We start from the raw sequence: 70,007 nt of genomic DNA on the forward strand, positions 1-70,007 counted from the left end.
AACATCAGTGGATGCTTTTAGGGAAAAAAAATCATTACTGATGATTTTAAAATGCAAATGTACAATGCCAAGGATCTGCAGGCACTATCCCTAATGGGCTGGGGACTTCTTTTCTTTCTGGGTGAGGACTTTCCTTCCCTTGAAGCACAATCATGACCATGGCCTGTGGGGAAAGCTGACCTAGAGAGGGAAAATAAATCCTGACTCAGTCATGGGATGGTAGAAGAGTTGATTGCTGGCCCCTCGCCCCCAGTGGACTTTTCTGGAGCCTTGCAGGGACATCCACCCTCATTCCTCACATGCTGCATCTTCCCTCTTTTATTCATCCTAAAATCAGAGTCATGGAAACCCCTCCTCGTTTGTTTTTCCCTCTATGCACAGCCCTGAAAAACTGACTGAAAGGCACCTTGAAAGGTCTTCAGTCTGGGCCACACAGATTGGCTTGGGGGTAAGAGGGGAACACAAGAAAATAATAATAAGAGGATGATTTAGAAGAGTGCTCACGCTCTTTCTGCCCCCCAGTGCAGGAGAGCCTTGCCAGGGTAAATTTTGTCTTTCCAAACCAACTGGAGACACACAATTGTTCACTTCAATGCCAGGCTTTAGGTCCTGGGAAGGCTGAGGGCTGTATTATGTGCAAGCACAATTCCTGAATTTCCAGGGGGAATCTGTTGGTGTGACAGCAATGAGAAGGAAACAAAGGTTTGGAGAGGAAAAGCTGGGAATGCTGTTTGTGACAGATGTGCCTGAGCCTTTTGATTCTGGCCACAAAGCCTGACAGAGGAATTTGCCATCTGTTTGGGCTTTGGATGGTAAAAATCACACTTCTCCCTCCCCTGCAATGATCTGCTGCTGCCGAAGCAGGTTTAACATGGATTTCTGTGTGTAAGAATGATGGGATTGGCATTTGATGCATTCCAGTAGGTCACCTCATGGCTGCAGCATTCCAGGGGTGGGATGGAGCTGCAGGGGTCATTCCTGCTCCTCTGGGGAGCTCTTGGCCGAACAGGAGCTCTGACCCATGCTGGGATCTTGCAGACAGGTGAGAGAAACTGGGATGTCACTGTGTTTACTCTGGTTTTCCTCTGGGAATCACCTCCCAGGGAATCTCTTCAGACTTCTTGCTTTGGTGGGAATCTATGCTGCAAAGGGAGATTTGGGAATTGGGAAGGTTTTCCAAGAAGGCTGAAGATTAGGATTTGGTCCTGGCATGGCTCAAGTGGATTTGAGCTCAGAGAAGGCTGGTGGGCGTCAGGTGAAGGTTTTTTGATGGTAGCCAAGATGTTGAAAAACCCTGTGTTTTTGGGAAATCCTGGAGAACCAGAGCACCAGGACATGTGGATGAGCACAACACAGAACTGTGTCTCCTGTGAGCAGTTGGAAATACCATTCTATATCCTGGAAACCACTGGAAACCACTGAATGACAATCTCATCCCTGTGATAAGCTGACCTCAGCTCAGTCTTAGCTCTGTTCCTGCCTTGGATGTGGCAACCAGAACTCTCCAGCCTCGGACTCCCTGCAGCCTCTGTGCTTCCAGAGCTTTCCAACATCAACTTCCAAAACCTGGAATTGGAAAACCATTTGTGATTTCTTCAATACATAGAAGCTGAAAAACATCAGTGCTCTGTCTCCCAAAACTGTTGGTTTGTTGATTTGATTTGTCATGTGACCACTGCTCATCAAATTTATATACTTTAATTAATATAACATGTGTTTATTTATTTTATTTAGTTCTTCCTGTCTACCTCTCACAAACATGAAAACTCTTCCATGGCATGTTCCCAGTGTGAAAATTAATGAAGGATCCAGTACATCAGAATGCCTTGTGATGTTTGAGGAGCAGCGTGACACCATCTCTGAAGTCCTTTTGTGTGTAAAATAGGACTTTTCCAGGCAAGTCCTCCTTCACTGAAGTCAGTGAAGTCTGAGTGTCTCACAACAAGATTCTTTAGTTTCACTTGACTTTTAATCTCAGCCTCTGCTTTTTGTGGCTTCTAAGTGGTTAAATATTCACCCTCAGTGGTTTATCAGCAGGGTTTGGTAGCAAGCGATAATAATAATAATAATAATAATAATAATAATAATAATAATAATAATAAAACCATTGTAGACTGGATGGGGTTGAAATTGTGTAACAAATACAAGACTAGTGAATATGATTTGTGACTTCCAGAGATGAAGGGATAACTCCTGTGTCACTCAGAAGGATAACAAAAGTAGTATTTGTATACAAATGCAGGAGAGGAAATGACATAAAGTGATCAATGAATTCTTTTAGGTGGAAAACATCTATCCATCCAAACCCAGGAAAGAAAGGAAAGGAGGCTGTGTGGCAGCAACAGCATCCATTTCTGGACCAGGAGTTTCTGGAAAGGCCCTGTGTGGCTGTAGGAGCTCATGCCTGGGACTATCCCCCTGTGCTCCATTGAGGATAGTGGCACTGTTTAGATCACACCACTCCCATTGTAGCCATGAAGGTAAAGCTAAATAGACACAAGAGTTTGGGCAGTGCTTACATTCTTCCTTGGAAAGCACAGTTCCAGGAGACCCATTACTCAGGAATGTGTTTAATCGCAGTTAATTGCACAGGTGTTTACCTTGTAGTGGTGTCAGTGACACAAGGTCCTGCATCTGCAGCCTGGTCCTTGTTCTTTCTAGCCAGGCTTTAGGCTTTGCTCATTGATGTCTCTCTCTGGGTTGTCTCCCTCCTGCGACTTAATTTATTCCCAAATCTCCTGTTCCCTAACACCAACAGACCTTGGAACAGGCTGTGCAGCGAAGCTGTGGCTGTCTCATCCCTGGAAGTGTCCAGGCCAGGTTGGAGGGGCTTGGGATGGTGGAAGGTGCCCATGGACATCGCAGGAGGTGGAACTGGATGGGCTTCTTCTAACCCAAACTATTCTGTGATTCCATGATCCAGAGAAGACACATTGGCCAAAGCCCTCCTGACTTGGTCAGTACCTGTGTCCAGGTGCCAGTCCTGGATATTGCAGTCCCTGGAACCTCCTGTTGAATGCATCTGAGCTGGGCACCCTTCAGTAAAGGGCAGTCTTAAGTCTCTGGTAGAAACACAAAAAGCTGCAGAATTGAGCTGAGGCTGGATGGAAAAAGAGCTTTCCCTAAATCTTCCAGCAATACCTCTGGTGTGGCTGCTCCTTAAGGCAAACCAGGGAAGCAACCAGTGATTCATGACTCTGCTGAGCTCTTTGTGGTGGACAAAGGTTCCTCCTGCCCATACATTTCCCTCAGCTCCTTCCTCCTGGGGGTAAGCAGGGGAAAAGCAGTTGGGAGATTGTGTGAAATTCAGCCTTCCTGAGAAGCTGCTCATGCCTGGACTTATCCAAAGAGCTGTCATGGTGGAGCCCATGAGCTTGTGCAGGGAAAGTGCTGCTCGTAGCTCCTGGAAGACCCTGAGAGCAGGAAGCTGTGGGTGTTGCTGTAATGTGCTGGGACAAGCAGGGTGACACTGCTGCCTGCACGCTCCTGTCTGACCTTGCCTCTGTGAGTCACCCCCTCCACCCAGTCCTCCCTGCAGAATTGTAAAACATCCTCTCTCTCTAAATTTCCTGGTGTGCCCAGCATTTCTGGGACAAAGCTGGCTGTGCCATTCTGTGTTGGAGGTCGCATCATGTTGGAAGGAGCGACTTCTTGGTGTGGTCTGGCTCTTTTATGGCAGCTGCCTTTCTCACCTCATAACTGACACTATCAAGTCAAACTTGGTGACAGAAACTATGGCCAAGTAACACTATTAGAGCTCTTCAACTTCATGTAGGTAATGATTGAAAACAATAAATAATTTTTGGGGGCCATGTTGCTAAAAAAAGAAAATCACAGGAAAATACATTTTGGCTAGACCACCACATTTTTTCTGAATTTCCATCTCCATCTCCTCTCCATCTCCATCTCCATCTCCTCTCCTCTCCTCTCCTCTCCTCTCCTCTCCTCTCCTCTCCTCTCCTCTCCTCTCCTCTCCTCTCCTCTCCTCTCCTCTCCTCTCCTCTCCTCTCCTCTCCTCTCCTCTCCTCTCCTCTCCTCTCCTCTCCTCTCCTCTCCTCTCCTCTCCTCTCCTCTCCTCTCCTCTCCTCTCCTCTCCTCTCCTCTCCTCTCCTCTCCTCTCCTCTCCTCTCCTCTCCTCTCCTCTCCTCTCCTCTCCTCTCCTCTCCTCTCCTCTCCTCTCCTCTCCTCTCCTCTCCTCTCCTCTCCTCTCCTCTCCTCTCCTCTCCTCTCCTCTCCTCCTGTTCTTGTAAACACAGTTAGAAATGAAAGTGCCATTTTGAAATGAAAACTAGAGAAAGTTTTCACTGCATTTAATTTCATAAGAAGATCTTGGCTTTTCTCTGATGTTTAAAACCAGGTTTGGCAGAAACTTCTCCTGAGCTCATCTGCTGCCACACTCCTCCTACTTCTGTGTTTTCCAGTGGTTTTGCTCTTTCCAAAAGCCCCAGACAAAGTGAGAACCCTCCAGCCCCACAAATCTTTTATGAATAACTCCTACAGCCCTGCTTAGCCCCGAGAGTGGTTACGGCACCGTTCCAGGTGGGTTTACCTGATTTCAGAGGTATTTGAGCTTGTAGACTTTTCCAAGCTCCTTTTCCCTGACCTTTCGGAGGTGCTGTGCCTCGCAGTTTATCTCCTTGGCCACACAGGAGTTCAGGAAGGAGGAATGAAAACAAAGGTGTTATTACCATGTCACTTGTCTCTCAATGGCCAGAAGAGATGCAAGAGTCTTTTGGCACAGTGGTACTTTTCTCCTAAAGGAAAAAAAAAAGAAAAAAAGAAAAAAAAAAAAAAGAACTTTAATTGAAGCCTGCAATGTTGTATAAATGGAAGATCTAAGTTTTAATTGAAAAATAATTATAACCACTTAATCATTTTAAATGAGGGCTGTAATTGCAGTCAGTTCATAATAGCCAAATACAGACACTTAGATTCCTGCAATAAAGCAGGGATGGTACAGCTTGATTTGCTAATAGCTCTTCCACTTCTCTCCTCTTTTGTCTCAAAGATTAATTCAGGCAAGGGCTATTAGTGCCGTTAATTGGTTCTGCAATTTAGACCTTGTGCTGGTGAATGAGTGACTGATGCAGACCCATCAGCCAATAATGTGAACACTTTGTCAATGTGTTCCTCATTGTCCGGCTTCGCAGAACTCCCCCGGCAGCTCCTCGGCCACCCAACCCCGGCTCCCCGGAGGGATCAGGAGGAGCGGGGCTCCTCCGGGGTGAGGGATTCACTTAGCTTTAGATAGGTCACCCAGATGCCTTTGAAAGCACGGCCGGCTTATGAATAAAATAATTAGGCAGTCCAGGCGTCCTCCTTGGCAGGGACAAATCCCATATTCAAGAGAAATCTTCTCCGCTGTGCTGGGAGCAGGAGGTTCAGTGGGGTTGTGAAGCTGGTGAGGAGATGCGTCAGAGGGAGAGTGGAACCTGCAGCTGGGAAGGGGCTGATGGCTCCAGGCAGCACCCTTCCCACGGGCAGCAGCAAGGCTAAAGTAAGGCTAGATCACTTAAATCCCAGAGAACAGCACAAACTCTGCTTTTAACATGTGTAATTTCCCACTTTGGCATTCACAGCGTCGGGAATGGGCAACGGGCACAGCTGGAAAGGGACTTGGAGCAGCTTTTGGTGTCATTCCTTAGAAAAACACCCAGGGAATGCTTTGTCCTTGCTGTATCCCTCTGGTGTGAGATAACTGAGATGAGTTACACAGGTCACACCAAGTTTAGGTAGTGGAAGGAGTGTAGTCCTTGGCTATTTTCACCCTGAGATCCTCCCAGAGGAGAAAATTGTATTTTTAAGGTTGAAGGTAGGAAAAATTTTGGTTGGGAACGCTGCTGCTCACACACCAAGACCCTACTCTTCTGGCTGCTCTACATTGGCACATTTTGAAATAAATGGATGATCATTTGGATAAAATGTGTCTCTTTGCAGGTATCTTGCACTCCCCACCCAGGGATCGACATGTTCCAAGTGGAGATGCTTTTTCCAGACCTTCCAAGTGAATTTCTCCTTTGAGTTAATGTATTGAACACAATTGTTGGCTGCCATGAGTCTTTTCCGTCTCCAGGAGATCCCGGTGGTGGCAAACACAGGGAGTGTGTTTGTGCTCTAGACTCAGGCTCTATATTTAGCTATGTGATACTGGGAAAGCTTTCTGTGATTAATTTCTGTTGACCGATACTGAAAGTAATTAACACCCCCAACATGGAGCGAGCAAGGTGTGGCACCAGGACTGGGTGTCACTGGGCCCAAAAAACGACTGGGAGAGAGAAGTGGTTGTGAAAGCACATGAATCACCAATCCTGTTCTTTTGGAGGAAAAAAGGGAAAATGGGGTAGTGTTCCATTTTAACCTGAGGACTGCTTGGAGTTGTCTTTTCCCTGGCTGGTGTTTAATTTTGGGCATTAATTTCATGAATGATGTGTAACAAACATTGGTATTAGACACAACATTTTTGGAATTGATAACTGACGCTCTGGAATCTTAAGTGAGAATGACATTTCCCTCGGAGCTTCCTGAGTAGATCTGCTCTGCTTTGGACATGGGAACAGATGGCAAAACTTCCTGCAGTCTTCTTGCAGCAGGAGGTTTCTCTCAAAAAGGTGCAGAACCAAAATAATCTCTGGGAAATTTTGCTCCCACACCAGGTTGGATCTTCCACAGAAGCAGCTTTACAGGGAAATCCTCAAGGCATCTGGGAGATTCCAAGGTCCTTGAGAGAGGGTAAATTCAGCCAGAGGACAGAGGTCCACTCCTTCATGCTTCCTCCTGACCTTCCACTTCCACCACCTAAATGCCACCCCACTGAGCTCCGCTTCTCCTGAGGGTCTGTGTATCTGGCACGCCTGAAACAGGGCTCCTCATCTCCTTTTCTTCTGCACATTCCCTGTTCCTCTCCAACCATGAACGAGTTGGCACCAGTGGAAAACTGGGCTAGGAAGAAAGTGGTGAGGGAAGGAGCAGAACAGGCAAACAAGGCATTACTGCACAAAGGCATTTTCTGCAATAAGGCCAGGTCTTTTAGGATGCTCTGATCTTACAGCAAGTCTGCCCTGCCATCTTGCTTTGTCCATGGAAACAAGTCCAAATTCCTATTTGGATGAGGGGTATAAAACAATAATAAATGAGGATATGAGTTTTGTCTATGTTTTCCCCTTGGTCCTCCCACGACAAACTGCAGGTTCACACCTTTCACTTGTCAGCAAGTGCTGCCTTTCACCTGGGCTCCCAGCCCAGCATTTCTGAGGTTTGCCCAAACACCCGTTGCTACAAGATTCCCTTTTTTATACATTAACCTTGGCTTAAAAGTTTTGGTTGAGCCAGATAGAGTCATGCTAATAAATCATAGAATCATTTAGGTTGGAAAAGTGCTCTTAGATCATCAAATCCAACTGTTCCCTCAGCACTCCCAGGTCAGTCAAGTCCCCAAGCACCACATTCTCACTCACATCTGTGAAATCCTACCAGGGATGAGGACTCCGTGCTTCCCTGGGCAGCCTGATCCAATGCTGGACAACCCATTCCATGAAGGAATTTTTCCTAATATCCAATCTGAACCTCTCCACTTGGCTCAAAAGCATCATCCTTGCCAGAAAAGGATTTAGGCTTTCCATAATTTTTTATGTTTCATCTGATTTTTGTGCTTGTTCTCCTGCAGTGCCCCAGCATTTCTGTGGAAGCTCTCCTGAGGAACCCGCTGGTCCTGCCTGGCTGTGCCGGCTGCACCTCTGCCTGGAGGGAGAAGGTAAACAGAGAGTGAGGTGGAACAAATGGCTCTTGGTACCGAGCAGGGAGATTATCTCACCGAAACAGATAAAGGCAAGGGGAGGTTGGCGTGGTGCACCTGGAGCTCTCTTGGCTGCTGGCGTGACGTTGGCAGTACCTCCAGCTAAAAGTCCCTGGTGCCCTGGCTGCCTGCCCCAGACCTGGTTTGTGGGAGCTTGTGCACGGCTGGCACCATGTCGGTGACAATCTGCCAGTCCATGGGCTTCGTGGTGTCTGCCCTGGGCATCGGGGGCATCATTGCCTCCACCTGCATGGACCAGTGGAGCACACAGGACCTGTACAACAACCCAGTGACGGCTGTATTCAACTACCAGGGCCTGTGGCGGACCTGTGTGCGGGAGAGCTCCGGCTTCACCGAGTGCCGCGGCTACTTCACCATCCTGGGGTTGCCAGGTAGGGCCTGACGGTGCCAGGGAAGGGGTGGGAGGGTGTGGGACACAATCTCTGTGTCAGCAGTGGATGATTTTCAGTGGGCAACCCAAATTTCTCTCAGCAGTGGGCCATTTTCAGTGGACCACCCAAATTTCTCTTAGCAGCAGGTGATTTTCAGTGGGCAACCCAAATTTCAGCCAAAAAGGACCTTGGGTGCTCACCCTGCTTGGAAAACAGGTGTTTGGAGATACCTCAAGGCAAACTCCCTCCTACATGGCCAAGCTGAGGTTTAGCAAAACTCATTACAGCCAACTATGCATCCTGAAGTATTGTTCAGGCTGCTCCATGGGGATATCTGTCCCCTGTGCCACGGGTGGCTCTGGCTCAGATTCCTGCCCTGGCTGTGTGGCTTCCCACCAGAAGCCACTAATAGTCTTGTCACTGGAGAAGATCCTTTCCTAAGAGGATATGTCACAGTTCAGCTCACTGTATTTCTATTTGGGCTAACACCACCAGGCTGGATTTCTCTCTAATTCTCCTTTGGTTCCAGTTTTTTTCTGCCACGGGAATCATTCCTGTCCTGGTTGTGCCCAGAGTATCTCAGGGTGCAAACAATTAGGTTACAACAGGATTATCTGGGGTTTCTTCTTGCCTTAATACAGTGAGAAAAAAGGCACTTAGACTCTTATACCCATCTGGCCTCTCTCCTTTGATACAGCCAGAATGGAGGGAAGAAGCCAATTATATCAGGAAATCACTGCAGAACTTGTGCAAAATGGCATTTCCAAAATACACAGAAAGGAGCATTTTGCACAAAAATTGCTTCTCTCAAGAGAAGGCACAAATCAAACCAGTATAACCGAGGGTGGCTGTGGTCTCAGACACCAGCTGGGGAGGTGTTTCATCCCCTGAGCTATGTTTCTGTGTTGCTCTTCTCTGGATCCTCATTTCCAGCTGGTGCCTAGCATTGGCTGTGCTGCAGCTTTCCCAGGCAGGTGCCAGGAATGTCCCTGAGCATCATCCTTTTGTTGGAACTGTGTCTTGGAATGTCCCTGCTTGGACTCTCAGGTACAGAGATGCATTTTCCTAGAAGGACATGAGTCTGATCCAAAGAAGGGTGTTTGTGCAGGGCTGGTATTTATACACTGCTCTCCCAGCCAGCAAAGCTGAGCAGCTTCACAAAGGAAAATTCAGGGAGCAAAGGGCAAGACAAGTTGGTAAAACTCACTGGGTTAATGGTTGGACTTGGTCTTAGAGGTCTTTTCCGTGCTGAATGATTTTAGAAAGACATTAAAATTACCATATGAAGAGTAAATTGAGGTGTAAAAATCAAGCCCTCCCCACACAGATGCTCCCACAAGACGCTGCAGTTCTTCCAGTTCTTGCAGTTCTTCCACAGTTCTTCTGCTCAAGAAGCTTAAAATCACAAAAACTATAAGTCTGTGAAAGAAACAATTGAACTTTTCACATGTTCAGCTTTGGCAACTACTCTAACTTTTGAAGAAATCAGAATACTTGAGATTTGGGGGTGGGGTGGGGAGGTGGGTTTGTTCTTTCAAAACACCTTCTCTGCTGACCTCACCCCTACAGCAAAAAGCAGAAAACTAGGGATGATTTTTTTTGCAATTCCAAAACCTCCAGAGTGGTGTCTGTCGGGTGGGCAATAATCTCCTAAAATGGGAATGTTGAAGGTAAGGATTTCCTGCATTAGCAGGATTTTTCTGCGTTTAGAGGGGCTGACGGAGACAGGTATGTCCATGGCCCTGCCCACAGCAGAGGGTGGAACAAGATGGTTCCTGAAATCCCTTCCAACCCAAACCATCCTGGGATTCTGTGCTTCCATGATTCCTCAGCTCCATCCCGTCAGCTCTGTGGATCCCTCCCAGCCACAGACAAAAAAGAGCAGCCTATCCTAAATATTGGGGTTTCTGATGAAGCCCTCATCTTAGAGCAGATTTCCCACTTGTGTTTGTCAGGTTTACTGTAATCCCCTACAAAAAGGGACATAAAAGAGCCTAAGGAATAAAGGACAACCATAAAAAATAAAGATTGTGGATGCCTGAGCCCCCCAAAGTTGCTGCCCTCACCTTCAGTTGTGTTGGGGAGATGGTGTGGGCTCAGTGTGAGGGAATATGAATATTTATGTGCTTTGTCCCAAATGATCCTTTTCATGACCAGTGCTATCAGCACTGCCCTACAAAACAAGGTGGAATTTTTCCTTTTCTTTTTAATGAACTGGGCTTGCTCTTCTGAAGTCACCCCCCTCCCTGTTCCCATTTTTCGTCCTGTTATGGATTGTCTGACACTTTCAGTCTCTGGAGACGCTGGAGCAAAGCCTCACGTCCCACTGCTGTGCTTTATGGATTGGCTCTGTCTTCCGAATCCAGCTGCTCCTGTGGGCATTTCTTCCCACCCACCACCAGCAAAGGTGTACCCCAATAAGAGTGGGGGAGAAATGATGCTAAAAATCTTATTATTAATTTGTTCAGATATTATTCAAGTGCACCATCCCCATGTTTATTTTAAGTGTGCGGCACCTTGATCTCCATGAAACCCCCCTCACAAACTACCCCAGAGTTAATGGTTTGTCAGCATTTCCATTATCAACCCCTATTTATTATCCTGACAATGGCAATTTATATTGGGAACAATAGTGCCAGAGTGAATAAAAATACTAGGACTCTGGCAAAGCAGCGAGGTGACCCGAGCACATCGAGGAAGTTTTGGGTTCCAAGGTTTTTTTCACCTCAATCCCTCGCTCCCAGAGCAAAGATTAAACTTGTCTTGCCCATCATCTATCTTCAATTTAGTTGGGAATTTTAATTTCAAATAGACTGGGGAAAAATCAAGATAATAGAAATGAGAAATTGCCCAGGCAGTTTATGGCTCTGGCTGCTCAGCTATAAACAGTCCCTCTCTGGTGAAATGTGGCACTGGAGGACTGGACCTATTTGTTCTGATTTTGCTTTCTCCTGTTATTTTTTGCTCCTTGCTTTGGCTTGAGATGGTCTGGAGGAGATAGTTGGAAACTGGGAACACAAATAAGGGATAAATAGCAAAAGCTGAGCTGGGCGAGGTTTCCCCTTGCGCGGAGATCATAAGGTGATTTCTGGTCAAAGCAGAATTTTGCAGTTTCTCCCAACTTTGTTAAACCACGATAGCATGGGCAGTGATTTCCCAAGTTTCTATCTTGGTGTCTTTTTTCCACACTTGTTCAGGGAGCCTTCTCCAGCAATTTTTCCAAGGACATTTCTCCCTCAGGTCCAAAGCTCTTTTTACCCCTTCAGAAGGGCTGAGATATCTCTCTGCTGTGGACCAAAGGTTGTTGGCTCAAAATGGGAGAAAAATTTCTTGCTTTTGCAATGGCAAACTTTGGCAGTCTGAGAGCAACTTGTTCAACTTCTCCAACTGATAAAAATGCCCAAGTTCTCAGAGTGCTCAGAGGGAAAAGAGCCCATGGGAATGCAATCATGACTGCCCAAATTCTCCATAAATTTCAGTTTGGCTGGTGCAGGGTAGCTGCAGTGCATAGATGTTTCCCAAGGAGAATTCATGTGTGGGAAGCATCAACATTGGCTTTTCTGGATTTTTCCTGTCTATATTGATGCTCTGAAAAAGTTTTATTTCATTTTGTACAACACACAGCCATTTTGTGGCAGAACCATAGCAAATAACCTGATTTTGGAGACAGGGCAGCCACTGGCCAAGACCACAGCTTCTCTGCTTCCTGGAACTGTTTCATGCCCAAAGTTTGTATGGACAGGAACTGCCAATTGCCATGTCATGATCCTCCACCAGTGATGGCCATGGCAAAGTCTTTTTCAAAGTCTGTTCACTGCTTGAAACCCTTTCACCCAACCAAGTCAGCTCTGAATTTTGAAACATCTGCAGGCAACTTCTATAACCTCCTTAAAGTCTTTTGAGGTCAAATTTTGGGTGCAGAAGGATTTAGGCGGCCCAGGCAGGCTGGAGTCTTGATATATCCTGCCAGGACATGTGTGAGGCTCTTATGGGTTTGCACTCACATGTGTAGCTGAGGGAGGTGTGGAGATGGGAAACAGGACAATGAGGGACCTTAAGAGAGATCTCAGGAACCCCAGTGACACTCAGGGTGGGAGGAGGTGGCAGGGACCTGGGTGCATGTGTCACATTTCTTGTTTCGTGCCTTTACCCCATGAAAGGATGAGAGACAAGGAAAAAAAAATCCCAAGAGATCTGGGATGAGGGCCAGAAGAGGAAGGAGCAAGGCTGTGGAGATTTCGGTCCAGGCTACAACTCATAGATGTGTAGGCAAGTTCAGCCTCATGCACCCTAGCTCTGCTGAGAGAGCTCAGAGCACCCTCTGGACCATCTCCAGTGGTGTGAATCTGAGCTGGCATGGGGTTCTTCCATGACCCATTTCCTCACTGAATTCCAGACAGGCCATTCAGCCCTGCTTGTTGTGCACCACACACTCATGGACCCTGAGGCGCTCCCGCCAACAGAGGGGTGTGAGGAGAAGGGTGGGTTTGCTTAGTCTGGGCCTGAGCAGGCTGGGCTGGCGTGAGCCACCAGCAGGGTGTGAGCTGTGTTTGCAAACTGGAGAGCAAACATGAGCTGGAGGTGATTTCTGTGGGAGAGGCAGCGATAACATTCAGGAGCTGCCTGGGCACAGGGACTAGTTTTGAGATAACGCAGAGTCAACGCCTGGAGAGATAAAGCAACTATGAGCTGGAATAAAGGGGCACAGGGGAGAGGCCACAAAGCCCCCTTCTTTTCCTCATTTGGGTAAACCACTGGAGTTGTCCCAAAGCTCAGTGGGAGCCCTGTTCTCTGCTCCTTGCTGAGCTGCAGCCTCACCATTCACCTTCCTTGAACACAGCTCAGCATTTCCACATGGACTGGGAAACCAAGCATTCAGCCACTGGAGACAATCCACAGATTGCTTGGAGAGAGATTCCCATCCTTCAGCCAATCCTGGCTGTGGTCATTTCCATGGGGTGACTGGAGATGAGCATCAGGTTGTGGTGAAGATGCTCAAACTTTCACAGCTTTCCTCTCATCCCACCCCTTCTTGGGTCCTGCTCTGAGCCAACAGTTCAGATTAAACTCCCAGGGGATCATTTGTTACATGGGAAAACAGGATTAATGTATTTTCCCTATCATGGGTAGCTCAGAAACAACCATTAAAAGTAAGCTTTAAATCCAAATATTTGAAAAAGGCAAAGGAAATGTGCTGGGGAAGGTTTAGGAAGGAAACAAGTTTAGATTTTGTCTCCAGAACTCTGCTTCAACCACCTGCTGAGGAAGGTGTGGGAGCTTTGAATGCCCACTCTTTCCAAGTATAACTCTTTTCTTGTCAGAGCAGAAGAAATGGCAGTGGGATGGCTGGAGGACACTTCAGCCAGTACTTTAAGGGGTGAGCAAACAGGAGCCCCCCAAACCACAGTAATTCTTCAAAGATGACAACATGTGGAGTGCTGAGCATGGCTGGGTGTTTAACTCCTAACTGAGGACTGCAGCATGACCATCAGCAGCAAAATTCCTTCCTCAGCTCCATTTTTGGGGAAAGCTTCAGTGGGGAGTGTCCAACCCTGTGTCGGTTTCGCATCTTTAGAGGCATGATTCCCTCTGGCCCTGCAAATCAAAGCCAGACTGGCTCTCCCAGACTTTCCTGCACACCTGGAGATTTTGATGATGCTTTTTGACTGTGCCACCATTGCTCTGGGGTTTTGATGTCTCTTAGTAAGGGCCATTATGAGAAACAGTCTCTCCATCCACAGGAGAAAATTCCATTCCCAGGGAAAGGTTATTGAGGTGACGAACTGGACATGGCCACATCCAGGGATGGCCCTCTTTCCAATAGGTGTCCTGGGGGGATCAACAGAGTGTGGGATGTGAAATACTGGAGAAAGAGAAGGAAAGGTCCCTGCTGGTCTCAAGAGCAGCTCCTGCTGCACGTGGTTGGAGCAAGCAGCCAGGTTGGAGGAAGGAGTGGTGTGTCCCTGCCCACTAAAGCAAATGTGGATATAGGGATGGAAGGGCCACCATCACTGGTATTCCTGCAGCCACCCAGATGTCCAATTGTGCAGAAAAATAATAATTTAAAAGGTGGCAGAGCTGTTTGGGGGGGAAAAAAGCTGGAAAAAATATGTTCACCCCTTTAAATCTCTCCCTTACCTTCCCTTTTCCTCCCGAGGGGTTATTTTTAGCTATGACCAGTTTATGGGTTCATTTCTCTGTGCACTGTTGCATACACTTGGGAATAGGGGTTCTGTCTCAAAGGAATATTGCTCCCTCTGACATGTTGTGATGAGGTTTACCCCAGAAAAAGGGATGTGGGCTCTCACCACTGGGTGGCCAGAAACAGAAAGGCAAGTCCTGGGGCATGGGAAGGACAGGAGTCATCCTGGAGAGCTGCTGAGGAACATCAGGGCTTGGATGAAACCAGATTTTCTAGACTGGGGCACAGTTCTGGCCGTGCACAGTTCTGCACAAGCAGTAAGATGGAGAACTGACATTTTAGCACTTTTTGTCCTGTCTTCCGGGTCTTTCTTATCCCTAGTTGTTGTCTCAGCTTCTAAGTCTTCTCCAGCCCTGATCTATCACAAATAATTATCCAAAAAGAGGAATTTTGGTCAGCATTCCCTGTCCTTCACAGAGGATGAGCAGTTCTTTACCACCTCTGGTTCTTGAGGGTTCCCTTCTATGGTTTTCGTTTACTTTATTACTTTTGCTGGCAACTTTGGATAGGTCAGAACTGACCCTTCCTGTGATATAAACTCACTAAAGTGAGTGAAAATGTTGACATTTGAACAGAACTGATGGAAGCAACGACATCTTGTGCCTGACCCAAGAGGGCTGTGATTGCCACGGGACATGGAATGCCCCAGCAGAACCCCACAAGCTGAGGGATGTCCTGGAGGGTTGTTCTCCAGAAGGCTGGAGCAATATTCAGGGTATAATAACCCCATTGTAGCTCCTCCATGGACACAAATCAGCCTTTCCTCTCTTCCTGGTGGCTTTCACATGGCTTCACATCCAGGTGCTGGTGCGGATGGTGCTTGTGGTAAGGGGAGTGTAAAGTAGAAATTTGTTTCTAGGTCAGAGCTGAAGCAAATCAGTTGGAGGAGGACACTGGATGAGAATGGATGAGTGTAAAGCCTGGAAAGTCCTTGTGCCTTGCTGACTTCATTGGCAGAGTGGCACAGTGGATTTATATTGCTCCCACAAACCCAGCACTGTGATAATGAATTTCCCACTTTTTACATCCCCCCATCCCTTTCCCAGGACCATCCGTCTGGTCAATATGGACAAACATCCTCTCAGAAAGGCCATTTCTCAGTGGTCTTTCCCTGCACTCTCCTCCCTCCCATGTGGGTTTCAGGGTGCCCTCGTGATGGCAGTGGGGATGTGGGTGGACAACAGGGTAGGAGGAGCTTTGCTGGATCAGTTTGGGGCTCTTGGCTTGGTGACCTGGGTTGTGCCATGGTCAGCATCTAATGGAAGCTCAGTGATGCCTGAGGACACTGCAAGGAGCAGCCACATCCCTGGGCTGGTGTCCCCACATCCTCTGACAGAGCCCTGTTTCCCATTGTGCCTTTTGTGCAGATGCCTCCATGGGAGCAGATGGTGTGGTGGCATCAGCAGAGGGGTGGCTCAGGTGCTGAATTCCCCTGGAGACATGGTCCTTGCCCTGTGCCAAGCAGGCAGGAGAGGCCCAGTGGGCAGCAAAGGGTTTCAGGGGGCTGGCCAAGCCCTAAGTGGGATGCCCAACACTGGGCAGAGCGTGGCTGCTTAAAGGTGGAAGGACAAGTACTCCTAAAGGACAAAAGCTCCTATCTCCAGCCCTGCCAGCACAAACCTCCTCAGCAGCGAGAGTGAAACTGGACTATCTTGCAAAAACACTTTGAGCAAACAGCCCTCAATGGAAAGCATCTGATAAGAGTAGCTGCAGTGCTGGTGGCTCAGGCAGGAGGACTCAGCTTCCCCAGTAGGACTGCGGCTCCCTCGGGGCCGTGTCACCTGTGCTCTCCGGGGACACACCATGTCCACCACCATCTGCCAGGTGATGGGATTCCTCGTGTCACTGCTGGGCGTTGGGGGGAGCATCATGGCCACAGCCATGGACACGTGGAGCATGCAGGACCTGTATGACAACCCGGTCACGGCTGTATTCCAGTACCAGGGGCTGTGGAGGAGCTGCGTGCGGCAGAGCTCCGGCTTCACCGAGTGCCGGCCGTACTTCACTATCCTTGGGCTGCCAGGTAGGGGCAAAAACACTCCAGGTGTCCTCCTGGAACTCTGCACAGTTTTAATCTAAAAGAAGGAGCAGGTATCTTAAAGCGCTTTGTGAGGAATAACATTTCCAGTGTTACGTTATGAGCATAAAAATAGGAGCATATTTGTTGCCAAAATAATTTTTGTGGTGGGGGTTATTGGCAGGGTTTACAACCTGGAGCATGTGTGTGGGATCTCTGGGAGAGCATCACGGGTTCAGCACCATTGCTGGCATTAACCAGCACAGCTCCACTGAGGTAAGGGAAGCAAGGATGTTTAACCCCCCAGGTGCTGTCTCTTGGAATGGAAACACAGGGAAAAGGGCTGTATGAAATTGCGTAGTGTTACAGGGTAGTGGAAATAATTGGAATGTACTGATTTTCCAAAGACAGGAGTGGAATTGGAGATATCGGCCTGTGAGAAGAGAGAGTAGGAAGGGCATGAAGGGGAAAGTTATGTTCAGTCATTCCCTATCACCTGGGCAGTGTTAGTGCCTACAGAAACAGAGTGCAGAGGTATACTGCTGTCCCGTTTACTTGCTCATGTTCCCAAAAGAGCTGTTTTTCCTACCGCAGTACATGGGAGGGTATTCCAGTGCTCCCAGCCCAGCACTAAATTTGGCCCTGGGAGCATTTCTCACTCCTGGTGCATGCTCACAAAAAGATCCAAGCAAGCACGGCTATGCACAGGCCTTTTGCAACTGTTGATCCAGGAATATGTGGGTTCCAGCCCTGTATCCTCAGGGATGTCCTCAAGTTTTGCTGAGAAACTGTGACTCTCCAAGTGGTGCCGTTGAATAAATGTGTCTTTGTGTACCCAGCTTTAGGATTGCCAGGTAAATTCTTTCCCTATTTGGAATTTCTCTGATACTAAGTCACCTCTCCCATGGGAATATTTATTTTAAAGATTAAAAATTAGATCTATCCATTTATCTCTACAAACTGTTGACCACTATATCTCTTCATAATGCTGTGGGCAGGTGATTGTGTTTTAAGTGAGCCATAAGGAAATGGGAACCATCACTTTGATGTAAATTTATCCCAATCAAGATTTTACTTTTTCAGTTATTTTAAAGCAATATGACAATAAAGAAACCTGCAAAGCACTCACAATTTCTGCTGTTAGAGATATCCTGTCAGAGTTTTCTTTATGAATCCATTTAATTTGATTAATTCCTTCAAACAATTAGAAAAAATGTCCCTGCTGGAATTTTCTTAACTTAAACACCAGCTAGAATTTACTTAATTTCCCTAAAATTTCTATATCCCATCAATCATTGCTGGTTATAAAGTCAGATTCAACCTTTCTATTATGTATTAGTTACAGAAATGCAGGTGATGGCCATTTGAATGACTTGAAGTTGTTTTACCTCGCTCATCTCTTACCACTCACATGGGGGAGGAAGACAACTATCCAGTTTCCCTTACCTCTGGAAAACAGGGGTGCAGGCTGTGGTTTCACATCACTGGCATTTATTTTGGTGGAGAAGCTATTTCTCTTGGTGCTTTTGCTATTCCCTTGTTATGGAACACTGGCCCTTGTACGGAAGCTGAGTTATCCTCCCTCACGCAAGAGGTGTGTGTTTAAGCCAGGTTTGTAATTCCAGGGCTGTTTGCTTCCCACTGCTCCCGATACCACTTTTCCACAGTCTCTCACTTTGTTTATCTAAGCACTTCCACTCCTTCCTCCAAGCAGAGGTCATTCACCTTTGGAAAAGCAGCTCTTTTCAGAGGACTTTCAATGGATGCCAAAACTCCCTTGAAACTGCAGCGCTGCCTTTCCAAACAGCTCCCACTTCAAGTCCTGTGAGCCAAGTGGAGACGTCTTCATGCCACAGCAGGCATGGGAGAACTTCCTTCTGCTTTCCACCTCTTGGTGGAGATGGTGCATAACTCAGTCTCATGGAGGCAGGAATGGCTGGTGATGGTTATCTGGCAATTTTTCTGCCATGTCCTGCTGTGCTTCTCTCCGCCCCCTTTCCAACAGTTTCTTTCAATGGAGATTCATGGCAGTGCTCCAGCAAAAGTGGAGCGTCCTTGGCTGCTTAGCTTGGCCCCACCTGCTTTGTCCTTCCATGGGCACTCAAGGCACTGGGAAGACCTCTCCTGAGAACAAACCTTTCTGTAGGATCTTTATTTGGGATGACTGCTTGACGGGTAGAAAACAACCCAGTGATGACACTGGTGAACCTGCAGGAAACACCCAGGAATGAAGTCTTGGGGACAAGGAGCTTCCATCATGACCCATAGTCTTGGATTATCAGCCTCTCCTGCCTGCCCTGAAACAAAGGCATTTGCAAAGAAACTTTGGTGGTTGTAAAGACAAACGAAGATTGAAATTTCCTCCTCTTTCTGCTTCCCATCAGGTGCTGCAGAACAACTTCCAAGGGCTGATAAGGCATATCCGCCATTCCCTGATGGATCATAGCTAATGAGCTGCTACCTGGGGGCTGATGAATGGGAGATTGAAAACCCCCGACTCATTAGCACTTGTTATCAACTGATAAGGGCAAATTGAGTCATAAGAGCTGAGGCAGTGGGAGAAAGTGGTGTATTCCCAGCCTGTGGAATGGCAGCCCGCCTGCTTCCGTGGGCACTGCGGTGCCAGCGCAGTTCTGCTCTGCCTCCTGACATCCCACAGGCCAGGAGAGCCACCCAGGCACCCAGCACCCTCCTGAGAAGGGTTTGTAGACCCTTTTCCCAACCTGTGCAAGGGCTCTGTGCTCTCCTGCAGCCTTGGGCACCGTGGTCACCCAGCAAAGGTGTGGCAGACAGCGCAGAGAAGCCTCTAGGGCTGTGGAATGTGTTTTCCACCTGTTTCACTCCATCATGAGCCCACTTTCTCTTCCCTGAAGAGGGGCAATCATGCTTGGGGAGCACCAAAGCCAGACCTAGGGCTATGGCCGGGCGTGGCAAGGAGAGGCTGCAAAGTGTCCCAGCCAAATCCAACCACCCTTGAAATTCCTCCCAGCACCTCCTCCAGGGCTCTGCCGCCTTCCGGTCTCTGCCAGGGACTTGTGCACAAGCAGGGTGGGGAAGTGTCTGGAAAAATAAAGGAATATGTGCCACCTCATTAGAGAATCACCTTGCTATTCATGTACTCTTTCCCCCACCACTTCTCCAGTTTTAAAGGTACAAATTTCCCTTTAATTTGCCTTCTACTTTTCTACTCCAACCAACAGGAGTCTGAAAGGTTTTTGGCTCCTTCAGGCCTCAGCTCCCATGGACATGACCCACCAGCATTCCCAGCCCATGGCATGCTGCTGAACAGATTCAGGATGGGGGTATTTGGATGTTTCATTCATGAACATGGACAGATTTATCCAGGACTGATGTTTCAAGTAACCCTGGGAACGCTATGGTGAGGCAGGTGCTTGCCAGAGCTTTGATGCTCTTTCCTGCTCACTGTGTAGTGTTTGTTGAGGTGATTTTCCTCTTTTCCATGTGCTTTACTGGAAAGTGGGAACATACAGACCTGCATTTTGATTCATGCAGTAGTTGGAAATATCTTTGACAGCTGGGTGGAGCTGTCTGCTTCCACTGGGGAGAAAAGAGCCCTTTCTCAAACACTGTGGTTCTGGAACAATCCATGCGTATCTCAGCTCCTCACCAACTCTTCTCCATGAATTTCACGACTGGCACTAATGAACATTTCTAGAAAAAAAAGCTGCCTAAACCATCAAACTATTTGGGAAGTTGGCCAAACAACCACACTTCCAGAGGTGCCCCAGATAATACAGAATACAGTGCCCATTTTCTTAGGTTTTCCTTTTTAATTTTTTTATTTTCAGACAGAGGCAATCTTTGAAAATCCCCCAGACTCTGACAAATCCCATTTCAGCCACACAGCAAGGCTCTTGCCTTTTGTTTTGCAGCAATGTTCCAGGCTGTGAGGGCCCTCATGATCGTGGGGATAGTCCTGGGAATCCTCGGCCTCCTTGTGTGCATTTTTGCTCTGAAATGCATCCGGATTGGGAGCATGGAGGACACTGCCAAAGCCAACATGACCCTGACCTCTGGCATCATGTTCATCATTGCTGGTAAGTGAGAACTGTTGCGTCTTCCATGTGGAAGGCTTTGCATTTCCCTGGAATTGAGGACTGGGCACGTTTTGGTGCATTTCTGAAGTTATTGGCATTGTCTTCCAGCCTGATTTCCTGTGGTCAAATGGTTTTTGCCCCTGATTAGGGAACAAAAAATCTCTGGAAACCAGAAGTTTGTATGGACAATATATGGAAGGGTGACAAAACATCCCACAGATGGAAAATGAAGTATATCTCTTGTTTTATATATGTTGTTGCCATATATTATTATAGCCTTTATTTGTACAGAATACTTTTTCTAGTTTCAGGCTTTATTCATAAGAATTTTAGGAAGATTCCCAGGGTTGTTGTAGCCTGGTTTGAAGGTGTAAAATACCTGCCTACAAGGCTGCAGGAATGCCCAGCTTCCTCAAAACTGCAATAGCTTAATACATCACTTACAGGTTTTCCTACATTATGTTTGAGATAAGACACAAATGAAATCTATGTCCTAAACAAAGAAAAGGAGAATATCCCTATTTAAAATGCATCAAATCCCAGTGCTTAACTTTTCTTTGGATATGAGACATTCAACACAACTTCAGAAATATAAGCTCTAAAGAGGAAACCACTTTCTGCCACATAGCTTTAATTTTGTATTTGACATCTATCATTTTAGAATCATGGAATGGGTTGGGATGAAAGTACCTTAAAAATCATCCAGTTTCCCCCCTGCCATGGGCAGGGACACTTTCCACTGGACCAGGGCTCCAAGCTCCATCCAACCTGGTCTTGGACACTGTGGAAGGAAGAAAAAAAGCAAAACTCTCATGTGAGAATTTTTGCCAAAAGTTCTGGGCTTCAGCTCTTCTGGACAACCCAGCTCCTATCTATCCTTGGTCCTTAAGGTCCATTCCAACCCAGACCAGTCTGTTATTCTATGTTCAAGTGAATTCCTCTGCTGAGGAAAACCAAATGTTGGCATTGCTGCCAGGATTGTCAGAGATGGCCATCCCAGACATCACCTCTTTGGGTAAATGGAAGAAGTTCCAATCTCCTGGGGATGATCTTTCACATCTGGTGATAAACAGGCTGTGAAACAAAGACATCTCCTCTTTCACATGACAAAGTGTGTGTTTTCCCATTTAAAAAATTCTGTCAGGGAATTTTTGGTCCATGTTTTTCACTGTAAAACAAATATTTAAAATGAACTACTGGGCATTCTGTACAATGATCTGTTTGTTAAACTCATTTGTGTGACAAAACACATCAGGAGAAAGATTGCTGCTAGTCTGACTTGGGAATGAGTTGTGTGACATTGGATGTTGGATTGTAAATGCGAGGAAAACCTGGATGAAATGATTGTGGGTCCTCCTTTGTCCTGAAGGCCACTAAGCAGTGTCTCACCCACCTTTCCAGAGGTGTGAGATGCTTTTCTGAGGCCCACGTTACTTCTTTCACTGTGTGGCTCTCAGCTTGTCCTTCTGTCCCTTCTCAGGCCTGTGTGCCATCACTGGAGTGTCCGTGTTTGCCAACATGCTGGTCACAAACTTCTGGATGTCCACCACCAACATGTTCCAGGGAATGCAGAATGTTCAGAACAGGTGGGTGCTCAGCTGCCTCTATGTGCTTCATGGTGGAAATCTCCCTCAGGGCTGCTGCTGAAGGATTGGCAAACTCTGGGGGTATGTTGGGATGGGGGTATGTTGGGATGGCTGCAGCACTTGGAAGATATTCTTAGGAGATAGACCCTCTTGTCTGGGCTGGAGACAAGCAAATGGGTGGGATATTTCTGTCCTTGCTGCTCAAGAATGAGAAAGGGAGGCCATTTGGGTTCAGACTGGACTTCTGGGGACTTCTGGGGACTTGTGGGTACAACTGTAGGGTCTGAGGGAGGATGGCAATGTTCTTGGCAGCCCTAATCAGCCATGCCTGTTTTGCAGGTACACCTTTGGCTCAGCCCTCTTTGTTGGATGGGTGGCAGGGGGCCTTGCCCTCGTGGGAGGCATCATGATGTGCCTTGCTTGTAAAGGGCTCATCCCAGAGGAATCCCGGTAAGCTGAGCTGGGTGGACATGGGAAGGTACTGCAGGAAACCTGGGTGGGTGTCGAGATGTCCCAGGATGCGTGGATGTGTAACACCTCTGTCATGATAGCCCTCATGATGATGGAGACACAGAGCCCTTTAGGTTGGAAAAGGCCTTTAGGATGAGAGGCCAGCCATTAATTCAGCGCTGCCAAGGCCACCACTGCCTGAAGTCCATGGTTAGTGAGTTGCCCTCTGTGGGTCCAAAGGGAGCATTTGCCCTCCCTCTCCCTGTGACTCACACACAAACAGAGAGAACATGAGAACCAACATCAAAATGTGACATTTGCTCTGTGCTGGTAGGTTCAGGCCTATGAATTGCAGATTGCACAGCAGATCATGAGCAGAGGTAGATTGAACCAGCTGAGCTGTGATTTACATGGAATTGTAGAATTCCAGAGTGGTTTGGGTTGGGAGGGCCCTAAAGCCCATCCCATTCCATCCCTGCCATGTGCAGGGCCACCTTCCATAGATCAGGTAGCTCCAAGCTGTGTCCAGCCTGGCCTGGAACCCTTCCAGGGATGGTGTAACATCACCAGGAATTTGTACTCCAACATAGCTGGTTATTGCAGGTGGGTCCATCACTCCACAAAGGATTTTTTTCCAAGGGAAAGAAAGTGTATGTTTATGAAAGAACCTGAAAGGGACTTGCAGGTTCCCATGATGGTGGGCTGAGCTCTCTGAGTGGCACAGCACCAAGTTCCCTAAAACCTGCCGTGAGCACAGGGTGAAACGTTGGGCAGTCACAGCCCTTCCAGAGGCTGATGTTCCTTCCTCTGGTGTCTCTTCCAGCTACAAAGCCGTGTCCTACAACGCCTCAGGCCGGAACATCTCCTACAGGACAGGGCCCTACAAGTCTGGCTTGGGGTATGAAGCTGACCCCAAGACCAGGAAGGGCGTGGGATATGAAGAAGCTCCTCGAAGTGAGGATGGGAGACGCTCATACCCCTCGAAGTACGACTACGTTTAGCAGACCTTCTGGCCTTGAGTTGTGCTATCAGATATTTTTTAACTTCACAAGCAAGAAGTGCAGCAAACTAAGCAGTCTGTGAATAGGATTTTGTTTTCTGGCAGGTTTTCTCTACTCTGAGGTTGCATCTTTTTTGTGAACATTGGTTTTACTCAACTGCCCATTAGTATTAACAGCACAGGAGGTCTGTGACCAAAGAGTTGCAGTGGTCTCAGAGTAGAACATTTTGCTCCTATTTTCTGTATAAACTGATATCTAGGAGCAGTGCCTTGTGCCCTTTCTTAATTGCTGACATAGTGAAAAATCCCCTTTGATAATTGCCGTGTATTTGAAGTAAATTCGGTTGTGTCCCCTTGGCTGTGCCCAAAGTAAACAGAGCCTGTGGTCAGGGCATTTTCCTCCCTGGTGACTTCTCTACCCAGTCCCACCTTTGCTTTGCTGGTTGTACTCCAGCACTGATCTACTCTAATATTTAATCTGATCTCTGTTACTTAGACATTTGCTGGAGCCTGTGATAGCAAAGTGTATTTATTTCTTTGGATCTCTGCAGGGAATGTGCATAATCCATTGTTATTCCTGCACTAATAACTCCCAGCCTCTGTGTGCCACCAGCATTCCCGCAGATGTCATCTTTAATGGAGCCAGGAGAATTTCTCATTTAGAATTAATTACGGTTACCTTTGGAGCAGGACTCCCAGGGAGCATTAGATGTGTAACTCCACACCCACATCAGGACTTCCCCGTGGTAATTCTCCCTCCAATGATGGGAAGATAACTCCATGGTGGAACGTTGCCTCCTCCAGCCAATCCATCAGAGTGGCACTTTATTTGAAGGTGGAAGAGGGAGACAGAACTTTTGTGGGAAGAGAGAGAGCTGTGAGCTCTTAGCAGGTCCTCCCATCTGGCTCCAGAGCACATCCTAAAAAAGCTCTACACAATGCCTATGAATAGGAGAAAGGGATAAGTTAGAGAGAAAAAAGGGGTCCAGACCCTCCAAAATAACCATTTTAATGGCATCTGCAGTGGGCTGGAGCACCACTCCTCAGGATTGCAAGTTCTCTGAAGGAATTCAGTTCAGGCAAAATTGTTTTGGTGAAATGCTGGTATTCCCTGAGTGTTCGATTTCTTGGAGGGATCAGAATCTACAGCTGAATATTCCTGCAGAGTTAAACCTTTGGAAAGTCAAGTTAGCACCAGCTGAGCTGGCATCTCTGGTGGCTGCTGGCATTAGAGGGGGCAGGCTGTGCTCCCAGTGAGCACAAACTGCATCCTCCTCCTCCCCACGTCCATCACTGCTCCATAAACCTCAGTTTCCATAACCCTGAGCTCTCTACCAGCTCTCCATAGCCACCAGCTCTACACCACCACACGGAGGCAAATCCCCAGCACAGGTCCAGGAGATCCTGGGGAAGGTCAACAAGAGGAGGAGGGAACACCTAGCAGGTGGCAGGAGGAAACAACCACCATGCAGAGGGGTGGGAAGAGCTTCCAGCCAAGAGCGGCTCAGGCTGGATGTTGGCCACTTGGGATAGATCACTGTGGGATGTCAGTTCTGACCCTCCCTTTTTTTCAGCAAAGAACTTAAGGACTTGTTTTTAAAGAAGAATTTATTTTACAGAGGTAGATCCTGTTCTGTTTTAAAAGCATTGCTACTCTTTTCCATGGTTTGTATCTCTCAGTATAAACTTAGATTTTCTGCTTTTTTAGTTTTGTTGTTTTTGCCTGCTGGATTTTTTTGCTTGTCTGTTTTGTTGGTTGTTGTTTTCTTTTTTTCTTTTTTTACAGTAATATTAATAAAAGAGAATGTCTTAAAGACCAGAATTACAGTTCCCAGTTGTTCTATTCCTGTCAAAATCATCAGCTCCAACCTTCCTGCTCAGCCAAAGCCCCCTAGCTTGTGTTCTACATGTTCTTGGGAGGACTACGCACACAGATGGGTGGTTGAGGGAAAAAAGAAAAGATCTGGGTGTTTTATTTACTTAGTAAGATATAAGGAGTCACATGATGAGAGAAAACATCAGAAAATAAGATTAATAATTTTTGGGGGACCCCAAATCAGTGATTTGATGAAGTCAGAGATCCTTGGTGGGACCCTGAGCTTGCTGAGGAGTAGAGTGCAGCAAGTTTCAGGTTAGAGATTAAACACTTCTGAACACTTCATTGTTCTTAGGAGGGCAGAAAAATTATGGGCATGTTCTCAGCCTCCACTGGAAAGGGGCTGAAAAGCCCAGGAATGTTTAATTTAGATAGGAAACACATAAGTGGTGCTGAGGGAAAGGTACATACAGGAATGAGAAAGGCAGGAAAACACCCAGAAAAATTCAAAATGCAGGTTTACGACTGAGTTAGAACTAAAAAAATTCCTGAGGAAACAGCTTTGAAAGTTACATTTTATTTTTCTGCTACACAAATGCTGTGACAAAGTCCCTGAGCCGGCTATCTCTCGGTCACACTTTGATGTCTGCAGGCATGTAGATGACAAGATTAGGGGCAGGAATCTTCTGGGGAGCTGAGAGAGAGCTGTATCCAGGAATTCCTGCCCTCACTGGGTGCCTAATCTTCCAGCATCAGTTTTCATTTCCTTGCCACGGCCGAAAACTCGCAGGATGAAATATTTTAATGCAGTGAACTACACTGAATAAAATCCCATTCTGGAGCAGAGAATCATTTATTTATGAGCCTGGCTGTGGCGTAACTACACCTGGTGTCGCAGCTGCTCCTGTGTTTGTGGCCCTAAGGGACTTTATCTTGTGTTTGATGCCACGGAGGGTGGGGAACAGCATTGTTGGGAATGACAGCACCAGGAGAATTCACACCCACATCCATGGAACTGCAGGGAGGACTCAGGGTTTGGACTTGGAGCTGCTGGAGAGAGTCCATAGGAGGCACCAGGGTGATCAGAGTGATGGAACAGCCCTGCTGGGAGGAAAGGCTGGGAGAGCTGGGATTGCTCAGCCTGGAGAAGGGACCAGAGGTGATGAAAAGACCTCATTGTGGCCTTGCAGTGCCTGAAAGAGCCAACAGGAAACATGGGGAGAGGTTGTTTGCAATGGGCTGGAGTGACAGGACAAGGGGGAATGACTTCAGATGGGAAGAGGGGAGATTTAGGTTGGACATATAGAATAAGTTCTTGGCTGTGAGGGAGGTGAGGCCCTGGCACAGCTGCCCAGAGAAGCTATGGCTGCCGCATCCCTGGAAGTGTCCAAGGCCAGGTTGGATGGGGTTTGGAGTGATCTGGGATAGTGGGAGGTGTCCCTGCCCATGGCAGGGGGTAGAACTGGATGAATCTTAAGGTCCCTTCCAACCCAAACCATTCCATGATTCCATGATTCCTTGTCCAAGACAAGGAATCATGGAATGGTTTGGGTAAGAAGTATCCCAAGTAGCCCAGCCCTAAGCCAGCAAGATAAGGAAGATACAAGGAAGTATTCCAGACCAAGTATCCCTTTTTCAGCTAAGCTGATGTCTCCTCTAAGCCCTGAAGCAAAATTATCTGCTTGAGAAATCTCTGGGTCTTTACTGAGGCCAAAGTTCCATTTTCCTCTGCAGCCCAGCAGGCTAAAAAATAAAAAATAAAATTGTGATACCCTAATTATTTTTTGGACTTAGAGATCCAGAAGCACACTGAGGGTGACCCAGTGTCTTGGTGACAGCTCCAAGGGCTGTTGTGTGAAGGACACAAACCCCTGAGCCACGTCCTCAGCCCCCAGTGCACAGGGAAGGGGGACACTTGCCCAGGGGCTGCCTGGGGACCATCCTGGGGCCACTCATCCCAAACACAACCTCTGCCCCCACACCATGCATTGCAGGGGAACGCTTCACCCTCAAGCATGTGAATTTAGGCCCTGAGATCCATGGCACGGGGCCTGAGCTGCTGGAAGGAGCAGCATGTGTGGGGCACACAGTGCTGGACCAAACCCATCCTGCCTGTGGGCTGGGAGGAGCAGTTCCAGATTTGCTGGGCTGAATTGGGCTGGCTGGTTTGACCGGTTGCACAACAGCAAGGAGGTTTGGGCCTCTGGAGTTGCTTGGCTGAGTAAATCCTGGAAAAAAACAGATCCCAGAGACTGCAGAACATGTGGCCCTGTGAGCAAATCCAGTGTTTCCAGCTGCTGTTCCTGGTGAGGGAGGGAAGACTATCCCCTCCCCCCTTTTATTTTGCCTTATTGACCATCAACTGCAAGGGATGGGTTTGGTAGCATTTGTAGAACCAAGGGAGACAGGTCAGGGAACTCATGAACAGTTTGTTGGGGTTTTGTTTCCGTAAATTTGATCATCCTCTGAAAAATGCATTTCCCATTCAAAGCAGCTAATTAAATGTAGGCAAAATAAATTTAGGCTTGTCTAATAAAGCCAAGCCTGCAAAGGCTGGGTGCATTATCTGGCAACTCTGAACAAGTTCTTCCCAAGCCCCTGCAACATCTGGAATGTGTGAGAGCACGCTGGATTTGCATGAAGTTTGACCAAGAGACAAACTGGACCTACAAATTGGACTAGGAGATAAGAACTCTCCTGAAATCTATATGCAATTAAAAGCCCAATCTTCGACAAGGTTATTGCTTTTATGGAGTTGAACAGAGATGAATGAGTCTATGGATTAATGGCATTAAGATTTATGACATTGTGCTTGCCCCAAATATGATGGGAGAATAGCTCTCTGGGTGAGATATTCCAGCTGAATAAATTTGATAGGATTTTCATTTTCCTTCATTATTTTTTCCAGCTTTGGGAGACCTGTGCTGCATTCAGAGCTTGTTAGTGCTGTGGGTTGGATATTTACTGATATTCCCTTGTATATTCATGATTTATAAAAGTGTTACCAGTAACAAGAGCCCACGAAGAAAAAGTCATTGGGAAAAACAAACTCCACAAACCTACTGATTCGTGTGATTTCTTGTTCATTTAATTGGTCATTTAATAGGTCTTTATCTTGCTGGCTTTGGGCTTGTTTTTACCATTCCCAGAGACTCCAGAGAGGATAAAGCCAAAGGAGTCACTTCTGGCAGGGGTAATGAGGTGTCAGCAGTTGTTGGAGACTGTGGAAAACCCTCTGTGGTGTACTGAACTAAATGGTGAAAAAATTAGGAGGAGGCAAGTAAAAAGCTGTGGAAATTTAAGGAGAGCAGTTTAGATGAGATGGAGTTACCCACCCAGGACAGGGCAGAGGGGTGACAGCTGAGGGAAAACCATGGCCAGGGAAAACCAGGGAGGTGCAACAGGCCCTACTCCTCCAAATCCCAGCAGGATGCAAAGACTGCATCATCCATCACTTAACAAAACTTTGGGAGTTGTTTTAAGCCAGGTTGGAGAGGGCTTGGAGCAACCTGGTCCAGAGGAAAATATCCCTGGGGGTGGAAGAAGATGGGCTTTAAGTACCTTTCCAAACCATGCTGGGATTTTCTGCCTTTGAGGCAAAGCCTCTGGGGATTGAGCAGCAAGGACAGGGACCTGTTTTCCAGTCTCTGGACTGAGCCTGACCCACTCCCCTGCACCACCTGCAAGCCCCAGGCTGGCAGGGCACAGCAACAGCAGGGATTTGATCCCAGCTTCCTGTGGAACACGCTGCCTCAAGATGCCCAGTGTGGAACAAAGCCTCTTTTTTCCACATCTCAACTCCCTCAGTGGTCAGGGTACAAGTGTCGCCTTTCTCTTGGCACAAGGTTCTCAGCTATTTCTGGATTTTCCCAAACTTAGAAGTTTGCCCCCTACTTTTCCACCACCACTTGGACTTGGTGTTTGAAACTCACCAAAAGCACCTCAGGCAGGAAAACTGCTGGGAAAACCAACAGAAAAGTGCTTCTTGCACTTACTGGCAGCTGAAAGAACAGGCACCTGCCTTGGCACCAGGTTTGCCACGTCGTGGAGGCAGAGCAGCTCCTGCCTTCTGCCTGTTTGCTCTTTGGGGCAGCAATTCATTTTCCCATTAGTTTTGGATGGCGACAGCTCCAGTGCCCAGCCCAGGTTTCCTGTCACCTCCTCCACAGAACAAATTCTCACTGCTGCTTGTAACTTTTTACAGGTAAAAAGGGGATTTTCTGCTTATTCATGAACAGTTGTGCAGAATTCTTGGCGTTTTTTTCAGAGGAATGAAGTTTGTTCCCTGACGCTGTTGTACACTACAATGACACAGACTCCCACTTTAGAAGGTGGAAAATGATTTTTTTTTTTATTTTTTGGGATGTGTCTTTTTTATAATACTATTTTATACAGACCAATTCGGTTGGTGAAACAAAGACAAACTTCTTCAATCACATTGGTCAGACCAGAGGGACGTGAAGAAGAAGTCCCTCCTAGGGAAAAGAATGGAAACAAAGCACAGTTTACAAAAACACTTCTCCAAAAACACAGAAAATTTCCTGGGGAAAGAATTTCGGAAAACCAAAATATCTCAGGCACAAACCAGGGCTACAGTTCCCCTTGTTCTGCTCAGCCACACTTGGGTGTGTCCTGCTCCCTAATATAAAAACCTGCCTGGAAATGTGGGGAAAAGGGAGGGATAAGAGTCTGAACCAGAAGCGGAGTGGGTTGGAAAAGAGAAGAGGAATGAAGTGCCAGTTTTCTTGCTATGTCTTCCCAAATTTCATCCTTAGCTGAGACAAATATCATAAATGCACTGCTAGAAATGCCCAGAATACAGACAGAATTAGGAAAATAAACTGAATTTACACAGATGAGCTCTTGAAGGGGTCAAGCTGACGTCCACAGTGCAAAGAGTCATCCTTGGGGTTGTATTTCCCACTGATTTCAGACGGAAAGGAGGGAGCACACAGCGGCTGTGGCTGGATTCTCTATCCAAGTGAATTCAGGCCAGGTTCCTCCTGCAGCAGAAAATGAGGCTTTTCCCATCACCTTCTGGAGCTTTAACAGAGGGGAGAGGGAGGAAAGAGGAGAAGGAGGAAAATGAGGACAAGCAAAGCTGCTAAAGCATCCAGAGGCCACACAAGAGTGTGTCCAGTGTGGAGAGCTGCCCCCAGCCTGTGCGATGCCCCATCCCACGGGAAGGGGGTCGTGCCTATCCCCTAAGGATATCCAGAGAGAGCTGCTGAGGCTCCAGAGCTCCTGGCACTACGAGCCCCTGGTAATGCTCACGGGTGTGATGAAGGGAGAGGAGAAATCACACCTAGGAAATGTCATTTACCCTCCTCGGTGACTGACCAGGCAGGTCCTAAACCCTGGGAGAGCCCCAGCGTTGGGGTTTTCCCAAAAGGAGAGGCCAGGAGCAGCCCTGGGGCTGCTGCTGCTCGTTCCTGGTCCTGTAGCACCATCCAGTGGCTGCTGAAAGAGCGCTGTCACTTCCCTGTCCCCACCATGTGTCCCCTCCCCGGCATCCCTGATCCACAGGGAAGGGCTCCAGGTCACTGCTGCCAGATTTGGAGAGAATCTAAAAGGCAATTCCAAAAATTAGAGCCAAGAGGGCCAAACACTATCGTTGCACCAGGACACCACACAGGAGAGCACTCCTCTTGTTCCACGGCCTGAAAATAGTCTCCAAATCCTCATTTTTATTTTGAATTTGCCAGACGAAGGCCTGGAGTTTAATTTTTATTGCAATAAGGAAAAATAAATCTTCCCAGTGTTTGTGCAAGGCCTTCCTCAGGTAAAATCTTTGTAAATTTTTTTCTGTGTAAGAAGCAATTTAATTCTGACTGCCACCACTGTAATTTGGGTTGTATTAAATCCTCTTTTAGTAATTCCATTATTTCATCATTACATCACTCCAGTTATCTCTAGATTTGTTCCAGAGAGCTTTTCCCAGGTTGATTCTGTGGCAGTTACTGGTTTGCTTCCAATTATGTGAATAACAATTTTTTCTCTCTACCCCCAAAAATGTGAATGGGCAAACATTAAGGAAAGGACAGATGCGTGCAGCAGGATGAAGGGAAACATCTGCTGCTGTAGGTTTGAATTCTGTGTGCCCAAACTCTTCCCTGTGGCCCTGCTGATGGGCAGGAGCTGGGGAGAAAGTATCACATGACTTTTCTTTGTATTATTTTACAAAAGCACCCCTGTGGATTTGTATGGGATGCCTGGAGTTTCTTGGCTGGTTTTGGGTCTTGCTGAGCTCACACAGTGGGCAGAGTTTCCCCCACTGGGTGATCTCTGTGTATCCAGGGGTTTTTCCAGGACCACTGTGGATGTGGCTGTGATCCAGTCCCACGTTCCCCAAGGGCAGGTCCATGACATCCACTGACCACACACACCTGGCTGCTGTGATGCCTTAAGTTTGAGCTTTCATGTTTTTCACATTCTGTGCTGCCCTGAGTGCAGTTCTGAGCCTCACAGTCAGTGTCACTCAGCTCTGCACAGAGCAAGGACACAAACCAAATTCTTTTCCTGCTGAAGATCAAGGACAACCTTTACAAGTTTTCAGGCCCAAAAGCACAAACAAGGGTGGCCTGAAGAGAGAAAACAAGAAGGATGAGACTTCATAATCTGAAGCTGTAATTGTCCAATTATACCCCAATATGCAAATGGACTAAAACTTATAAAAGTGTGAGACCTCGTTACCAGGTGTCCATTTTGTGACCATTTTGGGTCCACCTTGGGTGCAGCCCTGGCCAGGCTCTTGTCCTGCCCCAGGTGCATCCTAAACGCCTTTCAATAAATATCTGCTTTATTCTCCAGCTCTGTCCAGTCTCTGTTCCAGGTCAGCCTTCCCAAGGCATCAGCTGGAGTCTCCAACAATGCCCACTTGTGCCTTGTCTGTGTTTGCTATTGCTTTGCCTGAGCTTAAAACCTTCCCCTGAGCTTAAAACCTCTCCTTGAGTCTAAATCCTACTCCTCTTGCTCCTGGAGCAAACAACTTAGTTCTCTTCTTCACCTACTCTTGAGCTCCTCTTCTTCTCTGCTGCCACCTCATTCTCAGCCTAAGTTCTTCCTTATCCACATTTCTGCACAGTTTCTCCAAGTTCTTGTTTTATGCATATATTTTATTTTTTATATATATTTTATGCTTCCAAATCTCAAGACAATTTCTTCACCCCCTTGCCAAGGCTTTGGGAAGGGAATAAGGAGTGAAACTACAGTGGGAAATTCCATGTTTGTCTCCAGTCCCACACAGTGGGTACAAGCCCCCAGGTTGCTTTGATTTCTTGTTTTAGTTATCCCATACGGGCAGGGAGTCCCCAGGAAAGTCCTTTTCCAAGCAAACCCTTCTGGGGTGTCATATCACCCACCACTTGAGAACTTCCAAAAGTGTTTGGGCAGCACTTGGAATACTCAGGGCCAGGGCATTGCCTGGAGCCCAAGAGTATCTGATAGGACTCACTTCCACCATGGGATGAGTCCTCAGTGGGGCTTTGGAGGTCTGGAGGGGGCTCCAGGGAGTGCCATGAGGGCTGTGGGGCAGACTCTGCTCCAAGGAGCAGCTCTGGGGATCAGCAAGGATTCAGCTCTCCTGCAGCTGGTGTCCTCCTGGGCTGTGACCCTCCCAGGGATCGGGGGGGATTTGGTATTTGAGCTGGGAGAGAGTCAGGAAATCCTTATGTCCTGCTGGGCCTGTGGGCCCACAAGACATGGGTTTATGTAGGAAAAGGGGGTAAAAAGGGATTTGAAGCACTCCCAGATCTGTATTTAACTCTGCTTGGGTTTTGGGAGCAGTCAGTGGTTTTTTTCTGAGTATTGCAGGTCAGCCCACATGGGATCAATTTTCAGAGAGCAATTGCAGAGATTGCAGCACCTCAAATGTCCTTTTCTGGGGCATTTCTGGGGGCATTTCTGGGGCATTGCCCCCTGGGTCAGGGCACAGCCTCCCATGGCCAAGGATACAGGTCTCCCAGCCCATGTGTTTAGAGGACACACTGTCCCCTCTCTTGGGCCTGCTTTTCCCAGCCCTGCTGGGCCAGCTCATCCCTCAAGTGGAGGAGGGCAGGGAATTTGTCATCCTTGGGCTGCTGCTGATGCCTCACCAGAGCCTGGAGCCTCCTGCAGGTCTAGGTAGAGATTCTCTTCACAACCTGAGGCAGAAGAACCTGGCATTGGCCTCCCCCTGGACGAGGCACAAGCCCTCAGCAGCACCATCACATCTCTCAGAGCATCCTTGGAGCTCCAAGCCCTGTCCAAATCCCAGGGAATATCCCTGGCACCCATCATTTCCCAGCTATACACAACCCAAGATACAGCCCATGTCTGCTCTAGGGAACGGCTGCTGAAGAGACAATTTCGGGAATTTTCAAGCTATTGAGGTATGTGCAGTATTTTGTCTTGGCAGGGATTTTACAGCTCGAGGGGCTTTTGTGATGAGGAACGTCCTGGGGACGTAAACCACGAGAAGTGCAGGGGGTGGGGACGTGGGTCTGGCTTTGGGCTGCCTCCTACACCCCCTCAGCATTCCCAAATAATGTGCCAGGGAAAGGGGGTTGTGTCATTGATAGGGACAGGAAAGGACAAAGCAGGCAGCAGGAGGTCAAGCAGGAAAGCGCTCTATTTACTCTGACTCCATATATACAGTTTTACAAAGATTGGCTACACAGGTTGCCACTTCTTCGACCTCGTTGGTGAACATCACCATCCATCATCTTTCTCCTCCCAGAGGAGGAATATGTAAACAAATAGATAAGTTCTAAAAATATACATAGTTCACTTGAAGCTGCGTGAGAACAAAACGCAAACAGTGAAAAGCAGGCAAACTTGAGGCAACAGGGATGTGCCGTGCAGTGAAACAAACCCAGGAATTCTCCTTAAAAACACCTCCAGGAAACACCCGCGGGAAAAGCCACCGAGTCACTGCTTTTTCTTTGTCGAGAAGCAGAAGGGCTGCCCTGCTCCGAGCATCCCGAGGTGCCCGTGTCCCTGCAGCGGCCGTGCGCGGGGCTAGGTGGTGGTGTTGCATTGCCGACAGCTCGGGGATGCTCACAGGAGCCGCTGGTTGATACGCTTGGCATGAGGAGGGCTTGGAGGGTGAATATATCCTTGAAATCCCCGTGCCAGCGGCTGCCGTGGCCTCACACACACGCCTTTCCTCAGGGAGGAGTCCGGGGAAGGCGCTGCTGGAGAGGCAGATTTGCTGGGGAGATCCTAAAAAGCAGCCTCGGAGGTGGGAGTAGGGAAGTTTATTCCCTGTGTGACCCTGTGGTTCTGCCTCCACCATTCCATCTGCCTCTCAGAGTTGCTTTTGGTTTGGGGTTGGTTTTTTTTTTTTTTTTTTTTTTTTTGTGTGTTTTTTTTGTTTTTGTTTTTGTTTTGTTTTTTTTGTGTTTTTTGGGTTTTTTTTGGTTTTTTTTTTTTTTTTTTCAAATAGGTGGGAGTTTACTGCTGTTTGTGTTGCTCCTCCCCATAAAAAACCAAAAACCAAAAAACAAAAAACAAAAAACAAAAAACAAAAAACAAAAAACAAAAAAACCCCACCACCACCACCAACAGCAACAACAACAAAACAACAAAAAACAAACCACCCACTTTGGAGCAGTTATTGTGTCCCTGGAACAGCTCAGGGCTGGTGGCACTGGAAGGACAGACAGACCCTGTTGACCCACCGGCTCTCCGGCCTTTCCTCCAGCACATCTTCCAGGATGGGATGGCACTGCTCCTGGAGATTTGGGGTCCTCTGCAGGGCTTTCAGCAGCTTCCCCATCGGGGTAGCCTGAGGTGGGTGCTGGTGCCAGCAGGGCAGGGGCTGGGGGGGACCCTTCTCCCCCTTGATGGGTCCCAGCAGTCCCAGAGCAAGGAATTTCTTGCTCTCGCTGCCAACATCCCTCTAGGAAGGAGCAACTTCCTCCCCTAATTCGATTAATTCCTGCCCAGAGCTTTCCCAAAATCCCAGCCCAGCACTGTCGTGGGGCAGCTTTCCCAGGGAAGTGCTGGTCATGGAGCTGCCCAGCCAAGGGGACAAGGGAATTCATCCCCCATGTGTCCCCAGCAGCTCTGTCCAGCACTACCCATCCCCATCCGTACAACTCAAGCTGTGCTGAGGGAGATTTAGGTTGAATGTTAGGAAAAAAGTTGTTTATGGAAAGAGTGATAAAGTACTGGAATGATCTGACTGGGCAGGTGCTGGAGTCACCATCCTTGGATGTGTTTAAAAAAAGATTGGATGTGACACTCCAGTGCCATGGTTTAGTGAAGGTGTTAGAGGTGACTTGGACTCGATGATCTTAAGGGTCTCTTCCAACACAGTGATTCTGTGATTCTGTAATTCTGTGATTCTGTGAATTCCCTGAGCCCAACGCCAGCTCCATCCTAGTGCTCTCAGGACAAGGATGGTCCCAGCTCCAGCACCAGCTGATGGATCCTCATCGGCACCACTTTGGTCACCTCCTAGGTCCCTGCAGGGAGAAAAGGCCTGGGACGGTCAAAAAGGAGCTGAGGCCCCAGCATGGAAGCAAGTCCTGAACAACATCTGCTTGCCTATACGGAAAGTGTGGCACAGCTTTGGGGATGGCATCAGTCCTTGGAGAAAAACCTCTGATCTCAAGGGTGGAGGATGTCCCAATGCCCCCTTGGGTATTTGCCAACAGCCAGCCCTGTTTTGGGACTGGTTTTATTTTTTTTTAGGAAGCAGAAATCTCCCATTTCATTCCCCTGGACTGCAATGAAGGACCCACAGCAGGCCCAAGGTCCTTGTTTGTACGCAGATAACCATCAGCATAGTTTGAAGGAGGCAAGGTCACCCCTTTGCTGGGAAACTGGATGGAATCCCATGGAAATCTCATTCCTTTGGGATCTGGCTGCCAAGGGACAGTTTTGGTTTGTGAGCTGTGCTGACAGTGGAAGGACTGGAAGTGTCCAGTCCATGGCTCATGTGAGTGGAAGCACAGCCAGCTCCCTGCAGGGGCTCCATGGCTGTTAGAGAGGGAGACACAGAAGAGGTTGTGCTCTGATGGGATGGGAGTTATGAAAAATGTATCTACATCCAAAATGATTCACTTCAAAATGCCATCATTACCTTCAGCTTTGTTTGCTGAGAACAGCTGGATCTGTAAAGAAACAGACTGGCCATCACAGATCATTTTTTGGTAATTTTTGTCAATTTTTCCTCCCTCTGCAGAATTTTATTATGGAATGCATTCAAAACCAGAGCAGAAAAGAGCAAATTGAGCATGGAGATTCCCCAAGAGCTGTGTCTCTTCAGCTCACCATGCCTGGGAGGGGCCAGCTCAGGGCCTTTTCTTCCCACAACACAATCACCATCAGACGCCATCCTATCACACCCCATGTGCCACTCAGATCTGAGGCAAGGAAAAGATGCTCTCAACTGGAATTTAAGATGTTGCTCTGATGGATGACATCCCAGTGGGTGACTCGTGCTGATGATATTCATGTGGTACTTTGTGTTTAATGAGTGCCAAATAGAGTAAAACATCACAGGATGGGCCTGAAATGGGGCTTGAAATTAGGCTTAGTCTAAGCTCAGCAAATATTTTAAGGCTGCTTAGAGTTAAACATCTGCTTAAATGCTCTTAATGAGCCAAGGACTCTTTTTTTCCCCATTATTATTATTATTTCACTTGTCTTCTTTTCCTGGGTGTTCATGGCCTTGGGCTGCTGCCCAGGATGGGAGCTGAGGCAAAAAAAGAAATGAGAAGATGGGAACGTGGCAAAATGGGTTTGTAGCCACCTCTTCCCCTCACAAGCCAGGGAAGCTCTCTGGATTTTTATTCATCATTGGGATGTCTCCCAAAGGACAGAAGATGTGCCACCAGGTACAAAGTCTGCTGGTGACTAATTTTGGTTTTCTCAGTGGCCATGATAAGATAAAACTTCAGTCATTTCTGGTGTTATTTCCCTTGATAATTTAATAATGGAATCCCAGACTGTTTCGGGTTGGAGAGGACCTTAAAGCCCATCCAGTTCCACCTCCCACTGTCTCAGGGTGCTCCAAGCCCTGTCCAACCTTGTGGGTTTCTTGTGGACATGGGCACAGTCTCTATCCATGCTCAGAGAGTAGATTTAGATGGGATGTTGGGCAGAAATTGTTCCCTGTGAGAGTGCTGAGGCCCTGGCACAGAGAAGCTGTGGCTGCCCCTGGATGCCTGGAAGTGTCCAAGGCCAGGTTGGACAGGGCTTGGAGCAACCTGGGATAGTGGAAGATGTCCTGAGCTGAGAGCAGACATCCACAAGGCAGATACTCCCAGAGCGTCCTGGATCTGCGTCCATCTCTGTGCACAGGCATGTCCTGGAGGGCACAGGAGGGGTGGGGACATGGGCACTGTCCTGCTCACCTGTGCCCCTCTCTGCTCCCGCTGGCCTTAGCTCAGCCACCCTGTGTCATTGTCCCCCAGGGTCTCCTGGCTGGACCCCACTTTTGCAGTGCACTCCCCAACAACCAAGCAAATATTTCCAAATAAGGAAAAGGGTTTCAGTCTCACCTCGAGGAGACTTTTAAGGATTAAAAACCAGAATCTTCCATGGCCTTCTTGCCAGGGTTGGCTCAGTGCCAAGACAAAGGCTCCTGTTGATGTCTGTAGCTGTTCCTCAGAAATGCAGCTATTTTCTATTGCCAAAAGCCCTCCTAAAACAATAAAGTACTTAAGAAAGAGCACAGAGGTGCTCAGGTACTTTTTGGGGTGCCTTAGCTGGTGCTAGAGGTATCTCTGCACCATGCCTGTTTTTTGTTTTGGTTTTGTCTCTTTTTTTATTTTCTCATTTACTAAAACCTTTTGTTTTTCAAAGCACACCTAATCAGCCATCTTGCAAATTATTTTAAGCTGTTTCTGTGATGTGCTGGACACCCTCAAAGTGCACTGAACCCTCAGGGAGCTGAAAATACCTGGCTTGGTGAGAATTTCATTACCCCACCACCTCTCTCCTTGCAAGTCCTGCACTTTCTGGTCGGGGAAGAGGAAGGAGTTGTGTCCAAGAGGAACACAGCTTTGGACAGCCAGCCCCTCCCACCCCAAGCATCTGTGTTCCCCTGGAGCATGGGGGGAGGCCCCTCTGGGCTGTCAGCCTGTGACTGCACCTGGGCAGGTAGAGCAGCCAGCTGGGACATCTTGTCCTGCCTCAGGGAATCCTGTGGGATGCTGCTCCCCCTCCATGGCACTGCTCCTGCTGGCCTCAGCCTGGAATGCTGTGAGGAAGAGCTGCCTCAGGCCCTCCATCTCTTTTCACAGTTTCATCCTCTCCTCTTGCCACCTTTCCAAACCCCTCCTGCTCTCCTCCCCTTGCTGACGAGCCCTCTGTTTGCTAAAGGCAGGGGAAAATTGGGACAGAAGTTTCAGCTGCAAAGCACAAGCACTGAGAGCTGGGACTTCTGCCTTGGTGCCACTGGGATGAGGACCAAGGGCACTCCTTACACCCATCCTGAGTTCCAGCACCCCTCCCCAAATCTTTTCCAAGTGGGCAGCAGTGCCCCCACCCCAGACCTGCTTCCTCCTCGTCCCTTCCCTCTTGTCTTGGGTTCAATGCAAGATGAATTGTATCCCCATCTATTGAAACCGATTGGGGAGGTGTTTGTCCTTTATCTCGTCTACGACCCATTCCTCATGGCTCTGGGGGAAGGGGTGGGTGTCTTCTGTTAGTGGGCAGCTGTTAAACCAGGTGGGGCAGTGTTCTTATCTCTTCCAGGACCCATCCTCCCTCCAGGGGATATCTGCTGTTCATGGGCCATCCAGGCTCACTGCAGGGCTGAGACAATTACATCATCCCACTGGGAGATGCTCCACCCCGGGGGAGGAGCCCAGCATTCCTACCTGGATAAACCTGGGATTCAGAACACCAGCACAGTCTGTTTGCACTGGATTCCCAGAGGGAGACCAGACCCATCTCACCACCACTGGACCCTTCTACAGGATCATCTCTGCTCCAACAGAACCACATCTGTCACACCAGGAGGATTTGATTGGGCTGCTCCCAACACCCTGACCAACAGGGTGTCAGGCTGTATTCTGACTCTGGCAGGATTTCTTTCTTTTTTTGTTCATTTTGGGGTTTTTTGCACTACTCGACTTTTAATATTCCTAGTAAAGAATTGTTATTCCTATTCCTTTACCTTTGTATGACAGCCCCTTAGTTTCAAAATCATAATAATTCAGAGGGAGGGGATTTACATTCTCCATTCCAAGGGAAGCTCCAGCTTTTTCCCTGGCAGACACCTGTCTTTCCAAACCAAGACACCTCTCCAATTCCAGCTGTCTCCCACAGCTTCACCTCCAGCTTTGCCACCTCTTCCTCCTTTTGCTTCACTTGCTTCTTCTCCTGCCTCTCTGATAGCTCAGGGAAGCAGATGGGCCATGAGCAATGGTGCCATCTGCTAGCTACTGTTGGGATTTTGGGATTGCTGTCCTTGCATGGGATTACTGGGATATTGCTTTGGATAGGATGGGAAATCCCCACTAAAACACCAAGCAAAACCACTGTAGGCTTTCAGGGTGGAGAAGCAGGTAGCTGAGTTGCAGAAAAAGCCAGGACAAACATGGCCATGTGGCCCCTGATTATTTCATTAATTCATTCATTGCAGATTTGAAGAGATTGATGGCTCATGGAGCAGTGTGGCTTTGCCCTTTGCTGCATTCCAAGTGCCCTGATGGAAGCCAAGTGCAGCAGGCAAAATGTCCCTGGAACAAAGCACAGTCTTTTGCATTTGCTGGGGTTGAAACCTGCCAGCTTTTCTATCTGCCAGGTTCAAGTGCTGGTCACAGGGGAAGCTGTGATGAGGCTCCAGAACTCCCACAGCTGCAGCTTTCAGAGGCTTAATTCCTTGCCAAAAAAGGGGACATGGGGAAGGTGAACCCTTTCCCACTCTAACAAACCCTTGTTCCAAACTCCCCAGCCTAACCCCATCCCCAAAGTCCCATGGAATCCTTGTGTGGAGAAGATCCTTGGGGAAACTGAAGAGCTGTAAATGCACCTGAGGTCTCATATTTGGCTGAGCTTTAGAGAGAAAGTCCTTCCCTTGAGGGAAAGGCAGCAGGCAGAGAGAATTCAGCCAGAAATGTGGAAGAAAGAAGTGATAAAAAGTTGCTTCTTATGCTCCATCTGGTTTCCAGCATCTCCATCCCAACCTGCTTAGGCAAGTGAGAGCAGGAATTGTCTCAGAGCTCACCTGACTCCGTGGCCTCTTTGTGCTGGCACTGCACACAGGCTGCAAAGAAGGAGCCGGTCGTGAGGGATTTGTGGCAGAGGTGGCTCTGGAGAGGAGGGAAAAGCCAGCAGAAAGACTGGGATCTGCGGAAAGGGACATTCCTCATGTCCCCAGAGAGGCAGGCAGGGCTTTGGTGCTTTAAAGCAAGAGGGGAGACCTCCAAAGACATGAATGTGTTGGGAGGATGGAGATGGAGGGGTCAGGAGCTGTTTCTGTCTGAAACCAGTGGAGAAGGCAGAGGCCAGGGTGGGGCAGGGACGATGCTCAGGGAAAAGTGCTGCTTTTCCAAAGGAGCACTGAAATGAGGGGACCAGAGCATCAGTGAGATCCTGGTTATAAGGGGGTCCCGTGCTTCAGGGATGCCTGGGCTGAATGAACATAAATTATTTAGTTGGGGTGGATTTCCTCCCCAGGAAGGAAGGAGGGAGTTGATTTGGTGATGGGGCAGAAGCAGGCAAAGAGAGGCACATCCAGGAGACCTCCTGATGGAAGGGTGGGAAAAGAAAATTGTCATCAAATCCAGGAGCATCCAGAAGCCTTTCACTGATCTGGAGGATGCTTAAATTCTCCATGGCATGAAATATCCATCAGGACAGAGGGATCACATGAGATCCCTTTACAGACCCCTTGTCTCACACAGCTCTGACCACCTGCAGCTGGCATCTCCCAAAAATACAGATTTTCCCAGGGGCTGGCAGGGAACCTGCCATCTCCATGAAGGTGAGAAACCAGCAGCAGGAAAAGCAGCAGGACTGGCTGGCAGCTTTTCTGGGGCCAGGGTGTAGGACAGGCAGGATGCAGCAGCAAGTGCCGAGCCCAGGGGTGTTTTACACCCTCCCACCATGCACCTTGCAGCACCTGCTGGGACCAGCTGCAGGAAGAGCTGCTGTGACAAAATCAGCTTCTTCCACCTCCCACTCTTCTCCTTTTCCCAGAGCAGTGCTGCTCTGTCCCTGCTGTGGGGAGCAGCCAGCTTAGTGTGGGCATCCTGCAGGATCCAGATGTGGGTGGCCAGGCTGGTGCCTGATGCTCCTAGCAGTGCAGCAGGTACTGGAGACCCAGACTCTGCTCAGGACATGCTCCAGCACCTTCCCCACCCTCTTCAGACCCTTCCCAACTGCAGCCAGCACCTTCCCCACCCTCTTCAGACCCTTCCCAAATGCAGCCAGCACCTCCTGCTCTTTCCCAGCTTCTCCTGGGACTCACAGGAGGTGAGCACAAGAGACACCTCCCATTTGGTGAGGCTGGCTGTGCTTGGTGCCCTGCTTTGCTCCAAGTCCTGGCAGGACTTTTCCTCTCCTGGCAGGATTTCTTCCCTCCTCTCAGGCAGGAGAAAGAAATGGGATGGGATTGGACTCATCTTCAGAGGAGCCACCAGATAACAGAGCAGAGCCTTGGAAATGCCTCTTCCTTGAGCTCACTTGTGAAGGGAGCTTGAGTGGTGAAGTCCCTCAGTCCCGTCCCTCCCCTCATGGACACTCCCAGAGAGTCGAGTCACAGGGAAGAAAAGACAAATCCTCACTTGTTTCCAGAGACAGAGAGAAACTGGAGAGGAGAGATGAAGATGGAAGCAGGGCAAGGAGTGTGAGCAGTCAGGAGTGGGGTGCAGTCAGGGCTGCCTGGAGCCATGTAGGAAACAGGGAGGACTTCCGGGGCTGTAACACTCCTCCCCTGCATCCCCTCACTGCTGTGAGGGGACAAAGCCATGGAGCAAAATGTATGGGCAGGAAAAGCTGGCTCTAACAGAGTGGAGAAAAGCTAAACAGCACCGGGGTGTGAAACTCATGGCTGGGGCTGAGCCGTGAGAGCATCACACTGGGGGAGGGAAAGGAGAAACATTCCCTCGTGCCATGCTCCTGCTCCAACAATCACCAGCACTCAGCTTGGCCCCACCCAGCCTTACACTGGAGTGACTCTGCAGGAACACAGGGCAAGAAGAAATCTTTGCCTGAACACAGGAGCACATAAACTCTGTGTGCAGAGGGCTCCCTTCTCCTGCTGAACCCCAAATTCTGAGCTGCAGCTGGCTCAGCAGCTGCGGTGTTTGCAGGAGATAGCATTGTGCACATGGCAAACATTGGATGACGGAGACTGATCCCCACCTTTCTGCTCCCCAGTCAAAACCAGTTAAACTCAGAGAGACTTGACAAGGATCTGCAAGCTAGGCTTCTTTTTAGGGAATTGGGTGGATTGCCATTATCCTGGGAAAGGGAGTGTCTGGAAGGGGATTGCTCACTGGGAACCCTGTTGGGATTAAATGGGATTTTTGCACAGCTGGACACAGGTGACCCCCTCATGTCTGTTGAAATCCATTTATTTAGGAAGGATTTGGGAACCTGGACAGCCATCTCTATCCTTCCTTTTTGTCTCAGCATCCCCTTTCCACGCACAGTTTCTACAGCCAGGATTGACCTGGGAGGATGGGGCAGAGAAGCCGGTTCCCTGACAAAAGCCAAAGTAAAAGTGTGGAAGCACAAACCTTTGGAAAATGTGACTCATTTTTCAGGGAGAAGTGAGATCAGAGGAGTGGTGGTTTATGAACTCTTTTATTTTCACTCACTAAAGTCCCTCTCAAAAACGTAGGGTGTAAAGTCCATTTGAGGAGAACACCAGGAAAAGATGCTGGTTTGGGCCTCTCCTCTTTTGCCCTAGAGGCTCCAGTCTAAAGTCTATTGTTCCTCCAACTTTTCTGACATGGGAAGCTACCGGTAGTTCCAAGAGGACAGAGACAACATTCCTCCTGGGAGGCCATCCCTCTCTTTAGGAACTTTTCCCTTGGAGAAGCTCATGGAAAGGCTCAGAGTCTGTCATATTTGGGAAAGTTTGGTTCATGAGCACCTCTCAGGAAACAGAACTGAGGCAAAAGTTTCCTTGGAGGCTACGTCCAATGGATACCCACCACCATTCTCAGCATATCGAGGGAATAGGAATGGTGGTTACAGAAAGTTCTTTCTTTCTCTTACACAGCTGGGTACCCACAGAGTGGGGATTGTGTTTGGCTGGGAGGATCACCCCTCTCCACCTTGCTCCACATCACTCAGTGTCCTCAGGACTTGGGAGATCCCTGTGCTTGGCATTCTGGATCAGGTCCTCGTAGGTGGTAGGGCAATAGGTCTTGTAAAGCTTCTCAGCCAGGGTGTTGCTGCCGGCCTCCACCACCTTGCGGTTGCGGTTCATGAAGTTCCACAGGTGCAGCGCGTAAGAGTGGTTGAAACTGGGGCTTTTATCCCACACCTGATAGTACCGGCCCCAGGCTGGGTACGGGATGGGGTAGAAACGCTGCGGGTTGAGGAAGGAGATGTTCTGGCAGCTGTGGTCCTCAGTGCCTTGGAAATCCGTGAGGTTGCAGAGTGTTTTTAGCATCCTCGTCATCAGAAAGGGGCCCTGGTTGCCCCAGATGTTGCCATTGTACTTGAGGACGAAGTTCTCCATGCAGTCCCAGACGAACTTGTGGTGGGCGGGGAAGCCGAAGATGCCGTTGCTGGAGAAGCGCGACTTCTGCGCGGCCAGGAAGCTCCGCTGCGGGATGGGCCGGATGGAGATGACATCCGTGTCCATGTAGATGCCCCCGTACTTCCAGATGAGCGCCAGCCTGCTGGCATCTGAGCTGACGTGCACCCAGTTCTTCTCCTGCTCCGGCACCACCTGCGGAGCAGGAGAGGTAAGATGTGCTGCCGCAGGCAGGGAACAGATCCAATCCCTCCACGGGGCTGCAAATGGCACCACAAACCTGCACCTGCCTGGCTGGAAATGGCACCACAAACCTGCACACCTGCAAATGGCACCTGTTGTTGGGACGGTCACGACACACAGAGTGACCTCATAAAATTTCAGAAGTCTCATTATGGCCCCATGCTGTCTTTTATACAGTTTTTACAAACCTTGGGGGCAACTTCTAATTGGTTAATAGCTTTCTTGTTAATTACTCTATTGGTTAGTAAAAGATATTTTATTTGTCCATCAAATCCATCTATTCTCCAATTGTTTACATATTTTCTTTACTGATTCTCATGAGACAAATCCCTTGTTATTACAGGTGCACTTATTTTTCACCCTCAGAATGGATTGTTGTGTTAAAGGAATTTCTCATTCTCAAAACAGCTTCGTGTGGGAACTTACACGTTACTTGTTGGCTGCACTGAGAAGAAATGACAGGCTAGCTTTTTACCCTATTCCTACAGCCACTAACAGCTTTTGCTGCCTCCAGCCATTGGATTTTACTGGGATAAGATAAGGAGCTGGAGCAGAGCAATGCTTTGTTAGCACTGGGAATGCAGGAACATTTCCTAGGCAGTCTGATGGCACCTACAGTGTTAACCCAATGCCACCATGAGTCACACCCTGCTATTTCAGTGGGACACAACCCACTTAACACACTCCCGGATCCCTCCCAGGTCTTTGAACCAGGCTGGAGGCTTTTCATGGGTGTTTGTTGGCATTTGGAGTCATTTTTTCTAGGGAGAAGAAAGAGTTTGGACAAAATCTGCCTGCCCTGCCCAAGCAGTTTGACCAGAGCTACTTGTGGGAAGTTTGCCAGGAACTTTTTCCAGGGTGGAGCTCACCAGATCCCACCTTAGCTTTGTATGTTGCTGTTATAGAACCTGAAATCTCTCCCCTATCTCTTATCTCCTGCGGGCTCCGTCAGAGTGAGGCAGCTCTATCAAGTGCTCAGGCAGCACATTTTGTTCAACCAGCTTCTGTTGGGGAAGATTATTAAGGCTGTTTTCTCAAAACACGTCTGCAATCTATTTTTACCGATGTTTCCTTTGCCAAAAAATCCGATTCTCCAGATAAGGCCGATCATGTATGCCATAAACAGAGAGATGAACACACAGCAAAACACAGCCAAAATGAATCTCTTCCCAACCAAAACAATAAAAGTCACTAATTTCACACACTCCTGCATTCCCCATTCCTTTTAAAGCCTTTTCCCACCCCTGGTTGTAACTCTTTTCCTGTGTTCTACTTGTTTTAACACTCACCTCGTTGTACCACTGGAGCAGAGGGGTCTCCTGGAAGATGGTTTCCATCTGGAGAGGGAAAATGAAGACATTCTTCATGGAAGACAGGAGGGAGAAGGCTGCATAGCTGGTGTTCATGTCCAAGGCCGTCTCATTGGTGAGCCCCCTCATGAAGAGGATGATGGGCCTGTCCTGGTAAATCCTGGCAGCAGATTCCACGGAGCACGACACCAGCGGGGGCGGCTCAAGGCGCTCCGTCGTCTCCAGGAAAATGATGCTTTTGCCAAGGTTCAGCACCTGCTCAGGTGTCAGGTAGTGCTGGGCCACGGGCAAGTAGGAGAAGACAGAGCTAGACAAGAGGGAGATCTCGTACAAAAGGCCCGAGACAAAGCAGAAACAGAGGCATATCTGGATTTTCCTCAACATTCTTTCTCTCCTGGAGCGTTTGGGGGCATGCCTCCAGCATGGATGCTAAGGAGAAACAAGAACAGCAAAAGGAGGAGCCAGTTATTAGTCAGCAGGGCTGGGAAATTGAGGCACATGGCTTTGGACAGTGAAAGGTGAAGGCAGCTTGGTGACAAGCCTGGTGAAAATCCCTCTAGGGATACAGATGGCTCTTCCCCCCTGGATGACGATCTGGGGTTCCACTTCCTTGGCCCCAGCCAAGCAGAGGGAACCAGGAGAGGTCTTGGAGAAGGGATGGGGAGCTGCATCCCACAGTGCAGGCGTGGGCTTGGCAGAGAGGGCAGGACCCAGGGAGAGCAGGTGAGAAGGGTCACCATGCCACAGCAAGGAGCCCCAGGACCATCCCTGGGGCAGACTGGTGTGGGAAACTGCTCCCAAGCACTGCAGTGCCATTCCAACACAGGTTTGCCCCAGGGAGTCTGTGAAGCCAAATGTGCCCTTGGAATTAGGTGGTCAAGGGGTTGTGAGTGTCACAAGTAGTGATTACAGTTTGGGGTGTGTCACCCAGAGCTAAAACATCAGCACCCCAAGGGCTTTTTCCCAGTCCATCCCTTCTGCTAACACTTCAACCCTGAGGGATGTGAGGAACTTTTGTCCTGCAGGGATGGAGTCTTGTGATGGACCAGAGAGAAGCAGATGAGGATAGAAAGTGGATGGTTTCCTACAAGGAAGGAATTGTGACCTACCTGGATTATAGTCCTGACAAACCTACATTTCCAGCACCTTTTCTTGCCCCGGTGGTGACCGTTGGACTCCTGCAAAGCCCAGCTCCCTGGTGAGGACACCCAAACCTTCTGGAGCATGCAAAGGGATTTCTGGAGGTATGAGAATGGTGCACGGCAGAAAACCAGCTCTGCTGCCAGCTCAGTCTCAGTCCCAGAAAAGGTGTGGGATCCACCTAAAAGGAGAAAGAAGGGACATGTTGGGTGAGATCCATCTTGTGCCTGGCACTGATGCCTTGGGAAGGCTGACCTGGAACAGAGACTGGACAGAGCTATAGAATAAAGCAGATATTTATTAAAAGGCCTTTAGGATACACCTTGGGCAGGACAAGAGACTGGCCAGGGCTGCACCCAAGGTGGAACCAAAATAGTCACAAAATGGCTGACAGGTGACAAGGTCTCATATTTTTATAAGTTTTCGTCCATTTGTATATTGGGGTATAATTGTCCAATTACAGTTTCAGATTATGAAGTCTCATCTTTCTTGTTTTCTCTCTTCAGTCCACCATTGTTTGTGCTTTTGGGCCTGAAAATTGTAAAGGTTGTCCTTGATCTTCAGTAGGAACATCTTATTGTTTTTGCCTACTTATTCTGTGAAGAGAGCTTACTAGCACTTAATGTGAGGCTCGGAATTACACCCCTAGGCAGCACAGAATGTGAAAAACATGAAAGCTGAAACTTTAGGCATCAGCACAGCTTCCCCCTCCCAGTCCCACCAGGACATGAGGCCATGGAGCCACAGGGAGCTCCTGCTGGTAAGAGCAGGATGGAATGGGATCTGCACTGTCTGGTGACATGAGGAAATTCCCTCCTGAAATGCCACCTGGTTGCACTTGAGTGGCTCTGCAGGGACCAGGAGCCAGGGTCCAGCAGAGGGGACATACCTGGAATGACGACCCAATGTCCAAGAGGCCCTGAAAGTGTCCAGAGCTTGATTGATTGAAGGGAATGGCAGGAAACACAGCTCTGCTGGGATAATTAATAAGCCTCATTCCATGTCACCCTTCCAGAATACAGATAAGTCTGGAGCAGAGCAAACCCCATGGAAATTCCCTGCCAGCACTGAACTTGAGCTTGGAGCTGTGGCATCTCCCGATCCATTTCTCAGAGCTGGATCTCATAAAATTAAATATTAAAGCAGTGACTGTTCCTATCAGTGCTACTTCCCGTGCTGCATAACAGATTTTGTTGTTTTCTATTTCAACTGCACATGGTTTCTCATCACATCCCAGGTTCCCAGGACAGCACAGGAGTTTGGGGAGAAATTCTTGGGGAGGAGGGTGGGGAGAAGCTGGCACAGATTGCCCAGAGAAGCCGTGGCTGCCCCTGGATCCCTGGAAGTGCTCAAGACAAGGTTGGAGCCACATGGGAGAGTGGAAGGTGTCCCTGCCCATAGCAAGAGTGGCACTGGATGAGCTTCAAGTTCCCCTCCAACCCAAACCCTTCTGGGATTCCATACCGTATGTCAATTTTTCCAATCCAGTTCCCAGTTTCCCTCATTGTCCCTGCACTCTGCTGTGGGTGGCAGCGCCTGGGGCCTCCCTGCAGATAGGGAATTTGAACGGAAGACAGGGAATGGAGAGCAAATATCCGCAGTTTGGAAAGGCTGTGTTCCTGAGCCTGCAGATAAGGGAGCCCCGTGGAGCTCAGGTGGAACACACATGTCCAGCCCAGCCCCGCTGGGCTCAGGAGATGCCAGCACTGACATTAAAATAAACTACAGTGCTCAATCTCCAAATTTCATCCTGCCTTTCCCACCTGCCTCTCTTTCTCAGAAAGGTGCAGTTAATTTACTCTGGTCATTTGAAAAGAAAACAGAAAGAAAAAAGTTGCTCCCTGGCAGCTCTGTCACAATCTGGGCTTGGCCAGATTTTCAGGCTTCTAGTTGTTGGCTTTTTTCCAGCCCCGAGTGGTTTGGGTTACAGGGGGCCTTAGAGCTCATTTTGTTCCATCCCCCTTCCACTGGAGTTCACATCCCTAAGACTCCAGGGCCAGGAAAGCTCAGGGGGATCCTTCCAACCTGAGCAGGGTCATCCCAATCCTGGAGGCACCCAATGGTGCTCTTGTACCCATAAGACGGGACAACTTCTACTAGCCCAGGTTGCTCCAAAACCCATCGAAGATGGTCGGGAACACTTCCAGGGATGGGGCAGCCACAGCTTCTCTGGACACCCTCTGCCAGGGCCTCACCACCCTCACAGGAAAGAATTCCTTCCCAATATCCCATCTAACCTCTGGCAGTTAAAGCCATTCCCTCTGTCCTGCCACTCCATGTCCCTGTAAATCATTCCTGCTGCTGCTCCAGTGCTGATCAGGGACTGGAGCATCTCTGCTCCTTTTAAAATCTTGATGCTGCTCTCCTGGAGCAGAAACCCCCGCCTTTCCTTTGATTAGAGTTGGGACCATGAAGACATTCCCATTACTGGATTTGTATTTCTCCTTTGATGGCTGACAGATCCAATGTCTCAGGTCTTTACGAGCAGCCCAGCAGAGCTGTGCCCACAGTAGTCCTTCAAATTTAAAGTCCAGGAGGCATTAAAACAGTCCGGGAGGCATTTTATTTGCAAATTGTGGGCAGGGAATGAGGAGCCACTCCAACACCTCCCTTCTCTGTGCATGACATTGTGAAGAGAAACACGCATCTTCATCGGCTCATTCCGGGAAATTGTTTTGCTTGGTTGGCTTTCCAAAACCCCTGTGTGGCGAGTTATGAATTCTCATCACATTTGACCTGAAGGCTGCTGTTATCTAAATGTTCCCTTCCCAGCTCGAGTTAAAAGGACTGCGGAGCCGAATGTTAAAAATAAATCCCGGCCATTGAATAGATTACCCTGCTGAGTGGGATGATTCCGGGGATGCGGCTGCTGCCTTGATGGCCCATCTTGTAAAGAGATTTCTTTTCTCGGGGCAATTTCCGTGGTTCAAGTGCAGGATGGGAACGGCTGGGAGACTACGAGGGAGATTACTACAGATGATAACTCCTCAAGGTGGCCATGAGACACAGGTGCTGGGAATACAGTGGGATTGTGTCACCGAAGAGGGGCAGTGATGCTGCTGGCTCCTGGCCTTACACTCCCTGCACATCACACCCCTGGAACCCCTGAGGTGCACAAAGGGATGTGCCCACGGGGCATCACCAGCCCTGCAGGGACTCATGGTCAGCTTGAACAAGGACTAAACTGCCTCATTTGCTAAAAAAGATTTTTAAAAATAAATAAATAATCATAGCACCTGCAGCTCTTATTTTGCCCAGCTCTCATTTCAGTTTTAGGCTCTCCAAAAGCGAGAGCTGCACTCAAGCAGCTGCAAGCAAATATTGCACACCTCCCAGCCCTCTGGCAAGCCCCTCTGCCGCTGAATCCGCATCTCCAAAGCTCCTGGAATCCCTCGGAACTCAAAGCAGAGACCTCCATCCTCTTACCCATCCCCTCTCTGTAGCTTTTCTCTGAGAGCCGCGGGATTTGCCTTTGGGATGCATCCACCCTGTTCCTGGGAGTAAAGCCAGGCCAGTCCCGGATTTCCACACTAAGAGCATCTCCTGACCACACACCGGTTTATTTTTGAGTCTCTGTGGGTTTTGCTCGAGGAAATTACAGCTGCAATCAATCTAATGCACGTACACACACTTCAGCCCCAGCCTGGTCACATTTAACACCAGGCACGTTTGGAAAGCGCTTCCTAATGGAAAACCCGTGCGAGGAATACATCGGATTCACGGCAGATTAATTAGTGCAGCCGATCTGATGCCAATGAAGGAGCTTCTCACGGTGCTGTGCCACACCTGCCTTCCCGTTCTCCATCTCCGACTTAGGGATAGAGCAGAACTCACCTGAGGGCTGCCAAGAGCAGGCGAGGTGTTGGGAATTCCCGGCGGGAGGGATTCACAGGCGATGGAGAGCCCGAGGAGCTGCGCTGCCTCCCCGCCGTGTCCTGCGCTGGCCGCAGCCTCATGGCTCGCTCCGCACAGCTCTGTTTGCGTTCCCGGAGTGCCCAGATAAGGCTCAGATGGGCCGTGCTCTCGCAGCAGTGGGCAGAGCGAGGTCCTGCAGTGGTCAAAGGTGAGTGCTCTGCTCTGCCAAGGACAGGCGGGGCTGGGAAAAGGCACCTTTTGGGGGTGGGCTGCAGCACATCCAGCCTTTTCTCCTTCTGTCCAGATCCGCGCTTAGAGAGGCTCTGACAGGGCAAGGAAGAGCTCTGATGAGTGGGATTGGTGCTCTGGACGCCTCCAAGGGAGGCAACAACAGGGCTTTCTACACAAACACCTCCCAAATAACACTGAACTACTGCCTGACAGGCTCTGTGCCTGCCCAGGTTCCCTGAGCCCTCTGTTTGTCCCCAGCAGGATGCCTTGGATGGGCAGGAACAGGATCGGGTGACCCACCTCAGACTGGAAAGATTCCCCCAGAGCTTTCCCGGCTTTGGATGTAAACTCCAGTGGCCATCCTGTGCTGGGACAGCAGAATTTGTATGGAGAGGTGGAGCCGTGGCATCCCAGAAAACTCCCCAGTGCATCCCTCCTGCTCCAGAGCTGCTCAGCCCGTGTGAGGACACCACAGCATCCAGCAGAGATGTGACCCCTGGCTCCAGCCACCAACAGTTATCAGGTTTTTTGCAGCTCTTCTCCTCATCCTTTTCCTTTCCTCTTTTTGGCCGAGCTGTATATCCAGAGAAGCTAGGAGAGCGGGGAGATTTGTCCAGCCAACGAGTGCTGTGCTTAGAAACCACCAAAAAACCACTCAGCACATCCCTCCTGCAGCCTGTGATGGCACCAAGAAGCCAGCCAGCTCTTCAAAAACAGCACAAACATTCGAGGGGGCTCCCATTTACTCGGAGGCAGCCCCTCACCCCTCGGCAGGGTAAGTTAAGTAAAGTTAATTTACTTCAGAGATCCTGCCCCCGGTTCTGATTCCTGCAGGGAGGGCTGGGGGAGGATGCAGAGAGCTGCAGGCAGAGCAAACAGCGTCCACGGAAAGGCAGCGAGATACTCAGGGCTTAATCAGCTGATAAGAGCCCGGGTAAAAAGGCCAGGAGCGCTCCCGTTCTGAAAAACACCCCTGGGGCAATGACGTGGGTGAGGAGCCCACGAGTGTGGCACACCCCTGGGTGAGGAACCCTTCCCTTGGGCAAACATCCTCGCGGCCATCGTTTGCAGGTCACCTGCAGGGAATTGGGGTGCACAGCGCTCAGCTCCAATGCTGACAGCTTCTCTGGGGGTGAGCACATCCATCTGCCCGTCCAGGAGATCCCTGACCTTTGGAAAGGGATGATCTTCAGGGTCCCATCCAACCCAAAGGAGGCTATGATTACTTGATGGTCCATTCCTCCCTCCCTTCCCAGGGCTCTGCTGAGCCTGGAGGATGCAGCAACACCAGGACAGAGAGAGCAGCTGCTACTAGAAGTTCCAGCCCAGTTTTTATTTTATCCATAACATGGAAAGTTCCCCGTCCTGCCCCCGTTCTCCCCATTGCCCTAATGCCCTGCTGAGACTCTTGGCACAGATTTAGAAGGATTTTTTTTCCTATGGAACTCACTCCAGCAGAAACTTACAGCTTGGAGGAGCTTCATCCTGCCCCTTGATTCCAGATGAGCTGAGGCCAGTCTCTTTGCACTCCGCTGGATGCTCCAGGCTGAGCATCCCACCAGGACTCTGCCCAATCCTTGCTCCAGGTGCCACTGCCACAGCCTCAGTGGGGCCCTGCCAACCGAGCAAGGGAATTTGGGTCCCCAAAAGCCTGCTGAGGAGACAATAAGCAGGGTCAGACATGCCACAGCTTGTCCACGGCCTGTTCACAGCTGGGGCTTGGTCTGAGGCTGCTGGATGCTGCTGCTGCTCTGCATTGCCCTCTACGGGAGCCTGTTCTGCACAGAGAAATGGGAGTCTGGAGGCAAAGCCTGTGGCTGGGTGTTATGCATCTCCAAGGGCTGGTGGCGTGGCCAGGGGAGATGACATCACCCCTCAGTGTCCTGTCAGCAGGAGGAGGCCCCAACTCCCAGGGATGTGGCTGGGGCAAAGTCAGGCTTTTCCTTCCCTTCTCCACATCCAGCACACTCAGAGCAACCTCTGGGGCTCAAACACCACAGGAAAAACCCCGGAGTCATGTGGAAAGAGTCCCACCACTTTTGACCCCTGGTCTGCCTGCTCAGGTTGGGTTCACTGAGACATGGATCACAGGGTCATGGAATGCTTTGGGTGGGAAAGACCATAAAACCCAACCCATTCCACTCCCCTGGGCAGGGACACCTCCACTAGCCCAGGGTGCTCCAAGCCCTCAGGCAGAACCTGGCCCTGCCCCAGCTGCTGGTACAAACCCAATATTGCCCAAATTACTCAGGCTACAAACACAGAGATGCTCAACAAGGAATATGAGATCTGGGGGATCAAAATTAAGGGATAGAACAATGAGATGAGGCAGTCTGGCCTTTGTGAAGGAGAAAATAGGAAAGAAGCAACATTCCAGGTCCCACCATTCCACATTACACAAATGTTTGGCACACTCACTCCCAGTATTTCATAAATCATGGAATGGTTTGGGTTGGAAGGGACTTTAAAGCTCATCCCATTCCAGCCTCTTGTATGAGCAGGGACACCTTACACCATCCCAGGGTGCTCCAAGCCCTGTCCAGGCTGGCCTTGGACACTTCCAGGGATCGGACAGCCACAGCTTCTCTGGGCTACCAGAACAGGGGAGTGTTGATAAGGCTGCCTGGGGACTGCTCTCCAGGAGCCCAGCCAGACACTGGGCTGGATCTGTCGTATCTGCTGGGCCTGGATTGGGCAGAAGTACCATTCAAAAGGATGATTCAAAAGTGGAGTCAGGACCGGAGGGCAGGAATCCCACGCAGACATTGCCATTTGCCATGAAACATATTACAATATACATTATAATATCATTATATAATACTATTATATGTCTGTATGTATATTTCACACTCAGCATCAACAAACCAGCCTGGCTCAGCTTTAACAAGAAACTCTTAAATAGGGAGAGACAGTAGCCAGATTCCCTTTTCCTCTGTTGTTCTGAGCATCTCTCTCAACTTCTCCTTGCACACCCTCTGTAAGCATCCTGATGGATTTCCAGGAGTACCTCTCCTAGGGGGAAAGGCTGGTCAGTTTGTGATTGTTCAGCCTGGCAAAAAGAAGGGTCCCAAGTGACCTAATTGTGGCCTTCCAGTGCCTGAAGGAACCAACAGGAAACATGGAGAGAGGCTGTGGACAAGGGTCTGGAGTGACAGTACCAGAGGGAATAGATGGGATAGATGGGATATTGGCATATTGGGAAAGAATCCTCCCCTGTGGAGAGTGATGAGGCCCTGGCACAGGGTGCCCAGAGAAGCTGTGGCTGCCCTCTGAATCCCTGAAAGTGTCCAAGGCCAGGCTGGATGCGGCTTGGAGCAACCTGGGATAGTGGAAGGTGTCCCTGCCCATGGCAGGGGGTGACATTAATGGGTTTAAGGTCCCTTCCCATTCAAACCATTCTGGAATTCCATGACCATCTTGGTTATAGAGGACCAGCCTTCACACACCCTCTCTGGTTTCTCTGGTTTTCCATCCTCCTCACTGCTCTAAACTCCTGGCATTTATATCTTTTGGTATTTATTGAAAGCCTGTGTCTTTTTTTTTAGAATTATGTTGATATGGTAGAAAAGTCATTTGCTCCTTTTGAGCAACAGGGAAGTTATAAATTAATGTTTTCTTAGTTATTTTCCCAAAAATCAATAGCTCTGCCTGGAAAACAATAAAGCACTTAGAGCTTACATGCAGATGAACACAAAAGGAGAGAAGCTCATCTAAACAGACCCAGAGTTACATCTCCCAAAGGAGAGCTTGGCAGTCGATTCACAGGGAGGTGGGGCCAGGGATGCTCAGGGGGGTGGAAAATATCAGAGGAAGGAACTCAAGGAGCTGATCGGTGCCAAATTACAGCCAGTTGTAAGGCAATATCTTCGTGCTGGCTCGGGCTGGGGTAGTTGATTTCCCTCGGAGGAGCTGGGATGGGGCTGTGTTTGCCATACCCAGAGCTGGGGGAAGGAGGAAGAGAGCGATTCTTGGAGTGGTGGCATTTCCCTTCCTGAGTCACCTGTCCTTGTGATGGAGCCTGGCTTTCCTAAGAAGGGCTGAGCACCTGCCCACAGGAAATGGGGAATGAATTCCTCGGATTTGTTTGCTTGTGTACAGCTTTTACTTCCCCTATGGAACTGGCATTATCTCAACCCACGAATTTTCTCACTTTTGCCCTCCCAGTTCTCTCCCCACCTCCAGAGCAAGGAGATTTGGATTAGCCAGGGGTGCTCCTAAATCTGCCTCTGAAGCACCAGGGCTTGTTGTGCTGTTAAATCAGGGTGCAACACCATTAGACTGCGGAGCCTCATGAGGCAAAGCCACTTTTTTTTTCTCCTCCCATTAGAAACAGATCTGTTTCCCTTGAGCAGGGCCAGTGCAAACTGCCAGTTTACCTGCTGCAGATTATATTTGAACCCCTGAGGTCTGGGTTGTGCCAATCCTGAAGTCCCTGTGAGGCAAAGAAACCCACCAAGATGAGCTCATTCAGAAATTTTGTAGGATTTCTGCTTGTGGGCAGGGTGGGCGAGAGCAAAGCCTGGTTTTACTAGACCCCACAGAGCTGCCAGCCCCTAAGGAAGAGAAACACTAGGGAGTGAAAAGCTCAATTATTGGTTATATTGTTTATTGGAAAAGGGTTTTCTTATAACACACACAACAAACATTGGTAAGTAATAGTAAATACCAGATTTTGAGAAGAAATTCCTCCCTGTGAGCATGGGCAGGCCCTGGCACAGGGTGCCCAGAGAAGCTGTGGCTGCCCCTGGATCCCTGGAAGTGTCCAAGGCCAGGTTGGGGTTGGAGCAACCTGGGATAGTGGGAGGTGTCCCTGCTCATGGCAGTGGGTGGGACTGGATGGGTTTAAGGTCCCTTCCCACCCAAACCATCCAGGGATTTTGTGGGATGCTGTCAGCATAGTGCCCTGAGCAGGGTGAGGAGCCCCAGGCTGATCCACCCTCCTGTGCTCCAAACACCCAGTGGGGCCAGGAATCAGATGCTGAGATGTGATGGATGCCCATCTGGAGCAGTGGCATTAGAAATCTCCAGAAAAAAATTCCATCTGAAAATCCTCCCCGATTCCATCAGCAGCCAGCAACAAGAGCTTTCTATATTCATGAATTCATCAGAGTCATATTTCAAAAATAATAAATGCTGTTATTATTGTTATTATTGGAATGAATTTCTCCATTATGTACTGAGTGATTGTAAGCACTTGCTGCCTGCAGCACAGGAGCCACCTCAGGAATAATCCAAGCAAATGTTATTTGTGTCGTGCCTGCCATGGGGTCATGTTTGGGGGTTTTTGAGCGAGGAAGGTATTAACCAGAACAACAGCAACAATCACGACAGAAAGAAAGTCATTATAAGTTGGTGTAAAACACTGTCAGGGTGGGTTTTTTTCAGGCAAATTTAGTTTGGGGCGCATGACTTGTGCTTTCCTGAGGTTTGTCCTGGTTTCTTGGAGCTCTGCCTGCACTCAGACCCTCCTGCTCTCTGCTTGCTTTGCCTGTGTACAGAGAAAGGGAAGGAAAACAGAGCTCAGAGAATGAGCACTGGGATGGAGCACGACTGTTTGCTCCCTTATCACACCGGTTTGTCCCCGTGGCCACTGTGTGCCTCCTTGGCTCCTGAGCCTCAGAGGTGGAGCCTTCCCTGCTCCTGGGCCCCTTCCCTGCTGTTCCCTGGATTCTTGGCCAGAAAATGCTGCAAAGAGCAGAGGAGATGAAACAACTGACCAGGAGTCATGCACTGGGAGGTTAAATCTGGGTAACAAGAGGATGCAGGGCATGGGCTGGGACTGATGGCTTTTCTCCAGAAAACTGGAGCCTGGGAAGCAGAGTAAAGGCAGGAGGGGTGGCCTAATGTCCCCCTCCAGCCCAGAAACAGAGTTCCTCTTCATCCTCTGTCCCCCTGAGTCCCCTCCCTGGCTCCATCAGGCTCCATCCCAACCTCCCTTTCCCCATGATCCAAGCGCTGCCGTGGGGCTGTAAAATACAAAATGGGAACAGCCCAAGATTTTTCCAAGAGGCCCAGCCGAGCTGTCAGCACGTTTTGACATGAGGCCAAGAAGATAGATTCCAAAAAGATGAGATCCCACCATGCCAAAAAGTAACATTTGGTTGAGCATCTGCCAAAACAAAGCTAGCAGACTGCTGGGAAGGCTGCATTTTCCAAGGATTTTTTTTAGGCATGAGGAATGGCAAGGAGGATCTCTGTGAGCATCTTCAGCTTCCCAGGCTATAAGGAAAAGGACCCCTTGATAGCTGGACGGGACATTTACTGCAAATGGTAGGCAAAAATTCAATCTCTGGCCCTGGTGAGATGGCAAATTGCTCTGCTCCCACACCAGAATAATCTCAGCATATCCAGAATCCAGGATTTTGCCCTGGAATAACATGGAATCATTAAAGCTGCACACCCTTAGTCTGTCATGCGAAGTGGATGAACAACGTCCACACTGCCTTCATTTCAAATCACATCATGCTTTTACCTGTTAAAATATAGATATATATTTTGCTGCCTAAAATTCCTGGGAATTTTGGTCTCACTAACTCCTGTGTGTCCATAACATCAGAGATGGGGAAAGGACTTTCCATGAGCAACAGTCTGGCTCCAGATATTAACGATTTAATGAAGAAATTGATAATGAGGGTGGTGAGGTCCTGGCACCAGAGCAGCTGTGGCTGCCTCTGGATCCCTGGATGTGTCCCAGGCCAGGTTGGACAGGCCTTGGAGCACCCTGGGACAGTGGGAGGTGTTCCTGCCCATGGCTGGGGGTGGGACTGGATGAACTTTTAGGTGTCTTTCAACCCAAACCACCCTGGGATTTTGTGATCTCCAGATCAGAGAGATGATAGGGATGGACAAAAACATGTCAGAACAGGAGAAAGGTGCATCTCCAGTGAGAGGGAGTCAGGAGTCTTGGAAAGCCTCCTTAGGGAAATATGTAAATACAGGCAGAAAAGGGAACTGCCAGGACCCAGCCAGGCCAGGCCATTCCCTGATTGTCCAAGAATCCAGGGAGAAGGGACACATGGTGTGCAGAGTGGACAGCAGAACTTTCTAATGAGCTTTGTGGGTCAAATAGCACAGATTGAGGCCCTAAAGCAACTGGATTATGGGGAAAGTGAGGAAGGTAAGGAGAATAAAAGACAGGAGCATCCAGCTCTGGATGTGTTAACCCATTTGTAGTCAGTCCTAGGACTGCAGGACAAATTCTGAAGGAAGCATTAATTAAATGCACTGAGAAAAACGAGATAAAGTGCAACCCAGGTTTACCAAAGGCAGTTTGTGCCAGCCCGTGCTGACATCTTCCTTTGATAAGATAATTGGTTTTCGAGACAAGGGAAATTTGGTAGATCTAATCTATCTGGAGTTCAATAAAGCATTTGATATGGGGCCACATGGGAAATTATTAGTGAGGCTGGAGAAAATGAGAATTAACAGAACTGGGAACTGGGGAGAGCCTGGCACAGAGAGCACAGCGGGATCGGCCAGACGATGGGGCTGGGTGTCTGGGAGAGCCTTTCCTGAGACCCATCCCGGGAAAGTCCCTCCATCTCCCAGGCTGGGAGGGAAGTTTCCTGGCTTTCCCGGCTTCCCTGCAGCGGATCCAGTGCCACCTGGAGCTCTGGGAACGGGAGCATCCCTGCGGAGCTGCAGGGAAGGCGCGGCACCGTGAGATGGCAATGTTGGTACACGGATGAGCAGCCCGCTCCGCAGCTCCCAGCCCCGGCTCTCCCCGCCTGGATTTCAGAGCCAGCTCCAAGAAATCTGTGATTGCAACTGCGAAGCGACGGCGGTGGAAGCTAAATCAGCCCGAGGAACGCGGCTCTGGACAATCAGCCTCGGTGCCAGGGGAAGGGAAGCGGCGTCAATCCGTCAGATGGGATCAAGGCAGCGCTGCCCTCCCTGCAGAGCCAGCCCCAAGAGCCTCTCCCAGCGCACAAAAAGCCCCAAAGCAGGCAGAGCTGCTGAGGGGAAGTGCGAACACGTCCGTGTGTGTGCACGGCACAGCGAGAGGAGGAGACAATTTTATATAGAAATAAAATCTGCTTACCCTTTGCCTGTATTTTTAGCTGAAATTACACCTAAATGCCACCTGATCAATTCAGCTAAAACGAGCCGTTAATCCTAATAAGTCTTGATCAACTTTTTAAACCTCATGAAACAGCAGGGAGTGTGTTTACATTAAGTAATAACACCTTGATTCGGATTCCACTGGCATGGAGCAAACTTACATAAGCACCAAGTGCTCCTGTTAATATTAAACAAGGACTTGGAGAGGGCCTAAGGAACGCCTCGGGCTGCTTTCCTGCTCTTTGCATCACATCTGGTCACTCCAGCTCCATCCTCAAGGATGGAAGGCACATGAAATCTTCAGGAATTCGCCAGTCAAGGCAGCAGGGAGAACAAACCCCACCCAGGCCATTTCCATTTCCCAGGGATGTTTTAATCCAAAGGCAAGCAGAGATCAAGCAGCCAAGGTTGGACTTGATGATCTCAGAGGTCTTTTCCAACCTGGATAATCCTGAAATTCTGAGGACACTCCTTGCTGTTGCTGGATTTCAGTCACCTGTGCTGCAGCAGATTTCGCCATAGATGAAACTCATGGCTTTCTATAATTTTTCACCAAAAAAAAATCTTAGAGGAACTCATTATTCTTCAAACCCAGAACAACTTATGTCAGCTTCAATAAATCTTCAGGGGGACTTTGAAATACTGAATTGCCAAAGGATGCTGTTCCAGGAAAACGTGGGCGGTACCACCCACTGCACCCCTTCCTTCCATCATTAGCCATTATGATGCCTCCTGAATGCTGGAATTTATACATTATTATTGTGGCTTCCCAGATTCCTTGCCTTTTTTTAGCACCTGCGCAAGCACTGCTTTACCAGTGGTAGCCTATACAATAAAATGGCTCCTTTCTCCCCCTCATATTCCAGCTACCCAGGAATTTCTTTAGGTCATCTCTCACTCAGTAAATTATGGGTTAGAGCTGTAAAAGAGCAGGAGCTGGGAGGCAGAGGCTCTTTTTATAGGAGTCTTGAACAAGCCTGGCCCCAGCTGCTCCAAATTTATGTGGATCCAGTGGCGTGAATGGAGTTGCATCCATTGGAATGCAGCTGGGATCTGAGTTCCCAGCTGAGTGTTTGATGGGGGGTGGTTTTCCTGGTAACCTGCTCATCCCTAGACGTGGTGCTGAGCGTGCTTGAGGTGTGGGAGCTTCCCTGGAGGAAGAGGGAAGGTGTGGGGGAATCCTGAAGGTGGTGGTGTTTCCATTGCTAACCAAGAGCAAAGTCACTGTCAGCTGCAGCTGGGAAAAACGGGATGGGGCTGGAGGTGCCCCACGGAGATGAGACCAGCTGGAGCAGGGCAGGGGATGGGATGCACCATCCCTGCAGGTGGCTCGGGGGATGGAGTGAGGTGAGCAGTGCAAAAATGCCCATTCTGGGGGAAAAAAGTGGGAAGGGAAGGGAAGGGAAGGGAAGGGAAGGGAAGGGAAGGGAAGGGAAGGGAAGGGAAGGGAAGGGAAGGGAAGGGAAGGGAAGGGAAGGGAAGGGAAGGGAAGGGAAGGGAAGGGAAGGGAAGGGAAGGGAAGGGAAGGGAAGGGAAGGGAAGGGAAGGGAAGGGAAGGGAAGGGAAGGGAAATTTGGATTGCAGCCTGTGCTGCAGATCAGAGCTTGTAGGTGTGGGTCAGGTGGGTGGGACCCCACACTCAGGTCTTGCGCTCAGTTTCCTCATGGGAATGCTGAGTATCATCCATAGGGAGTGGATCTCACCCTTCACTTTCACCTTCAGGGCAGGGCAGTGGTAAAACATTTCCAGGGTCTCATTTTCCGAAGGATCTGTGGAAATGGGGCTTCCTGCTGGGATCCAACCACAGGCCATGCTGCCCTCACACCCCTGAGCAGTGAGATCCGAGGGTTTGGTCTCCACCTTCCGCACGTTCTCCCCATGGACCAAAGACTGCCTTGGTAAATCCCTTGGAGCTCCAGCCCCTGCTGCCTCCTGTCACTGTGTAGGTCTGGAATGTGGTGTGCAGGTGTCCTTCTTCATGTCAGCATTTCCCAGCTGGAGCCTCAGGGTGACTGCAGAGCTCCCTTGCCATTTATGAATAAAAGGATCAAGGTCCTGACCTCTGGAACCTCCCGGTGACCCCAGTATTTTCCAGCCATGCCCAAAGCTCTGCACAGAGCTGGCAGGGAACATAAATCTGGGAAGAACTAATGAAGACCCCCAAGGCCATGGCTCTCCATGGCTGTCTTGTTAACATGATCTAGGAAAGACAGGGGTCCCTGCAAAAGATAAAACCTAGGGATAATAAGTAACTCATCAATGTCAGCGAGAACCAGAGTGTTGTCAGGGAATGCTGGATGAAGGTTTGCAGAACATCCCACCCCCAGCCCAGCAGCACCATGGCCAAGGGGCTGGGGGGGGGCAGTTATCCCCCAGAACCTCATGGCTCACCAAAATTCAGCATCATGGTTAAAAGGTACTGGAACATTCCTTTGGCATATCCCTCTTCCCACTGGCAAAAGCCCTTTTGGTTTTGTCTTGATGCCAGCAGGGACTGAAGCCCTGTGCATGGTGGGATACTCTCACTCATCCCAAAGGCCTGGGATCAATGTTTTCTGAGAGGTAGAGGAATTCTCAGAGGTGCTAGGGTGGTACCCTCAGGGCAATGAGACAGGGATGGGGTGCTCTCTTGGTAAAATGAGCACCTGCCAATCCAAGATCCTGAGGCTGGAAATGGAACTCAGGGTCTCTTGGCAAGGAAGTGGCACTGATAACAATTTTGGGTTCAAATCTCACCCCTGTGATGGCTGATGCAGGTGGGTGTCTGGGTGAGGATGGCTGTGGGGAAAAGCCTTGGTGGCCAGGGCCAGCTGTCTGTGGGTGACAGCAAAGCAGAGAGGCAGCAGTGAGCCTCAGGCCCCCAAAATTGCACATCCTTGCTCTTGACCTTCCTGAATGACTGGCAGATGGATGGGAAAATTTCATGGGACAACAGAGAGATAGGTAATGATTTTAAAACTGTTTCCAAGACAGCTGCTCCATCCATGTTCTCCAGTGCTGCAGGACAGAATCTCACTGCCTTTCCAGGTACTGCAGGAGCTGATTTCCCCTAAAATTGTCTTTGGGCTGCTCCTGATACCGTCACTGTCCCAGCTGCCGTGGAGGATCCCAGTGGCGCCAGGAATCAGGTGGGTTCCTGTTGTGTTCATCTGTCAGGCTGACATGCCAAGAACGAATTAAAGCTCGGCACCAGAGACCTGGGGAGCCCCGGCAGCAGCCTCTGTCCCTGCCTAATCCCATTCCCTATTAATTTGTTTTCCCATTAACACCTTGCACATTCCTCTCTCTCACTGCTGTGCTACCCTGAGAGACTCCTGGGGACCTTGTAATGTGGTATTTTGTTGTTTAGAGCACAAGGCAGCACAACTCTTCTCATCTGAGCCCAGAAATCCCTGGATAGAGAGAAAGAAAACCGCTGCTTTGTTTCTTCCAATCAATACCATCCATTAAGATCTAACAGAGTGAGTAACTGAACGAGCATCTCCTGCTCCCTCAAGCCTTTGGAAACAGCAAATGCTCTTCAAAAAAGAACAATTGCATAGCTCGGCCCTGGCTGGAGCAGCCAGGGTGGAGGGGGCAGCTCTCTTCTCAGAGGTGTGGAAACCAAATTGCTCCTGACTTCCACAGGAAAGGAAGTTCTCTGGAGAGCAGGCAGTGGTGGGTGATGGCAGCTGGGACAGGTTCCCCTCCCCAGACCTCCTGCACACACCGTGAGGTGTAAAATCCCCGACATCAAGCCATGGGTGGTAGGAATTGTGCACTTCCATTGTGCTTTAGGGGTAGGCTGTGAGCTGAGCTCAGCCTTGCTGTGCTGCCTGGGGTGTGTGGGATGCAGCAGGGCATGGGATCAGTGGGAGTGTGATCCCTCTGGATCTCTGGAGCACAGCTGGTTCCTGAGGGCTGCACCCCAGCATCAGCAGGGTCCTGCTCCTCTCCACCCATGCCAAAAGTGAATTTTACTCTCCGGAAGGGCTCACCTCAAGTGCAGTTAGAAACCTTCTCATTGCATCCTAAACCTGGCCAAGTCCAGCTGCTACCCCATTGTCCTTGTACCTGTTCCTGCAGGGAAAACCAATATTATCACAATCAAAGGTGCTGGTCCTGATGTCCCCTTCTCTTGGGAACTCCGAATCAAACTCTGTTTGAAGAGGGAACCCGAGAGAAAAAAAACAGGGTTTCAGTCTGATGTGGCAAACTTCAGGTAATCCTGCTGGGAAACCAGGCACACAGCCCTCAAACGGAGGGATTTCTGGTGCAGTTAGGGAAAACGCTCCTTTCCCAGGCAGCTGCAGGGAACATTTCTCCCTATCAACACTTCAGAGAGGAACCCCAGCCACAACCAGGTTTAGCAAAGGCTAGAAGGGGGTTGATGCTTATTTGTGTGAGGCCAGCCTGTTATGAGCCCAACAAAGGTGTATCATGCTCTGAGGGTTGCCATCAGCCTCCCAGAAATAGCTTAAGAAAAATTAGTGAGGCAGCATGATCTGAGGTGTTTGGAAAGCCAAAAAGGTTTTAATTAAAGAAAAAAAAAAAAGCAAACTATACAAAACAAAAGGATAAAAGCCATGCAAGGTGCAGGGAGGTTCCTTAAACATGGTAAAACAGCCCCAAAATGCCCCAAGAATCTCCGTGCTCTCCCTTATTTATTCAATGATCTAGGAGGGACTTTTGGCATGGTGCCCAATAGAAAACAGCTCCGTTTCTTGAGGTACAGCTCAAGGGTCCAACAGGTGTCTTTGTCCTGGCACTGGGCCAATTACAGCGAGGGGAGCATCCAAGTTTCTGGTTCTTTTCCTTGTCAAGTGAAACAAAGGATGAAACCCAAACCTTTTCCTAACACAGGGACACCTGCTAGGGTGGTGCGCTGTGGGGCTGGGATAACTGTGGGGGTGCAACAGCAACGGAGAGCCCGTCTGAGGAGTGCTAGAGGAATGAACCCAGCAGGCAGTGCCTGCTGCAGTGTTTGCACAGCCCGGGGCTCTGGAAGGCGCTCCCTTGGCACGGGGTGAGGAAGCGCTGCCAGAACGGGATCCATGCATCAGCTCCCAGCGCCCCATCAATACCAGCCTCTTCCACCCATCCATCCCTGCTCTGCTGGGGAACTTTGCCCCGTGGAGATCCATTAGAAACTTGAGCAGCGCTGATAAGGTTTTAAATCTGCGGCTCCAGATGGGGAAGAAAAGCTGCTTTTAGTCCTGCCACGTCTCAGGGGCAGTGGGACCTTGCAGGCAGGTTCTCCTTGGATAACTTGCGATGCTCCTCTCTCCAGGCTGGACAGGGAAATGACCTCTTAGTCTCTTAAAGCCTAAAATTAAAAATTAATATTAAATATTAAACTAAAATTAAAGTCCAGACCCTGGACTGGAATAAGGTGCAGAGGTTCAGGAGGGTTTGTGCATCACTCAAGAAGTTTTGTTCCCTGGTTGTATCCCCTTCGGTCCCTTCCTGGCTCTAAGGTGCTGCCTGGGGTGGGAATGGGAATCATTCTCCAAAGGACAGCTGAGTCTGGGCTACCAGAGATCCCAGGGACTGGGAGAGTGATGGTGGCGTCTCTCAAAGAGCTCTCTGCCAATTCAGATTCAATTCAGGACATCCCGCTATAGTTCTTCTATTTGATTCCTAAACACCCTCAGGATGATCCTTGTAAGTAGAGTCTGACATAAGGAACAAGAAATCTCATGACAGTTGAGGAAATTCAAAGTTCCATGCAGTCCAAACCTGCACAGAGGCCTTGGAAAGAGTCCAAGCAGCTCTTGGCCACTTTTCCTCCACGAGCAGGACATTGCTTCTATGGCCCATGTTCCTGTGACCAGCCCACGGCTGAGGAAAACTCTTGGACAAGCTGTAGATTGGAAGTGAAATCCAGTGGTTTGCCCTATGGCCAGATATCAAAGGACAAAGGGTCTCACACAATGATTTTACAAGACAAGAAATTCCAGGGAGGTGCAACTAGAAGGGTATTGGAGCTGGGCATGGAGCATTTTTCTACCATCTCAAGCATCCCAGTGAAGGAGTTAGTCTCCTGATCTATCATTGGCTCCACATCTACTCTCCTAGATTTTAAATTTCTCTGGCTGCTCATCCAGCTGCTGTTTCCAGTACCCTCTCCTCTGCAAACACACGAGGGGAGCGAGTGAGGAGATTCCAGCGCCAAAAGCTGCCTGTGGTGGTGGGGGATAGGGCCACTGCTAAATATTCCTCCTCCACACCTGAAACCTGGGAATGTTCCACTTTAGCTGGTGCCCTGAGGATCCCCATGGCCATGGAGGCTGTTTCCTACTTGTGCTGGTTTGAAGAGACCCTGGTACATGGTGCCCAAGGGTGGATGGATGTCCCGTCCCTGGGAGTGTCTGAGGCCAGCTTGGATTGGGCTTGGAGCAAACTGGGGTAGGGGAAAGGTGTCCCTGCCCATGGCAGGGGGTGGAACTAAATGGTCTTCAGGGTCCCTTCCAGCCATTTGGTCTTTAAGACCAAATTCCAATCCCAAACTATTCTGGGATTTTATTTGCATTCTAAGATTCTCTGATTTCCACTTTTTTTAACCAAGTGCAGGTTCTCTCCTGGTTCCAGAGTCACACACCCCATCTGGACATCCCGTTTCTGGCTTTGAAAGCACTGGAGATGTGGAGAATCTGTCCTTCCAGCAGGGCCTCCTCACACACTGGACCTGGCACTTCAATGCCAGACTATTCCACCTGCTATGGACACCATCCTTCATCCTGCCCCTTTCCCTTTTCCTCCCGTGGTTACCGAGGCAGGTGTAAAAAACATCAAGCAGCTTTAGGAAAAAGAAAACATATCCTTGCATTACCCAAAGCATCCTGATCAGAAATGGTTTTATTGCAGGATGTGAGCTGCATCTGGAGTCAGCATCCGAGGGGCCAGCCGTGCTCTCCCCGCGCTCCCCGTGTGTTATTCACAGCTGCAAATTGCTTGGAGATTTCTGGAAGACATCAGAGCGGATCAAACCTGATTTCTCTGCAGTCCTTTTAAACGTCCCATTGTAAAATGGATTAACATTCACGGGGATGCTCAGGGATGAAAGGCAGGGGAAAAAAAACCCCACATCACCAGGAGGATGCGGTGCCTGAAGCTTCGTGCAATTTTACCTGAAAATGAAGCTTTTGTCAGTGTCTTTTCTCCTCGAGGCTTTTCCATTCCCTGATGTAATCTGAACATTTTACTGTTTGTGTCATTAGTGAACAAAAGGGGGAAGATGTGGGTTGTTTTTTGTTGTTTTCTTTTTTTTAAATTAAAGGGCTTTCCCTCCCTTGCCTATAGGAATGGTAAAAGAATATCAAATTATGGCCTGACAAGGTGCACTTGTGAAAGAGAATCACCAGAGTACAGCAGATCTATATCTTATCTCTCTGTGAAATTGCATGACTGGGCCGTGGCATTGGAACGGATTTCAGCAGGGCAGGAATGTGGAGGACTGCAGGCTCAGAATGAGGACTTCACTGGAACCATCAATGAACCAATTTCAATACTGACGAGCTCATGGCCACAGAGATGAGCTGCGAGATTGGGGCAGTAATTGTCCCCTCCCTGTGAGCCCCTCGATCGCCTAAACCTAGGCCTGCAGCTGAGACAGGGATGAGGGGAGATGTGGTTCTTCCCCAGGGAGATGTGGTTCTTCTCCCCGTGGTCTCGCTTTCCTTCCTCACTCACTCCTCGGCCACTGTGACCAGCAGGAGGAGGCTTCTTGGCAGCAAAGGGCAGCCCACAGTGGGCAGGCTGCTGCATCTTTGCCCCATGGAGAAGCAGCAGATCCAGCACTTCCATGTGTTTTTTTTTTTTTTTTTTTTTTTTTTTTTTAATTAGAAATATGAGTTTTGAACATGAGCAAAGAGGGAAGGACGCCCTGGCTCAAAGTGGCCAGAGAAGCTGTGGCTGCCCCATCCATGGAAGAGTCCAAGGCCAGGTTGGAGCACCTTGGGCTAAAGGAAGGTGTCTCTGCCCATGGCAGGGTGTGGCACTGGATGGACTTTAAGGTCCTTTCCCACCCAAACCATTCTGGGATTCTATGAAAGCAGTTTTTATGACATTTTAAAAGAATCATGGAAAGGTTTGAACTGGAAAAGACCTTAAAGACCATCTCATTCTACCCCCCCTTCTGACAGAGTTGGCTTTCTGTAGTCCAGACTTTAAGGAGACTCCTCAAAGACCCAAACATCCACCTGAGGACTGTGATAGGACTCAGGCCGCTGCTTTAATTAAATACGAAATAAACACTTCCCCCTCCTGACTCACCATGAGCCAGCAGTCCCTGGCTCTTTTTAATTGGTGGGGGTTTATTTTTATTCTCCTTTCATGCTGCGTCCTCACAGTGATTCTCTCCGATCAGAAACCTTTTAAACCAATATTTTTCCAAAGGCCGCTCGGATTAGCGGCTCCAGCGTTCATAAATAGCTTCTCCTGATCCCAGGATTTCATCTCTCCCTAACAGGGAGAGCTGCTGATTTATGGCCACATTAAGCATGGACGTGGACTCACATTGGAGTCTGATAAATACAAGTCTTTAATATGTGCATGCATCATTTTTATGTTTCTTTTACAAAGAGGCTTTGAGTTGTGCACATTATAAAATTACACTGAGAGAATGGCTGCAGTCTGCATGGGAGCCAGGGCTGCTGAGGGGGATGAAAGATGCATTTTCTGGAATACTGGAATGCTCTGGGAGCAGTATAAAATTTACGATATCCTGAGCTATTCATTTTCACGGCTTTGGAGAACTTGGGCCTTGTAAAGGCTGTTAGGGATAACTGTGGAAGCAGTTGTTTGTTTGCTGCTTTAACTGCTTTTTTAATGACCGAGTTTGATTGTTATTGTAATTAGTAAATGAGCAGGTTTTTTGATTTTTCGCTTGTTTTGCTCCACGTTTGCAGCCTGGTTTCTTAAGGCAGCGAGGTTGGCAAGCTCTCCTGTAACCCTTGCTAAGCTCTGGCTTCTTCCAAACACCATTTGGGAGTGCAGATGAGGTTTCTGTGATAATGAACTCCCTGCAAATCTCGTGAAAATTTCTGGGTAGAGGCGGGGAGAGACTCCCACCACTGCTGCCAGAGAGGGCCAAGGTGGCAGGGTTTGGGGCTGGCAGCCCATCCCCTCCAGAGTCATCCCAGAGCTGGATTTCTGACCAAGGCATCCAGATGATGATAAACAGGTAGTCTTCTCTGTTCCCAGAGCAGAGCTGCAAACCATGAAACTGGAAGAAGTGGGATTTGATACATGGGAAGGCGGAATTAGAAGTTACAGCATGTTGGAAGTGCAGTCAATCTGTGCCCATCCATCTTCTCCCCCCTGGAACACATTCAAGGCCAGGTTGGACAGGGCTTGGAGCACCTGGAGGTGTTCCTGCCCATGGCAGAGGGTGGGACTGGATGGGCTTCAAGGTCCCTCCATCCCAGACTACTCCATGGTGTGTGACAGGTTCTGGGCACAGATCATGGGACAAACATCCAGTTCTTTAAAAACAAAGAACCTGGTGAGGTCACTACATAACAAACCCATCAGGGATGGTCTCAGCAGCTCTGGCCTGGGAAAACTCACTCAGAAAAGGAGCAAAGGTGTTGGTTTCCCATCTCCACCTGGAGTCAGGGCCCAGACAGGACCTGGAGCAGAGCCTCTCCAAGGAGACCTTCAGGAGCCTGATGACTTTGTCTCCTACTTCCACCCCTCAGCTTCCCAAACCCTCAGCATTTTCCTGGGAAAGGAGAGGATAATGAGCCGTATAAGCGGCTAGAGGAGCAGCAGCAGGAGGGAGAGGAGCTTTCTCCAGGTGCAGGGAGGTGGGAAGGGCCCTAGCACTGCAATTCCCATTAACTTTTTCAGTGGCCATGGGAAAAGGTTTTCTCACCCCAGCAAGGGCCCTCTGAGGGAGTCAGGACAGGAGTAACCCACTGGATGCTGAGTCACAAAAAAACACATGGAAAAGGGAATAAAGAGGCCTTTGTTGCTAAGCAGGAAAATAAGAACTTGTTCCTGTAGAGCCTTCCAGTGACGAACAGTATTCCAATGCTGAACAATATTCCAGGGACCCCATGGGGCTGGATATGGGGGGATGGTCACACCTGGGGAGTTAGGAATGGAAAAGATCATCTGGAAGAAGCTGGGATGGGAGAGGCAGGATGAGGAGCCAGAAGCACTGGGATTTTGCAGGTTTTCCCTCTGTTGCCATCCTTAAAATTCACCAAACCCTAAAATTAAGCTGTGTGCTTTTCATTTTCTCTAGAAGGGTAGAATAATGGAATTCCAGAATGGTCTGGGTGGGAAAGGGCCTTAAAGAACATCCTCTCCCAGCTCTGCTGCCATGGGCAAGGACACCTTCCACTACCCCAGGTCACTCCAAGCCTCATCTAGCCTGTCCTTGGACACTTCCAGGGCTGGAGCAGCCATGGCTTCCCTGGGCACCACATGCCATCAGATGTGATGGTTTGATTTTATTATTAGTGATTCATAACCCTTTTGTCCAGTTAGGATAGCGCAAATAAAGTGTTTTATTAGTTTAAGGGGACAATAATTCAATTTTCTGGCCAGCTTCTAGATCAGGTAGAAGTAGGCCTTACAGAGTCACGTAGCTCAAGCTCACTGCACTCATCTGACTGCAAGCATCATTCATTTTGGATGATTTTGATGTTTTTGTGGGAGAAACCCATCCCTAAAAGGTGATTCGTTGTCCTATAAGACAAGGAGACCTCAGAGAGGTGAGAAATCTCCCATCACAAGTCTTAAATCCCCAAGCTCAGACCTCCAACCAATTCCCATCAGGGTTTAGGAACATGGCCCCACCAAAGGCCCCATCTGCAGAAGCCCATGGCAGTTCCATAGGCAGGTTTTTAACAATTATTGAAACACAAACCAGTGCCTGCAGGCTGGAGCTGGCTTGGAGGATTGCAAAGCTTTTGCTGGGTGTCCTGGATGAAGGATGCCCGGGAATGGTGCCCATTGCACTCTCCCACACTCCAGCAGTGCTTGTGTTTCCTGCCAGGAACAGGCTTGTCTGGTCTTCTTCTCTAATCCTCCCTTTCACATTGGAATTATCCCCAAGCGGTGTGATTGGGGAATATCCTCTGCTCAAGGGTATCAGCTGTACTCATTGGCCTTGGAATGTTGCTCCAGCGATACAGAAGAAGCTGTGACATGCAACTGGTGAGTGCATTTTTCACATCCCTTTCAGAAGAGCAGCGCTCCAAAAAAGAA

At 49.1% G+C, this 70,007-nt stretch overlaps 2 protein-coding genes across 4 annotated transcripts; one reads left to right on the forward strand and one right to left on the reverse strand.

The window, feature by feature from the left end:
- The first annotated feature begins 7,956 nt into the window (after nt 1-7,956).
- On the forward strand, nt 7,957-24,843 carry CLDN18 (claudin 18). 2 transcript variants are annotated; one of them, XM_066326163.1, is made up of 5 exons: nt 7,957-8,184; nt 20,297-20,461; nt 21,942-22,047; nt 22,387-22,497; nt 23,321-24,843. In XM_066326163.1, exons 1-5 carry the CDS (start codon nt 7,965-7,967, stop codon nt 23,496-23,498), a joined length of 780 nt encoding a protein of 259 aa, XP_066182260.1. In that variant the 5' UTR covers nt 7,957-7,964; the 3' UTR covers nt 23,499-24,843. The 2 variants fall into 2 exon arrangements, with proteins under 2 accessions (XP_066182260.1, XP_066182259.1); XM_066326162.1 differs by lacking the exon at nt 7,957-8,184 and adding an exon at nt 15,987-16,409.
- An 18,210-nt stretch (nt 24,844-43,053) lies between these two features.
- On the reverse strand, nt 43,054-50,585 carry A4GNT (alpha-1,4-N-acetylglucosaminyltransferase). Of its 2 annotated transcripts, XM_066326488.1 has the most exons (4): nt 50,496-50,585; nt 46,631-46,842; nt 45,501-45,950; nt 43,054-44,163 (listed from the first exon to the last, which is right to left on the reverse strand). In XM_066326488.1, the coding sequence occupies exons 2-4, from the start codon at nt 46,745-46,747 to the stop codon at nt 43,552-43,554; spliced, it is 1,179 nt and encodes a 392-aa protein (XP_066182585.1). In that variant the 5' UTR covers nt 46,748-46,842; nt 50,496-50,585; the 3' UTR covers nt 43,054-43,551. The 2 variants fall into 2 exon arrangements, with proteins under 2 accessions (XP_066182585.1, XP_066182586.1); XM_066326489.1 differs by lacking the exon at nt 50,496-50,585 and having other exon boundaries at nt 46,631-46,896.
- Between the last annotated feature and the right edge of the window lie 19,422 nt (nt 50,586-70,007).

Source organism: Sylvia atricapilla, chromosome 10 (assembly GCF_009819655.1).
Source record: "Sylvia atricapilla isolate bSylAtr1 chromosome 10, bSylAtr1.pri, whole genome shotgun sequence".
NCBI lineage: Eukaryota > Metazoa > Chordata > Aves > Passeriformes > Sylviidae > Sylvia > Sylvia atricapilla.

Coding starts and splice junctions, on each gene's coding strand:
- CLDN18 (XM_066326163.1), top strand. CDS start 7,965: ATGTCGGTGACAATCTGCCAGTCCATGGGCTTCGTGGTGTCTGCCCTG. Junction 20,462..21,941: donor CATCATGTTCATCATTGCTG/GTAAGTGAGAAC, acceptor GTCCCTTCTCAG/GCCTGTGTGCCATCACTGGA. Junction 22,498..23,320: donor CTCATCCCAGAGGAATCCCG/GTAAGCTGAGCT, acceptor TGTCTCTTCCAG/CTACAAAGCCGTGTCCTACA.
- A4GNT (XM_066326488.1), bottom strand. CDS start 46,747: ATGCTCCAGAAGGTTTGGGTGTCCTCACCAGGGAGCTGGGCTTTGCAG. Junction 45,951..46,630: donor TTGTCAGGACTATAATCCAG/GTAGGTCACAAT, acceptor GTTTCTCCTTAG/CATCCATGCTGGAGGCATGC. Junction 44,164..45,500: donor TGCTCCAGTGGTACAACGAG/GTGAGTGTTAAA, acceptor CCTGCTCCGCAG/GTGGTGCCGGAGCAGGAGAA.